The sequence below is a fragment of the Triticum dicoccoides genome, chromosome 7A (assembly GCF_002162155.2).
Source record: "Triticum dicoccoides isolate Atlit2015 ecotype Zavitan chromosome 7A, WEW_v2.0, whole genome shotgun sequence".
Taxonomy (NCBI): domain Eukaryota; kingdom Viridiplantae; phylum Streptophyta; class Magnoliopsida; order Poales; family Poaceae; genus Triticum; species Triticum dicoccoides.
Window position 1 is genome coordinate 110,229,083 of NC_041392.1, and position 70,869 is coordinate 110,299,951.

General features: G+C 42.6%; 5 protein-coding genes and 2 pseudogenes across 8 annotated transcripts; 3 read left to right on the forward strand and 4 right to left on the reverse strand.

Moving 5' to 3' along the window:
* The first annotated feature begins 8,629 nt into the window (after positions 1-8,629).
* LOC119334654 (ABC transporter C family member 13-like) lies at positions 8,630-20,855 on the forward strand. 3 transcript variants are annotated; one of them, XM_037607197.1, is made up of 36 exons: positions 8,630-8,796; positions 8,886-8,926; positions 9,019-9,103; positions 9,872-10,036; positions 10,112-10,240; positions 10,488-10,588; positions 11,049-11,118; positions 11,593-11,847; positions 12,290-12,359; positions 12,737-12,797; positions 13,597-13,684; positions 14,124-14,242; positions 14,343-14,440; positions 14,751-14,817; positions 14,944-15,061; positions 15,149-15,265; positions 15,355-15,435; positions 15,521-15,775; positions 16,161-16,262; positions 16,344-16,411; positions 16,557-16,688; positions 16,767-16,914; positions 17,050-17,333; positions 17,430-17,577; positions 17,730-17,905; positions 17,978-18,089; positions 18,190-18,243; positions 18,448-18,570; positions 18,717-18,815; positions 18,930-19,022; positions 19,235-19,345; positions 19,419-19,580; positions 19,652-19,839; positions 19,967-20,156; positions 20,280-20,447; positions 20,678-20,855. In XM_037607197.1, the coding sequence occupies exons 1-36, from the start codon at positions 8,767-8,769 to the stop codon at positions 20,753-20,755; spliced, it is 4,386 nt and encodes a 1,461-aa protein (XP_037463094.1). In that variant the 5' UTR covers positions 8,630-8,766; the 3' UTR covers positions 20,756-20,855. The 3 variants fall into 3 exon arrangements, with proteins under 3 accessions (XP_037463094.1, XP_037463095.1, XP_037463096.1); XM_037607198.1 differs by lacking the exons at positions 8,630-8,796; positions 8,886-8,926; positions 9,019-9,103 and having other exon boundaries at positions 9,917-10,036; positions 10,116-10,240; XM_037607199.1 differs by lacking the exons at positions 8,630-8,796; positions 8,886-8,926; positions 9,019-9,103; positions 9,872-10,036; positions 10,488-10,588 and having other exon boundaries at positions 10,126-10,240.
* Positions 20,856-20,984: 129 nt separating this feature from the next.
* LOC119334656 (hydrophobic protein OSR8-like) lies at positions 20,985-21,702 on the reverse strand. Its single transcript, XM_037607202.1, has 2 exons — positions 21,464-21,702; positions 20,985-21,354 (listed from the first exon to the last, which is right to left on the reverse strand). The coding sequence occupies exons 1-2, from the start codon at positions 21,557-21,559 to the stop codon at positions 21,220-21,222; spliced, it is 231 nt and encodes a 76-aa protein (XP_037463099.1). The 5' UTR covers positions 21,560-21,702; the 3' UTR covers positions 20,985-21,219.
* Positions 21,703-23,173: 1,471 nt separating this feature from the next.
* Positions 23,174-23,827, reverse strand: LOC119334655. Its single transcript, XM_037607201.1, has 2 exons — positions 23,636-23,827; positions 23,174-23,542 (listed from the first exon to the last, which is right to left on the reverse strand). Exons 1-2 carry the CDS (start codon positions 23,735-23,737, stop codon positions 23,321-23,323), a joined length of 324 nt encoding a protein of 107 aa, XP_037463098.1. The 5' UTR covers positions 23,738-23,827; the 3' UTR covers positions 23,174-23,320.
* A 309-nt stretch (positions 23,828-24,136) lies between these two features.
* On the forward strand, positions 24,137-27,195 carry LOC119333213 (annotated as a pseudogene).
* A 1,072-nt stretch (positions 27,196-28,267) lies between these two features.
* On the reverse strand, positions 28,268-29,969 carry LOC119331970 (annotated as a pseudogene).
* An 8-nt stretch (positions 29,970-29,977) lies between these two features.
* Positions 29,978-30,418, reverse strand: LOC119331971. The gene has a single exon (XM_037605149.1). It carries the CDS (start codon positions 30,343-30,345, stop codon positions 29,998-30,000), a length of 348 nt encoding a protein of 115 aa, XP_037461046.1. The 5' UTR covers positions 30,346-30,418; the 3' UTR covers positions 29,978-29,997.
* A 6,034-nt stretch (positions 30,419-36,452) lies between these two features.
* Positions 36,453-41,453, forward strand: LOC119330906 (serine carboxypeptidase-like 2). 2 transcript variants are annotated; one of them, XM_037604041.1, is made up of 14 exons: positions 36,453-36,650; positions 36,744-36,889; positions 37,320-37,396; positions 37,981-38,103; positions 38,192-38,294; positions 38,694-38,731; positions 38,854-38,958; positions 39,039-39,119; positions 39,238-39,393; positions 39,515-39,586; positions 39,722-39,840; positions 39,974-40,087; positions 40,384-40,429; positions 41,113-41,453. In XM_037604041.1, the coding sequence occupies exons 1-14, from the start codon at positions 36,505-36,507 to the stop codon at positions 41,194-41,196; spliced, it is 1,410 nt and encodes a 469-aa protein (XP_037459938.1). In that variant the 5' UTR covers positions 36,453-36,504; the 3' UTR covers positions 41,197-41,453. The 2 variants fall into 2 exon arrangements, with proteins under 2 accessions (XP_037459938.1, XP_037459939.1); XM_037604042.1 differs by lacking the exon at positions 37,320-37,396 and having other exon boundaries at positions 36,489-36,650.
* Positions 41,454-70,869: the final 29,416 nt, after the last annotated feature.

Sequence of the window (70,869 nt, forward strand, 5' to 3'; positions counted from 1 at the left end):
TCCGCAGGCGGGGGAACCAGGGCCGCCCCGGAAACCAGATTTAGGGTTGGCACCAACTCCGACGCCGTCGGCACGACGGAGACCGCAGGGGAGGCGGAGCAGGCATGAGGACCTGCCGGAGAGCCAGACGCCAAAGGCGGCGAAGCCCCAGCCAACCCAACGGAGCCCAACAGGCCCGCAGCAGGGGACCAACACGACGCACGCCGGCGACCCCGCGAAACGCGACGCCACCCATCCACCTCCAAGGCGGGCCCAACGGGGCGCCCCCGCCCCCCGGGCGCGAACTTGCGCCGGCGACCCGCCGTCGCATCCACAGAAGGACAACACAACGAGACAGGGCGGGGAGGAGAAGAAGGAGCCTCAGAATCCGACCCGGAGCCATCGAGATCCAGCGCCCAAAACTTATTGGCCCGGAGAGGGGAGATGCGGCCACGGCGAGGAGGGGAGGACAGAACGCGGATGGGTGCGGCACGAGACGCCGGAGCGGAGCCCGGGAGGGACAGCGGAGGGGTGGGAGGTGGAGACGCAAGGTGCAGGGACGCCGCCGGGGAAGAGCCCGACGCAGGTGTCGCCACATGGGGGGAGGGGGGAGGGGAGAGGAGGGCCATCCAGGCACCGAGTCTCTTGCACGTGCTTTTATTTTTCAAAAAAAAAACAAAAAAAAACACAAACCACACATCACAGTTATCCGAAGCAAAATACAGAGTTTACATATCACAGTTCAGCCGATGCATAGAGATGTAAACTAAAAGTACGAACAATGCATATAGAGACGGACAATAGTGAGCATATTCACCACTTTCACGCCGGTCCTTTGCCGTTACGGTCACCGGAGTGGTTGTAACCCTCCGTGTACATCGACGGCGGAAGGAGGGCGTCTGAGCCGTCAGAGTCATCAACGAGGAGTCGATGAAGCCAGTCATCCTCCGGACGGTGCGGTTCTGCTACTTCGCCAGCTTCATAGCTTCCGCTGCCGTCGCCGCCTTCTCCGCCACTTCGCGCTCCGATTGCTCGATACTGAGCGGGGGCGCCTTCACATGCTTCCGATGGAGCTGATGGGCGTCCGTCGCCGTCGTTGTCAACGAGCGCCGGAAAATAGCCATGAGGAGCTTCTCCTCCACTTCGAGCTCCGGCAATCCGTGTGGCGGCCGGAGGAAGACACAGCCGCCCCTGCCGCAAGCGCCCTCTCCGTAGCACGCTGCCTCTCGTGTTTGGTGGTTGAGTCAAGAAAAAGTGACCAGTCTGGTCAGTACAGTGAGCCCCGCTCTAGATGCTCTTAGGTACCTACGCTACCAATCTCACGGCGACAAGGATTGGTGCCTGCTGGTAGCCTTGCCTGCCTCCGTCCAGACGAGGCGACCATGCATGCACACACCCACGCACGATCGATGGCGACGCGGCTGTTTTGACACCACCAGCACGCACTGGCGTCTGGCAACGCGCGGTCATATCAGACGGGTGCATAGGGCCTAGCATCGATATCGGGAGAGGCAGCTAGCAGAGACATTCACGCCCGTACGTAGGGGTTGCTTTGGCATGGCTGCGGCACCACCAACGCAACGCATGCATGCTATTGCTGCGTGCTGCGTCCCGCATGCAAAACCCGTATACCGTGCTGAGATTCCCGTGCCCTGTCTCAGTGTGCACGCGACGGCGTACGTACGCGAATCTTGCGCGGGCAGCTGCTGCATGTTTCTATGCCAGCAGTAGAAAGTGAAGGAGGCTTTTGGCTGGCAGTGGCACGTCTACGTACCTCGCTTTTCGTCTTCCTTGGTGCGCTCTCGGAAGGTGGAAAGGCCCAGAGGATGACGCCGATGCATGTAAGCTTTTCTACAATCAAGCACGCTGCTTGTTGCAAAGAAAGCCAGGACAGTCTTATTTATTTTCGAGAAAGATGTATATCGGAGCTGCCTCCTCCTCGGAACCCGCGTGGAACTCTTTGCTCCAAATAGATTTCATAGGATTTTTCTCTACAGAGTTTGTTTGGTTTGTAGGGTTAGAAATTACACGAGTTTTACTGTAATGCGCTTTGCTTGCAACCTTAAAGTTTTCCTTATTTAAGGTAAAGGGATTTTTTACATTGAGTTCAACCTCTTCAGTCTTCAGAACATTCTTCGATTTCTATGACAACCTTGCCTTATAAGAAAGAAACCCCTTATGAAAATCCCTACGTGTTCTCCTGGTCGAGTTAAACTGTTTCTCTTATACGTTGCAGCCATTGTTTCTAATTTCTGTTAGAATCAGGAATGGCATGACATCCTAATCCCATGCTTTTGGTATTTATGTGTTTCTAAAATCTCTCCAACTAAAGTGTAAGCCTCAAGAGAAAATTCAACATATGCACAGTGCATTAGTTCATATGTTTGCTTAGAGCATCTAGAGCCGGGCTCCTCAAACACCCGGACGGATGGCCCGGTCAATGACTGGTCAAAAATTGTCACCCAGTCGAGCGCCTCAAATGGACCTCCAACGCTCGGGCTGACTGACACCCCTCATATCCAACCCAAATTTGAAGGGAATAAGGGAAGGCCCGCACGCAACCGGGTGTGTCCGCCAAGTCGGATTGACGTGTGGCCCCACAGGAAAACACCTGGAAACCCGACGGATCGACGAGCGTCTCCTCCGATGGGGTGTGAACACCGCTTGGCGCCGCTCCGGCTCACCGCCCGAGGGCCAAAGTCCAGCTATTTAAGCAGGACGTCATCCCCCAGCCGGAGCCCGTCCACCTCTCTCCCTCTCCGCCTCACTCTTTCCTCGCCGTCCGGCTTTGACATGGCCCGGCAAAAAAAGGATGACACGTCGGAGCGCCGGTTCCAGATTGAGGAGGAGATCTGGACAAGGCACACCGCCCGCATTGCAGTCGGCCTGCCTCCGGACTCACCGGAGCCGAAGGAGGAGGAGGAGGAGGAAAAGGAGCAGCAACCGATTCCTATGTTTAAGGAGTAAGGTATCCGGATGCAGAGAAGTAAATTTGAAGGTGTGGCATTTGAGGGGCCAAATTTGCTATCCGCGGATGTAGTTGCTCTTATATATCTTGGCACAAAAGTGTGGCTCACAGGATTATTCATTCTCCGTGATGTTTGAAATGAAAACAGGAACGAGAGGTACTACAACGACATCGGTTGTGGTGCATGCGCTACTGCTCGCTGGTGGCACTGGGCCTGCCCCATGTCTCGCCACTCGGGGTGCATACGCGCAGTGCTGCCGCCCTAGCAAGAGACAAAAGCGGCGTTCTACACTACACCACACCGTGGCCTGCACAGCGATAGATGCGAGCAGGCGCCAACTTTTGTCGCTCGACCACGAGAGAAATTCACTCGCTGTTTGCTTTGGCCGTTGGTCAGCTCAGTTCAATTCTGCCAGCTTTTTGGAAAGAAAAGATTGATGTTTTGTCTTCGTGTCTGAGCATGGTTGGCCTTTACACGCCAGCAACATCCACGACGCACCATCGTGGGAAATATGGGTGCTTAAGCGAGGTGATGTAGATTTGGGTCATTGTTTACTACTGTAACTGTAGTAGCTAATTCTTCTTTTGCATACAGAAAGACAACGTGGTTGGTTCGTGTTACGAGAGCAAGTGTGAGTACAGTAGTAGGTGATGATGTTGTGATCAATCCGTTGGAAAAGTAGGTTGTCACTCCATTTTAACGAGAAAATGGGTTTGGTATTTCTGTTGCACGAGTTCTTTTCTTTTTCTGAAACTGTGTTGCACGAGTTCTTCAACTCTCTGAATCATGATGGGTAGTTGAGGAAGCGAAGAAAGACCATCACGTGTGGTACATGATTGCAGGACCAAGACAAATTCTACTGCGAGAAGGGATGATGATGCTGTGGATCCTTGGCGTACTCAAAATTAACTCACTCCATTTTCCGGGACTCGTGGTTGCATGAGTAACAAACGATTGGAGAGCATTATCCTTCTATAACCCTGGAACGAATGAACATTTTGCACTCGATATCCTGGTCATCGATGAGTATTGCTTCAGTACACCACTACAACATACTACCTCTCCCCTGATTTACTAGTTCACTTCATACTTTGGGTACTATCTTAACCTTGATTTTAACTAATAAAATACAGTATAAGTTATACGTACCAAAGGCAATATCATGGGAAACTACAATAAAATATGAATCCAACAATATAATTTTTTATAACATGCATTAACATTTTGCTAGTCACATATATGGTCAAAGTTTGACCCAAACTACGATGGGGACTAATAAATACAGACGAAGATAATATTTAAAAACATAATTCAAAGAAAAGAAAAATCAATGATGATTGCTTATTTTCCTCCTCACATACTGATCCGGTTTTGGGTTAAAAAGACAAACAAAACCAACAGTGACATAACTAACACAGTAATCAACCAAAACAAGTTTTCGGTGATGCAAGATCAGAGCATTTCTCTTGGTGCCGATAGAACACTCTACCGAAAGTAAAAAAATGTTATACTCAATATGACGACCATGACTGATTCAGTTTTAGCATATCCAATGCTGCAATGTTGACTGGGACTCCAACTAAAAACCAAGGCCAGAAAAAGGACATACCCAGTGTTAAAACCTCCCACACTAGGTGGGGTGTCGTGAAGGATTATACGAGGCAAGCCTTACCCTTCCGCGGTGCAATGCATAGAGGCCGCATCGAACTCGGGACCTCTTGGCACAAGTGGCGAGTACTCCACCATTGTGGCATGCCCACCCTTGACTCCAATTAAACAACACAACAAAAGAAGCTACGAATTAGCATATGTACCGATGATCCAATTTTATTGATAAAAGGAGATCAGACGTATTCATCAGTCGGCCAAAAATTAACTACTCCCTCCGTAAACTAATATAAGAGCATTTAGAACACTAAATTAGTAATCTAAACGCTCTTATATTAGTTTATAGAGGGAGTACTAAAGATTAACATATAGTAGACATGCAAGACAATTAATAGACATGTTTCCATTGTTGCATTTATTCCATGATCTCATTGAGAATTGACGAGCAAAGTCGGCCCCAAAGCACCATGTAAGTTTAATCGGAAGGGTTGATCTGGCACTCTTATTAATTGTTTTTTTATCATTACTAGGCGATACACCGCGTATTACCACAAGAATTTATATGAATAATTTTTATCAAGAACAAATTTGAATTATTAATACCCTCTACATTCTCGCCATATATAAACGGAGCAACTTCATGTTATAGTTTCATGTGACTTTCTAGCTTAGGTGAATGATTTGTTGCTAAAACAAATAAAACGATGATATGAAGGGCTTGCATATGCTCGATGATGTGGAAGGTTTGCATGTGTTAAAAAATAGAATGCGAAGGTTTTGTATGTATTTGATGATGTAGAGAGTTATAGCAATGAGTTGATAAACTTATAATATTAATATTCTCCACATTATTGCCATATATAGAGAAGGTGAGTGCATGTTATAGTTGCTTGTGACTTCTGCACTTCCGCTTTTGTGAAGCTAGTAGATACATTTGGCTTTTTTTCTACGTTTTCCGCTTGGGGTTTTCTACCGGCTTTTGTTTTTCTTCTTTCATTTGTTATTTTCATTTTTTTAACATTAATATTTTTTAAACCACAATTTCTTTTCAATTCATGAATAATTTCTGCAAATTTACAAAAAAATTAAACCCATGAATTTTTACAAATTGTTAACATGTTTCCAAACCATGAGCCTTTTTCCAATTTGAAAATGTAAGTAAATGTACAATTTTTTTAACTTATGAACTTTTTTTAGAAAAGTCAACGGTCAACGGACAAATAGACTACTGGCCAACAAAAGGGGAAACCTGAGCGATCAAGGAGGTCGCATTGTTGGGCCGGGCCACGGGAGTGGACATGCGAGCGCAAATTGGGTAGCTAGCGCCTAAGGCGCTGACTAGGAGCTTCAAGATGGTCCCCTAAAGAAAAAAGAGCGTCAGGATAGAGACATCGCCTGCGACGCTCGCTAACTGGGCCAGGTCCAATGTAGTACAACACAAGCTGAGACTCACACTACGCATGTTTTTTTTTTCATTCGTTTTTCCCTTTTTTGTTTTTTTACCTTTTTATATTTGATAATATTCTAAGTATGTATTTCCAAAATCAATTTACGTAAATTTTTAAAAAATTACTGCATATCTAAATATATTAATGCAGTGTAAACAAATTGTTTCTGCAACTTAAAAAATTCGTTCCATTAAACAAAATGCTCGTGTCATTTTAAATAAATCACACGTTTTAAAAAAAATTCAAGAAATTTAAATAAAATGTTCTTGAAAATGTAAAAATTGGTTGTGTGATTTTTAAAATAAATGATCGACCCATTCAAAAAATTATTCATGACATCTAAAAAACTTCACTTTGTAAAAAATATGTTTGATGACATTAAAAAAATCATGAAATGTAAACATTTGTTCATGCATTTTAGAAAAAAAAACATAACATGTAAAAATGCACGTGCCATTTTCAAAATGTTCTAACACCTAAAATATTATTTGCATGTTTTTAAGAAAATGATGAGGATGTTTCTGAAAAAATTTAAACATGTATTTAAAAATACTTACTACTCCCTTTGTCCATAAAATAAGAGTGTTTTTGACACTCAGTAGTGTCGAGAACACTCTTATATTTGGGACGGAGGGAGTATGTTATTAAGAAATGCTCAATGTGCATTTTACAAAAACTAATTGTGCATTAATAAAATGTTTAATAGGTTTAAAAATATATTTAAACCTGTATATAAAAACATGATTCTTGGCGAAAATTCTGTCAAATATTCAAAGTTTTTGAAAAAGGTCAATATTTATTTTCCAATTGAAGAAAAAACAAAAACCAATGGAAAATAAAGAAAAACACTGATAAAACAGGCAAGAAAGAAGCTTTTAAAACGTTTGCCAATTGAAGAAAAAACAAAAACCAATGGAAAATAAAGAAAAACACTGATAAAACAGGCAAGAAAGAAGCTTTTAAAACGTCCATAGAAGCTCTTCAAAACTGCTCCCAGAAAACAACACGAAAGCACGTTGCTAAGCCAGCCCAGACCAAGTCACGACGAAAATCCTCAAGGCGGGATGGTGCTCTATCTTGCAGTTGGCGAGCTATAGCACCGACGCTTGCTAGAAAGTGTGGATCTACTAGTGGGCAGCACATTCTTTTTAGGGGTATTAGTCGACTAATTGAAAAGTACCCATTGTAAAGATCACTCTCATTTTTCCAGGTTACGACAAATGACGCGCTACATGTGCATAACCTGGATTTTTTTTTCCGTAGATCCGTTTATTTCAACGTTTTTATCTTTTAAACCGTGCGTCCAAATCTCGAACCGCTTTCACAGTTTGATTCCTCGCATCTAGATCTTCAAAACTAGATCCCATGTTGATAGATTTTGACGAAATTTTTTCTCATGAAAAAACCAGACAAAAAACCGGACCGAGAGCACGGGTTTTTTCACTTTTTGAAAGAGGGATGCCCATGCCGCTTACGAAATCACAACCGTGCCTCTCACGAAAGCAAAATCATGCCTTTCGCGAAAACAAAAAAAATACGTGTTTTTTTTTCGTTTTCGAGGAGGCACGACCATACTTCTCGCGAAAGGACAACCATGCCTCTCGCGGAAGCAAAACCGTGCCTTTTACAGAAGCAGAAAAAAAAGGAAACACGTGTTTTTTTCGTTTCCGAGAAGGCATGGCCATGCTCTCGCGAAAGCAAAATCATGTCTCTTGTGAAAGAAAGAAAAACAGAAAACACATTTTCCCCCTTTTCCGAGAGGCACGGCCGTGCCTCCCGCGAAAGCACAAATGTACCTCTCGTGGAAGCAAAACTGTGACTCTCGCGAAAGAAAAGAAAACAAAAAACTCGTCTTTTCTTTCCGTTTCCGAGAGGCACGGGCGTGCCTCTCGTGAAAGCACAACCATGCCTCTTGCAAAAGAAAAATAAATAGAAAACATATTTTTTTCGTTTCCAAGAGGCACGGCCGTGACTCGCGAAAGCAAAACCACTACTCTCGTGAAAGGGAAAAACACGTTTTTTCCTGCAATTTTTTTAAATATTTTTTTATCCAAAAGCTAAGGAAGACCGATAGAAAACCAAAACATCAAAATCCAAAAAAAAACGTTTAAAAAAGCCGAAAACGTGTGCGAATTTTTTTCCGAAGAGAGCGCCAAGAGCGCAACACATGACGAACGGCTGAGAGCACGCCAAGTGACGCTGATCGTTATGAGGCTTCCGAAGAAGCGCTCGTCAACTAGTTGCTCTCGGTACTAGTGGGCAGCACATGAGAGAGTAGTTTTTCCTATGAGCGAAATGAGAGAGAGTAGGTATGTAACAGAGGTATGGATCCAAGGCCCAAAAGGCAAAAAGCTGACAAAAAGCCCATCCACTATCGCAGAGCTCCCACCGGCGTCCGCGTGCCCGGTGCGTGCGCGCACGCCATTCGCGTCGCCCTAGTGCGGCCGCGGCTTTCTCTCTTTCAACCTTTTTTTCCCCAGAAAAGCTTAAGCCACTTTTCACCAGCCATGACATGTGGGTCCCGCGCTCGACGTGGCCCGGCCGCTCAGCGATGGAAGACGGCGACGGAAAAGTTGCACCAAAACCCCTCGCTCCACGGCGCACTCACTCATCAGGACGAGAGTGAGGGGAGAAGAGGAATGTGCGCGACGACGACGGCACGCTCGAGGGTCTCTCCCTCCTCCGCTCGCTAGTGTGGCCCCCGTCTCTCCGCTCGCCGCCGGGCCGAATCGCGCGCCCGCGCGCCCACCCCCGACGCCGCCATGGATTTCCTCTGCCCCGGCGATCCGACGGTACGGCTCCTAAACCCCTCGCGCGCGCCGGATTTCCCCCTTTTCGAATGCGCGCTGTGTTGATCAGGACGCGGCGGTGGTTTCTGCAGGTCTGGGACGGGAGGCGTTTCGCCCCGTGCTTCGCGGATTTATATGCTTTTTCCTCCTTCTTCGTTGTGCGGGTGGTGACGATCGGAAATCGTTTTTGGCTTTGCTATTCCTTAATTTTGCTCCGCGTCGCACGGTGCTGGGGCTCGGGGGGAATGTGGTCGCCGCGGTCGCCGTCCTGGCGCTCTTCATCGCCAGGAGGAACGCGTCTAGAGCCGAGGTACTGGTCCGACTGTGTTCAGAACTGATTAACTGCTCTGGTAAATTAGTTCGTATCAAAGTAAATAGGAGTATATCTTAATCGATACTTATAGTGGATACATGGTTGATGGCACCAACTTATTACTTGCTGGTGAGGCATCGCAGCACCGAGCAAAATCGCATACAAGTTCAGCTCAGTTTGCTTGCAATTGGGCCTCTCGAGTTTGAGGATGTCTGAAAGCACGAAGACAGTTAACTAGTGACAGAGACAACATATATGATTATTTGCGGGACCTGTCATTCTCAAGGTGTTATTATTGTCTGTTTACAAATTCTAGGACAGTCGGATGCTGACAGCTATTTCTTACAGGCAGACCATTTATGTACTTATACTAATCTAGAGTGTTGAGTTTACTATCTATTGAACAATAGGTTGAAACAGGGGTTCAGTTAATAATATGCTGAAGGATGAATTGCTATGCAACTTCCATGTATTTCAGAACTCACTGAAGGTCTTTGTTGCCGGTTGGTTTTCTACCAGTTGGAGTACTGAACTCAAAGATTCTAGCTGATGATCTGTTTGATGTTTCTAGTGGAGAACAAATATGTCCTGTTTGAATAAGTGGAGAACTGAGAGTTGCTTAAATGTTGCAGAAGTTTAATCATCAAATATGCCATGTTTGCAACGATAGTTAATTAGACTGCAATTAGCGATTATAATTTTATACACTGTTATTACTTTTTGCCAATGTTCTTTTAACGATTATAATTTCACTCGCTGCTTCAGAACGTCAGGAGACGTTTACCAGAAAAGTTGTTTGTGTTCGGCATACCTAGCTTTGCAGCCTGCCTTTCTTTGCTTGGACTAATTGTGCTCGTAAAGAAGAAAATTGAAGGGATAGATGGCCCAAACCACGAATCATTCTTCAGGTGCTCCCAGTTTCTTGCATGGGTAAGAGGTTCATTACAATAACGATCTGCATGCTCTTCCTTTCCAGCCGGCCATTATAGTCTGTCCTTTGAATAGGTAGCTGTTCTTATCTCTGCCAATGGCCCTTGGTCCGAAATACTATGCAACCCAATCATATGCATCTGCTGGATGTTGAAGATTCTTCTAGAGATACCTCATTTGCAATACAAGCTTACAGAAATGAAGGTATTCCATTTTACACACAATCTGCTGTCTTTTCTTCCCTTTGAGTGATGCTTCTTTGTTATGGATACGAGTTATGACACTCTTCTCTACGATTTTCTGCTGTATTACGATAACCTATAATTTCTCTGTCCATTCAACTGTTTCTTTAGCTGGCATGGTACTGCAAGTTGCATACAAAATTGACATGAAATGGCAGCTACACAAAAAGAAGCATCTAGTTTATGCTCTGTTTTGGTGTTCATTACAGGCAATGGCCTATGTTACAGAGATCGTCTCATTCTCTACATCAATTACATTTGGACTTTTTCTTATTGTCATAACTGCAGTACACAAATTATGCAACAAAAGGTAACTGGTTGTAAATCACCCACAGCACATTATTGTTTTTATTAATGCTTAAATCGGTTTTTATCTTTTAGGAACTAGGAGTTATACTTGGAGCAAGCATGTTGCTTATCATGAAATGCAACCTAAGTCATTGGTATATCATGTATAAATAACTTATGCTTAGTCATTCTAATTAGTACACTCTTGTGCTTTATTTTAATCTTACCATCCTCTATTTTATGTTTGTTGTTGTTAAATGAGGCAAAGTCAAACTACAACTGTAATTTGTTTTGGATCCATGCAGGCTGCATCCTCTATTTAACTTTAACCTAGGCACGCTAGACAATTCTTTTGCCAAGCACAGCAACCTAGCTACTCTGTTGAATAATCAACCCTGTGTTGTTATTCATCGTTATAAATCATACTGAGCTGTGTTCCTCACAATTCATGTAAAGCTGTGTGCTGTGTTGTTCTCTTTCAGAGAAGTTAACTCTATCGAAGCTCCCCTCATTCCGAGCAATGAAAATTCTGAGGCTGAAAATGCAAACTTGGTATGACGTTTTTGTAATCCCTTTTTGAGTTCCTGTTGTACATTCAGGATGTGTGCAATTTCGTATGTTATAAATGCATAATTTTGCCTAAACTCGTCAAGTTAATGTTAACTTTCCTCTCATGAAAATATATGGCATCTTTGTTTCGAGGGCAAGTGATTTGTGTGGTACAAATGGCATCCCTGTATTGGGTGCAGGTGTCAGCCCCAAACAGCTGAAAACTCCAAGTGACAATTGCAAACATGGCAGGAATAGTTGAATCAATATTAAGGTTATGCCAACCTACAATCCACACCTGCAAACATGTTCCTCTAAAACCATGCCAGTATGTTAATGTAAACCTTTGGTGTATGAAAAAAATATGTTCCTGCTACTTGATTATTTGTCATTTGGACACTGGTATTTCGCTTCTATTAACCAAATTACATAGTTCAGCTTCTGAGTTTCTCTATGCTTTATGTCCTGTCCTCTCAGATAAATAAGCAGCACAATGTCTGGGAACTGTTGACTTTTAAGTCTGTTAATCCAATGATGGACATTGGTATCAGAAGACAACTAGACTTCACAGATCTACTTGAATTACCCGCTGAGCTCAAAACTGCTTCCTGTTATGACAAACTTCTGTCTTCCTGGACTGCTGAACATCAAAAATACCATGCTGATTCTTCTCTACTTAGAGCTATGTTTTACGCTTATGGATGGTCCTACTTACGTTTGGGCATACTAAAGGTACCTTTTTAAAATTATTATAGATCAGCTGAGTAAATTTATGTCGTATATATGAGTTAGTTGTTCGGGGTTGAAATTTTATTAAAGAGGGCGTGGGATTTATGACACAGAAGTACATGATCTCTTTCTGCATCCCCCTTCTATAGCCATGTTGCATACATGACCAGATTAACCAAGTTACAAAAAAAAGGATTATCATATTGCTATTGAAAACTCCATGTACTAGATGCTGGGATGGATTTTATTAATTTGATACGGGTCCTGTGACAGACAGCTTTGTGATTAATATATTGCTAGCAGTTCACAAAAAGGAGGTTGATATACTTGGTTAATAATTTCTATCTTGTTCAACGAATGCTGGCAAAATTATTGCTTAGAATGAACCCTACATTCACAGATTGTTTTGTTTTCTAATATATTATTATAATTTCCGTTCGTGCAGGTGATAAATGACAGTATCAGTTTTGTAAGCCCACTGCTACTCAACAAGTTCATAAAGCTTATTCAAGAAGGTGTTGTTTCCTAAAAATCTACAAGGCTTTCCACTAAAAATTTCCAAGGATAATAACTGCCATGTTCCTCTGGCACTAAAACTTGCACTATACAGAGTGTTTCTTTAGTTTGCTTCACATGGATAGCTCAGGAAAACCAAAGACAATCAGCAAATATTCTCACAAGCTTTTTAGAAGTAATTCTTAGGATGCTGCTGCTAGTTCTTGTAGAAGCACTGCATAATATGTTGGGATTCATCAATAAATAAACTACAAGATGTATCTGAATAATGTTCCTTATCAAAGTAGCATCCATTATACTGGTTTGTTTGTGCTTTTTAGCCATGTAAATAAACCAAGCTACATCTTCTGGTATTTATCAACATTTCTTTTGTCAGGTTCCGTTGGCATGGATGGATATATTATTGCCATTTCCCTAGGATTGACTTCGATTATCAAGTAAATCTTCTCACCACAAATTAATTGTGCGTTTTCTTGTGATCTGGAAGTCTAGCTAGACACATTATTCTTAACTCAGTCTTAGATACTGATGAGCTACAAGTGAATTTTGCAGCAAAAATAGTCACAATTTATGAAAATGATTTTTTTTATTTTGGTACTTTTTTTCTTTAAATTTGGAAGTGTAGACATATTGTTTTTAACCGAGTCTTAGACAGTGATGAGTTATAGTTGAAAATTGTGGTAACATAGTCACAGTTTATGAAGATGAAAAATTTATTTTTGATACTTCAACAAGAGTGACGAGTCTTTCTTTTAGCAGAAAGTGATGAGTCCATTTTATGTATTGAATTTATTGAGATCCACAGCATGCCTTCAATTTCATTTTGAACGAAATAAACATTCAGTTTAAAAGTTGCAAACCGCGTAAGCCTCTTTTTTATTCACTGACGGACAGGTTATGTGATAGGCATTGTGGTCTTCTCATGTTATCTTCTGAAGAATGATGCATCATGCCGTACACTTGTACTGGTGTCACATGTTTATTTTACTGCTGCTTTAGCTAGATTGGTTTCGTCCTGAATGGAATAAGTATGATAAAAACAATGACTTCACCAGTTATAATGTCTGACCTCTTGTGGTATTACAAGTGTGGTTTTTTACTTGTCGTAATGACCATACTAAACAATGAAACGACATAAATGCTGAACAATTATTTCCAGATGATTAACCACTTGGGCATCTTTTCAAATCTCATTAGTAATTAACTTTATTCAATTTCTGTTTCACCGTTTGCTAGGTCATTTTTAGATACCCAGTACTCCTTTCGTCTTGCAAAGCTCAAGTTGATGTTGCGATCAAGCATGATGGGAATAGTTTACCAGAAGGTATGCCTATTGTAATTCTGTCAAAAATAAAAAAAATTAAGCAAAGAACATTGCAGTCTGCTTGCATTGTACAATAGTTAATTAAACTGGTCGTGAGGAAATATTACTAAGATGTTTGTATGCATCTTGGCTACTATTCACTTCCCAAGAATGATAGGAATCATCATCTAGGACACTAGGTCACGATTTCCTGACATTCAGTATGGATCCAGTGAGTAGTTTGTATGATAGCTCATGTTTGTTTAGACCAATCTTGTGAGATTGTACAATAGTTGTAGCGCATCTTCTGTTGCTAGCTGCTGCTGTAGAGTGTTTTTTTTTTTGTTCTTACAAATCAACAAGGAATTTTGTAACAACTTCCGATAGACTTGAAGCATCATTCAAACATTACTTGACTTACCTTTGTCCCTTTTCATTTTGTATGCGCCTTAAAAAACAGTGTCTATGCCTCAGTCTATCTGAGCGTTCTAGGTTTTCTGAAGGAGAGATTCAGACCTTCATGTCTGTTGACGTTGACCGCACAGTAAACATATGTAACAATCTTCACGATGCTTGGAGGTATTTCATTCTCTACTGATTCTTGGCTATTACGAACTTAAATTGTATGCTTGTGCCGCCTTAATTAATTGCAGAATTGCACACTTTGGTGTTTGGTTAGCTTCCCATTGCAGATTGGACTTGCTCTTTACCTACTGTATACACAAGTCAATTATGCATTTCTATCTGGACTTGCAATAACAATCATACTGATACCAGGTATTGGTATTTTTTTAATTGTTTAATGTGAACTAGGTTTCCGTATATCGAGAGAGAGTTGCCAGGTCATAAATCCCATTTTTTCATGTTACTTGTAGATCATTCTTCAGCCTCTCACTTCATCAATGTCTCCGTTTATCTGGGGCGTTGACAGATACATCCTCCAATGCTAGCGCTAACACATAAAAATGTGCATCTTAAAGCAACCATGATTCCATAAATATTGCATCACGTCATGCTAGGCCTTTCTTATCATTACTTCAAGATTTATGTTAAAATTGTGTCATCAAAACACTGCCATATTTTACAGTGAACAAATGGATTTCTACAAGGATTGCTACTGCCACACAAAAAATGATGAAGCAAAAAGATGAGAGGTGAGATAAGCAATTCCTCTCTTACTATCGTGGAACAAAGAAACTACTGTCTTAATTGAATAATAGGAATAGAAAAAAAAGTTTGAGTAATTGTGCAAAAATGTCTGTTGCTATTTTTCTGTGCAGGATAAGTTGTGCAGGAGAACTCTTAGCACACATTAGAACAGTGAAGATGTACAGCTGGGACAAACTATTCACTCAACGCTTGAATAAAAGAAGAGAACTAGAAGTGAAGCATCTTGCGGTGTGCAGTTGCTTGTTAGCAATTTTAAAATTTCTATCAAGTTGCATTTTTGGCACTAGAACTCACAGGTGCTTCTTTTCCTGACAGACTCGAAAATATCTGGATGCATGGTGTGTCTATTTCTGGGCAACCACGCCAACATTGTTCTCCCTTTTCACCTTTTCCATATTTGCAATAATGGGCCACTCACTGGATGCCGCCACGGTAAAGCAATATCTTGAATTATATGTTTGAAACATGCCCTCGGGTCACGGGGTGTGACAAAAACTCCATACATGGATTCCTTCTTACAGGTTTTCACCTGTGTCGCACTCTTCAACACATTAATATCTCCCTTAAACTCATTGCCATGGGTTATTAATGGGATGATTGATGTAAGTTAGATGATCTCTATCTGCTATTGTAATGCCAGATGCATCTCTACCACTGTAACCTTACCTGTATTCTCTGGTATTGCAGTCTGTTATCTCTAGCAGAAGATTGCACAACTATTTGTCTACTCCAGAGCATTGCTCTTCCGAGTTGACTATCTCAAGTGACGTTGTAAAGGATGATTCCAACAGACATACTGAAACAATCTATGATCCCACAGCTGTTATAATCAGGAACCTATGTTGTTCTTGGTCTAGTACCTCCACTGTTGAGCCCCAAATAATTCTCAGAGACATATCTCTGCAGCTACAGAAAGGCCTCTTCATTGCAATCGTAGGCGAGGTGATTTTTAAAATTGTATAATTATCCTACTACTTTCTTTGAATATTTCTCTTTTAGTTGGTGAAAGAATACCTTGGGGATACTGTATTACTGGCTGAAAATCATATTTGAATTTGCAATACTATTACCAGTGACACCTTCTTAAATTTTCATTGCCACACTTTTTTTCTTCTTTTCTCCAGCTTCATCGATTCTCTGACACTTCTATAATGCAAATTTGCGTTTGATTTGGATAATGATAGTTGGATAGGAACTTTCACAAGGCTTTCTATTAAGCACCTTAATTTGCCAAGAGGAGTAAAAATAACCACTCTTGTAGAGTGTTGTGGCTATTGCAGTTGTTTTCTGTTAATTGGAAAAATAATAATATTATGTTCATTTTCAGGTTGGTTCAGGCAAGTCATCTTTGCTGAACTCTATTATTGGAGAGATGTCTGTCATCAGTGGTTCTATTAACTCATGCGGTTCAATTGCATATGTACCACAGGTTGTACTTTATGATTTAGAGATGGCTTAAGATTTCGCAGTTGAACTGCATAAAACTTAAATTTTTCATTGGTTTTTGTAGGTACCTTGGATATTATCTGGGTCTTTACGGGATAACATTTTGCTTGGAAAAGGATTTGACACAAGGAGGTAGATTATTAAAATGTTATCTTTACCAATAAGAATCACTTGTTCTGCTAATGGTGGTGCTTTTTTATTTTTCTTAAAAGCTGAAATACCTGGTGTTTATTGTGTATTATTTTAATTATTATTCTGTGTTGGAGCATTTATGTAGATATGAAGAAGTAATACAAGCATGTACCCTTGATGTTGACATCTCAACAATGATTGGGGGAGATATGTCACATATTGGAGAGAAAGGTCTCAACTTATCGGGTGGACAGAGAGCCCGTCTAGCATTGGCAAGGTCATATTAAAAACATTGTGCAGTTGACACTGGAAAGTCCAAAGTTTTTGTACTAACAACGTGATCATATACTTGCAGGGCTTTGTATCATGACTCTGATGTATACTTGTTCGATGATATACTTAGTGCAGTTGACTCACAGGTTGCTTCATGGATCCTCGAAAAAGCCATTATGGGACCACAAATGAAGCGAAAAACACGATTATTAAGCACCCACAATCTCCAGGTAATGATTTTCTGATCTCACCAAAGCAAATTGTAGCATGTTGTTTCTAAATGCATGAAACGAGCATTTAATTTGATAGCAAGAAAATGAAGATAGCTTCCACTAAAACAACAACAACGTTTCCTTTTTCTTCAGGCTATTTATGCTGCAGATATGATTGTGGTCATGGCTAATGGATTTGTCAAATGGTTCGGGACATTGGACAGTTTCTTGGCAACTCCATATTCAAAAATATCTAATCCAGATAGTTCATCTGCTGTCTCAGCAACAAGTTCACAAAAAAATAAAGGACCAAGCACCTTTGAATTCAACACTAAAGATGTGCTTGACAATGGTTCAGTGGTTGATCAGGAGGAACAAAGAGATCAGACTGAAGCAGAGGGCAGGAAAGAAGGCATGGTTGAGATAATTGTGTACAAGTGAGTTGTTTTGCAATATTGTTGATTTACTGCATTGAATAGTGGAAGCTTCTTAAACTTCCTACTACAACTAAACCGAAATGATTATTTCTACAGAAAATATGCAACACTTGCAGGGTGGTCAATGGTATTTCTGATATTTGTGAGTGCATTCTTAATGCAAGCATCTCGTAATGGCAATGATCTTTGGTTGACTTACTGGGTGGATAGCAGTTCAGGCACCAATAACACAAGATTTTATCTGGTAAGAGTGCTCTCTATCTAAGAATACTGAATTTGAACAGTTATTATTATAAATATGTTATCTATATCTGGTCACTCAAAACAGAAGACAACGTGTGAAATAAATAAGATCTGATGTGCATTTTTGCTTATCAAAGATTTTGATCTGTGTAGACTATCCTTGCTGGGTTTGGCATAATCAACTCCTTTTTCACATTGGGAAGGGCATTTTCTTTTGCATATGGCGGTCTGTGTGCAGCAATTCAGATACATGCCGATCTTCTTGGCAGTCTAATTGGTGCCCCAGTTTCTTTTTTCGACCAAAATCCCAGTGGCCGAATACTGAATAGGTTAGTATGTCAGGAATCTTCAGCAAACTCTGCAATACAGAAACATCCTTGATGAACTTTATGAACTTCCAGATTATCGTCAGACCTCTACACTGTTGATGATTCCCTTCCATTTATCCTCAATATATTTGTGGCCAACTTCTTCAGCTTACTTGGCACCCTTGTTGTTTTGTGTTATTCACAGGTAAATATGCAATAGTTTTACTATAATTCTAATGTGGGCCGACATTATATTCAAATAAATTAATTCACTTAGCTTGTAACTCATGAATGTTCCCATGCAGGTTACATTTCTACTCATCTTAGTCCCTCTCTGGCTTATCTACAGCAAAGTGCAGGTACTGTTATCCATTTCCTTAGTTTGTGCTTTTCTTCACTAAGGCTATGGTCCTTCACATTCTTCCAATTTTTTAAAATTCATTATTCGAACATTCTCAATGCATGTTATGTGTTAGCCTAAATACATTTACAGTGTGGAACCTGGTTCTTTTGCACTGTACATATGCTCTACTTTTGGAGAAACAAATTAACATTCTGTGCAGTTCTATTACAGGTCGACATCACGTGAAGTAAGACGGCTTGACAGTGTTGCTCGTTCACCTATCTATTCATCTTTTACAGAGACACTTGATGGTTCATCAACGATAAGAGCATTCCAAAAGGAGGTATGTTAATTACATCAGGACTATTGAAAATTATATGAAGGATACCAGAGCCTTTGCCTTCATTTGAACCTAGCTGTTAGAACTTTAAAGCTCAAGTGACTTGTGTTGATGTGATTTGTTCAAGATACTGACGGTAAAATACACAGGGTTTTTTCTTAGAGAGGTTCATCCAACAACTGACGCTATATCAGAAAACATCCTACTCTGAACTTACTGCTAGTCTGTGGCTCTCATTAAGACTCCAGGTATAACTCTTTGTCAAGGGATAGTAACTTCATCTTCTGTTATGAAACCATGAATCTTTATCTATTAGTTAGGCCTATCGCGCAGTCAATGTATTAACTAGCAGATCACTTTAGTTGTTGGCAGGGTTGGTCATTTTGTTCATCGCCGTGATTTCCGTTGTTGGCTTCCATAGCAACTCTCCTGTTAAGTTTGGTACACCTGGACTGGTAAGTATGACAGGGAAGAAATTACCAACTCCAGGCTCATTTGTTTACATTTCTGTTCCTGTTGAAAATATTGGTATGTTTGAACTATGTAGAATTTAAGATAGAGAAAATAAGAGATTACCAATTCCAGGCTCATTTTTTTACATTTCTGTTCCTGTTGAAAATATTGGTATGTTTGAACTATAGACTTTGATAGAGAAAATACACTGCAGGTTGGCCTGGCGTTATCGTATGCAGCACCTGTTGTATCACTGTTGAATAGCTTCTTAACCACTTTTACAGAGACAGAAAAGGAAATGATCTCTGTTGAGAGGGTTGTTGAGGTAAAAAGCCAAGAAATATTCTGCCTGTTACTGACAAGCATATTTTCCTCTAGTAATTCAATAATGCTTGCAGTATGTCGGTATACCTCAAGAAGAACTCCAGGGATCAGAAGCTCCTGATAGAAGTTGGCCAACAGAAGGGAAGATTGAGTTTGAGCATGTAACTCTAAGGTACAAAGCGGACCTACCACCGGCTTTGAATGAAATCTCATTCCATATTGAATCTGGCATGCAGGTATGGTAACTGTCTGTATATTCTTATTGAGTCATTCAGAAAACTACCATTAAACTTCCCTGGTTTATTAGGTTGGAATAATAGGAAGGACCGGAGCAGGAAAATCCAGTATACTGAATGCACTTTTCCGTTTAACTCCAATATGCAATGGTCGCATCTTAGTAGACGGTTTTGATGTGGCCAAAGTTGCTGTCCAAGATCTTCGTGGACATTTTGCAGTAGTACCCCAGAGTCCGTTTTTGTTTGATGGTTCTTTGAGGTAAACTATTAGTTGCTCTAATTTCTCTCTTTTCTGGCTTCTACAATTTTGTGGGCATTGGTTGGACATTTAGAGAACTAAACAGAGAAACCTATGTCCAGCATTCTAATTTTGAGTTGACAAACAGGGAAAACCTAGACCCTTTCGGTATAACAACAGATATCAGGATATGGGAAGCTCTTGAAAAATGCCATATGAAGGCAGAGATAGAATCAATAGGAGGACTCAATATTCATGTGAAAGAAAGTGGTGGATCCTTTTCAGTAGGCCAGCGACAACTCCTATGTCTCGCCCGTGCTATCCTAAAATCATCAAAGGTATCTATACTATGTTGGTCTTTTCAAACTTTCTGCAAGTTTCATCAGCAGCAAAAGCTTATGACGTTAAGCTGCGTGCCACGTAGTTGCTCAAAGAAGTTAAACTTGCTAATGATTCTACAGGTACTTTGCCTTGATGAGTGCACAGCCAATGTTGACAATCAGACAGCATTCCTGTTACAGAAAACTATTTGTGCTGAATGCAAGGGCATGACGGTCCTCACCATAGCCCACCGCATTTCAACTGTGATGAAGATGGACAATATTCTAGTTCTTGATCAAGGCAAACTGGTAAGCCATGCCTTTATGCTTTTATAACCTCTTAGTGGTGAGATATACCCGAAGAGTCAAAATCTGGATGCAACAAAATGCTTCACAGAAATGAACAAACGGCAACGTTAATCAGATGCCCTTCATTTGACATGTGCAGCAGCGTGGTTATACTATGTTCAAATCATTAGAAATGTGCCCTTCGCTCACCTTGTTAGAATGGTATCTAACTCTATTTCCTCCAAATTTAGGTTGAAGACGGAAACCCGGAGGTTCTTATGAATGATGACAGATCAAGATTCTCACGATTTGCGAAGGCATCTATGTGATCCTAGGAAAATCATGTGCCACTCTGTGTTGTACTACTAGATGAAACACTAGCGCTTAGCTGCATCTCTCACTTTGATCAATGATACCGTCTTCAGCTCGCATGCGCATCTAAGAGCTTATAGGAAGCCTGATCCTCTAGCTTATGAATCGATTTGTCGGAACTCAAGGTTTTCTGAAATGGATCTAGGATATAATTTGTTATATCAAAGTATTGTCATCACAGCAAAGTTGAAATGAACCCAGATGAAATACTCATAAACCAACAATCACAACCGAACCAGGCAAGTAAGCAGTAGTACTGCAGTAATTGCAATCCACGGTACCAGCAAATCTGGATCCAATTTCAGGCACTATGTAACCCGTCCAAAATGTACATATACAGGGGGGCAGGAACAGGGCTGGTTCATTCCACTAACCTAATCCCACAGAAAGACCACACGGCGGGGGAGGAGAGGAGTGCTGCTCAGGCGACGTAGATGTAGTCGTCGTCGTGGCGGCGGACGCGGTCGGGGTCGACGGAGCAGATGACGTAGGCGGCGTAGAGGACGCCGGGGAGGTAGCCGAGGATGGTGAGCAGCACGCTGATCCAGAACTCCATCTGCCGCGGAAACGGGGAGGAGGAGAGAGAGAGAGAGACACGGTGATTAGCCGGCGAAGAAAGGGAGGGGGTTGAGGAGGGGAATGGCGAGGTAAAATTGGTGGCGTACGGAGCAGCAGCCGTGGCGGAGGCAGACGCCGAGGGGCGGGAGGAGGATGGCGCACATGATCTCCAGGCACCGGCAGCAGCACGAGCACAGCCCCATCGCGCTGTCTCCGGCTGGGTTGCTCGCGGTCGCCGGACTCGGAGGCGGAGGCGGAGCTGCGGGAGGGAAGTCGACCAACAACGATGCGTGCGCGGCTCTGTTTTTGTGTGGGGGAGATCGCGACTCGGTTGGATTTCGGGACACGGAGACGCCACTTGTGCACGGCAGCGTCGCGCTTTACAGGTCACGCTGATCCGGAACCCCATCTGCTCCAGCAGCAACACAAAAGAAAACGGCATGCAAAAGAGAGAGAGACGACCAGATGGCCAGGCATCCGGTGAATCAGCTGGTGAAAGAGATGCATGGAGCTGTGTTTTGATTTTCGGTTTGAGCTTTTTTTCGCCCTAGGCCGAGATGGCCGAATTTCGGCCATTTTCAAAAAATTCGGCTGAAATTTGACCAAATTTTGACTACAATTTGACTTAAATTTGACCAATATTTACCAAATTTGAGCAATTTCGGCCTAAATATACTTTTCGCCTCAGGCCGAGATGGCTGAAATTCGGCCGAAATTCACTTTTTGCGGCCGAAAATCAAAACACAGGCATGGAGGAAATGAAACACAGTGAGCTCGCTTGTTGGCCGGTGTGTGTGTGTGCTGCGTACGCACCTTTAGCCCCGGTTCATATCTCAAATCGGGACTAAAGGTCTAATCTTTAGTTCCGGTTTGAGACACGAACCGGGACTAAAGAGTGCGATGCCCTTTTGTTCCGGTTTGTGTCTCAAACCGGGACTAAAAGGCTCATTTGTATTGGGACTAATGCTTTTAGATGCTTGAACCGGGACTAATGCTCACATTAGTCCCGGTTCGTAATGCAACCGGAACTAATGTGTATATTGCGCTGTGACCAAAGCCATGTTTTCTACTAGTGAGGCTTCGCTCGGAAGGCAGAGCCGGCACAACCGGACATGGACGCACAAGCGCTGGCAGCGCAGGGGTGGTCATGGACTCCAACGCTGCCAGCTACACGTCCTACGTGTCGTCATCCAACTTTCGGGGACGCATGTGGCAGATGGACAGTGACATTACATCTACGTCCATCATCGACCTCACGTCCACCGGCGCCGGCGACGGACAGCTCGGGGACTCCTCCGAGGATGAATAGGGCATGTGAGGCGGCAGTGCATTGTGTCCCAAGTCGGCCGGTTTGTCTCCCATGTTCTACTCTTCTTTGCTGGAGATCGCACATTCACTTCACGGGTTTTGAACCCTACCGCCTCGCATGAAGACAACAGATGGAGAACGTGGTCGCCGATACGAAATACAAAGGAAGTGGGCGATGGCCGCCGTTGTAGTATAGGTTTAGGGTCCGACCGCTATTTTGAATGAAAAATGGTTGAATTGTATTGAATGTGCTCCGATTTATATGAAAATCCGCTGTTTTTTTTTTTGCATGGATTTCGTCCAGTTAATTGAAATTGTGTTTGAAATGTATGCGGGCAACATTGGATTGTCAGCTTCTGCGTCCGTGTCCGTAGACGGATGCAAGAGCAAATTTGCGGGTCAACGTTGGGAGATGCCCTAACTATGCAAAGGCGCTCACTTTGACGCTTCATTTTATTAAACTAAAGTTCACCCTTTGTAAAAAAACACACAATGAGGCACATAGGAGGTTGAGATTTAAATGGGTCAATAATAAAGTCAATTTTACCAGCAAAAATAAATAAAAAAGAACTCAATTTGATACAATGGCAAGGCCTCGCCCAAATAATCTCGTTGTGGAACTGACAATCCACACGGCATGGAATCTTCAAACACGGTCAGGCGACCAAGACGTAGGAGGCGGCGGTGGCGGAGTCGTCGTCTTCGTCGGCGTCGTCGTCATCGCCATTACTGGGGCGGTTGAGGAATGCGACGAGGAGCAAGACGCAGAAGAAGGTGAGGCAGTTCCGCACGTAACCCATGACGGGGGCTTGAATAACGAAGAGAAGGCAAAAGTAGTAGCCGATGATGGTGCGCAGCACGCTGATCAAGAACCGCATCTGCTCCGGCACCAAGCGGCAAGAAAGAGTGAGCGACAGCATGCATCGGCTGAATCGCATGCATGGAGGAAACGAAACATGGGGTGTACTTACGGAGCAGAAGCCGTGGCGGAGGTAGACGCGGAGCGGCGGGAGGAGGACGGCGCACAGGATCTCCAGGCACCGGCGGCACCGCGAGCCCGGCGCCGTCTCCATCTCCTCCTCCGGTGGATGCCGCTGTCCCCGGTGCAGGTGCTGCTCGCGGTCGCCGGAAGCGGAGGCGGGGGTGGGGCGAGGAAAGGACTGACAGAGCGCTCCTTGCTTGTGTCCATTCGGTGGAACGAAGGGTATAAACTCCTCGACCAGCGACCGACCGCGCGCGCGCTGACTCGTGTCACAATATTTAGATTAGACTAGACATTTCCGACTGTGCCAGTTGCAACTTGAAATTTTAGACCAGGGTTGCAAAGTTAGACCCGTCCAGTCGAGTTTCGGCAGGAGACCAGCTGGGTCGAGGTTTTGGAGATGATCTTTTTTGTTTTTTGAAACCGGTTTTGTAGATGATCGTAACACAGATTTCGTGTCTGGCTCACTAATCACTACGATCGGCGAAGGATGAAACCATTTGACGTCCTGACGGGGGCCGATGTAGCAGAGGATGGTGAGCAACATGCTTATCCAGAACTTCATCTGCTACGTACGCGGCACACACCGGCAAACCATAGCAACCGGGTGAACCGAGCTGCAAATACAGCCCTGCAACTGGCACATCACGGCGTCACAATCACACCCTGATTTACCTCCGTCCGGAATTACATCCATTTCCACGACAACTAATTTCGGACGGACGTCTATTTGCACGACAACTAATTCCGGACGGACAAAGAGAGTAATTGCTCGACTTACCAGAAAACTGAACCAACACCGAAACCTGATATTACATCCCCTCAAAAAACAAAAACAATAAACAAAAGAGAAAAACAAAAACTGATACCACAAATCAGGATAGCAATATGCAGGATTTCGTGTCTGACTCGCTACGATTGGCAAAGGATCAACTTCATCCATTTGTTACTACTGATACAATCGACTAGTTTTTTTGGTTCCAGTGCTGGACACTGCACAAACACGGATGTTGGTAGAATTCAGAAGAACACCACTTGTATGAAGGGTGTATTGACAGACAAGACTATTTCGGAAGGAAAAAAAAGGCACATGATGCATTATTCTCTCAGATAAATATCTGTCATGAACGAGGTTCTACAGTACAGATTGTGTTATCAACACCAGGAAGAGAAACAAAGAGCAAATTCTCACAGGCATAAAAACTTATTCTACAACTGAGCTTTAAAAGGAATTTAAAAGGTACCACACTAAAGTTTTGTTGTGTAGTTCTTCATATCATACATGATACCTGGAACAGCCTTTTCTGGATGCCATACGTGATTTACTTCGGAAATTGCTATTGTCAAGCAAGTCCAGCGACCGTTGCTGCCAGCAACAAGCAATTTTTTTTTTTCTGATCCCACATTTCCATCAAAGACATTTTGCGTATCTTCTCTACCCTGTGGGTATTGCATCAATCATGACAAAAGCCGTAATTGTGCATAAGTTTGAGTCAACCAGGTCATTGCAGTTCCTCCTTATGCTCTTCAGCATTTCCCCATCAAAACATATTGAATCTATCAAGCAGAAGTACATTCTTTCATGAATTAGAGTTTCTATGACTGATTTTGCCATTGGATAGCACTAAGACATGCCAGGAATAGACCATGACCCATAGACAGTTCGGAGCCTTTGGACCGGAAATTGAGCACACAACATACATCAGTTTTCACAGGGAGTCCTGGTCGCAGCTATACCAGGAACCGACCATGGCCCACATGCTGATGATCATTCAACAAAACAGCCAAAACTACTCCTATTGCGGGCCAACAACTAATTAACAGCATGCCCTTTTGCAAACTCATACAAAACAAGATTTGCTTCAAGTGATCCTCCAAATAGCAGCTACTATAACCGATCAATTTTAACTTCAAGTTTCTGTAGAGGCCCCCACCCCATTCTCCAGTGGGAGATCTCAGTGGCCATCACAACTAGAAGTCTTGCTTCGCTATGCTGCAATTTTTTAGCTCTTGTTTTCTGAAAAATTGCCCAGAAGGATATGTAATGTGATATGCTAAAAATCAGAATAACAGGCTCCGCAAGGAAAACATTCCTAAAGCATGCGGCATAGCGGGCTTTCCACAACGTCCAAATAACCGCTCCTACACCAACACTACTAAGTTCCTCGATTTTGGATCAAAACTATTGCGGCATCCATGTATGATGTATTATCATCAAAACAAATAGGGGCCGGCAGGGATTAAACGCACACCTCACCACATTTCGTACATATATCTTGCCACTGCACATCTGAAAAAAAGTGATCAATACTCTCATTCTCATCACAGAATGGACATTTAAGCGTTCCCCGTCCATCCTCTATGTTACAAAACGTCTCTGGTTAAAATGTTCTCCTAAAAGTTAACCAGAGAAATACGTTTACTTTTTCAATACAACGATTTGATGCGGCAGCAATTATAATGAGAGTATTGATCACCTTATAGGACAACTAGAATAGTATCACTACAAATATCAGTCAACTGGTACCAAATAACAGCAAGGTCACGCTCTACGCACCTTGCACGTCTCAGCGCCGCCGCATCTCAGCGCCTTCCACGCAAAGCTTCTTCTCCCTGCAAAGCTCCGCCGCCAACACATATTTAGGCATATGGTACCACAACATCTCGGAGCGAACATACGTGTGGGTGGCCAACCGCGACAACCCGATCACGAGCAGCTTGCCCGGGAAGCTGGTCGCGAGCAACACCTCTGACCTCGTCTTGTCCGACTCCGACGGCCGTGTCCTCTGGGCGACGAAGACGAACAACGTCACCACCGCGGGATCAGGTGGCAGAGGTGCGGTGGCGGTGCTGCTCGACACCGGAAACTTTGTTCTCCGGTCGCGGAACGGCACGGAGATATGGCAGAGCTACGATCAGCCGACTGACACCTTTCTTCCGGGATTCAAGCTGTGGGTGAACTACAAGACCCACGTAGCAGCGCGCATCGTTGCGTGGAAGGGCCCTGACGACCCGTCCACCGGCGAGTTCGTCTTGAGCGGCGACACCAGCACGGGCCTCCAGATCCTGACCTGGTGAGGGTCGAGTCTCTACTGGCGCGCCGGGGTGTGGAACGGCGCCACGGCCGCCAGCTTCACCAAATCCTTCTTGTCCCAGATGATCGACGACGGGGAGATGGCCTACTTCACTTACAACAGAGCCGACGACTCGGCCCCGGCGAGGTCGCACTGGAAGCTCGACCACACGAGCGAGGTGATGTTCAGGGTGTGGGTGGAGGGGTCGTCGTCGTCGTCATGGGTGCCCCTGTTCGAGCAGCCGGGCAAGGGGTGCCTCGTCTACGGCGCGTGCGGGCCGTTCGGCTACTGCGAGGTCAAAGGGGCCGTCCGGGAGTGCAGGTGCCTCGTCGGGTTCGAGCCGGCCGACGGCGGCGACTCCTCCAAAGCAGGGTGCGTGAGGAAGGAGGCGCTGAGATGTGGTGGCAACAACAGTCAACGGAGGTGGAATGAGCTGATAAGGGAGGAAGATGACTCCACCTTGCACGTCTGCTGACTCCTGTGACCATATATACGTCTGTGCCAGTTGCAGTGACTGGCACTGGCACACCACACCAGGGTTGTAAAGTTAGACCCGTCTAGCTAGTCCAGATTTGACAGGAAGCCAAAATGGACCCGTCTGATGACCCAAACTGGCGTTGAGGCCAAACGGCCCTTGTTGCTGCTTGATCGATGCGGGGAAACAGAAACCGCAAAGGACACATCATGGCATCACAGGGGCATCAGCAGCAAAGGATGCAGAGTTATCTCCAACTCTTTTTGGTAGGATGGAGTGTCACTTCGAGGGTCGATGAATGTTGTAAATTGAGCTTGGATCACTTGGGCCTTTAAAATAAATACTAAGTCAAAAAGCATATTCTAAAGTTTTCTTAAACTTGAAAAAATATGGAATTGCGCCCTCATTTGTATCCATGTTATATCAACAAGAGATGTTATGTGGTATGAGAGGGCTATGTCTGACCATATTATTTTAGAAAAAAAATGGCACATCATACACTATTCTCATAGATAAATAGCTCAAGCGCACCATCATGATCGAGGTTCTACAACACAAATTGATACAGATTGTGCTATCAACACCAAGTAGAGAAAATATAGAGCAATTTCTCACAGGCACAAGCACTAGTTATTCTACAACCTGAAGTTTACAAGCAAAAGGAATTTAAAACGTGTCTGACCAGATCATTTCAGAAAAAAAAAACACTATTCTCACAGATAAACATCTTAACTGCACCACCATGAACGATGTTCTACAATACAATCAATACTGATTGTGCTATCAACACCAAGTAGAGAAAATAGAGAGCAATTTCTCACAGGCGCAAGCACTAGTTATTCTACAAACTGAAGTTTACAAGCAAAAGGAATTTAAAACGTGTCTGACCAGATCATTTCAGAAAAAAAAACACTATTCTCACAGATAAACATCTTAACTGCACAACCATGAACGAGGTTCTACAATACAATCAATACTGGTTGTGCTATCAACACCAAGTAGAGAAAATATAGAGCAATTTCTCACAGGCGCAAGCACTAGTTATTCTATAACTGGACTTTACGAGCAAAAGGAATTTTAATTGTATCAACGTTACTACAGTTTGTTGTGTTCAATACATGATACCTGGAATAACCATTTCTGAATGTGCCACCATGATTGACTTTGGAAATTGCATTTGACAAGAGCACCCCAGCAATCATTGCCGCCAGCAACAAGCAATTTTTCTGATCCCACCACATCTCTTGTCAAGACATATTGTGCATCTTCTCTGCCCTGTGGGCATGTCATCGATCATGCCAGAAGCAGTAGTTGTGCAAAGTTGAGTCAACCAGATAATCCCAGTGAAGGTGGCCCTCCTGCTTAATTCATGAATTTGACTTTCTATGACTGATTTTGCCATTGGATGGCACGAAAACATGCAATTTTCATCCAAGTATTTCAGTCATCAGATCCCCTATCATCAGAGGCAGAGCCCCTGTCACGGCGAGGAAAGCTATTCTGCTGTGGCTGAGAAATCCAGTGCAGCCCATCGAGCAATTCCGAGTACATCCTCTGGTCCAACGCGCCTCGCTTCCTCTCTTTCAGCTCCTCCAGCAACTGGAACGCGTCCTCTGTCCGCGTAGCTCGGCACAGCTCCTCGAGCAGCGTCCTGTAAGTGATCATGTCCGGCTTCCTCTTGCTATCCAGCATATCCAAAAGCACCTCTCTCGATTCCTCGAACCTCCATTCCAGCGCCAGCGCGGCCACCGCGGACATGTACACGCCGCCGCTGGGCACGAACCCCTTGTCCCTCATCGTCTTGAGATACAGCAACCCGTTGTCGGTCCTGCCCTTCTGGAACATGGCCTTGACGATGTAGCCGTAGGTGAACTCGTTGGGGTCGCAGCCGTAGAGGGGCATTTCGCGGAACACCTTGAGGGCGTCGTCCACCTCGAGGCACCGCCCGTACGCCTTGATGATGAGGTTGAGCAGGTAGGTGTCCGGGACGACGCCCGTGGCCTTCATCTGGCGGGAGAGGGACCTGACGGCGTGGAGGTAGACCAGCGACGCCGGCGGGCGGCGGACGCGGCGGACCACGGTGCTGAGGAGCAGCGTGAAGGTCTCGACGTTGGGGCGGCAGCCGGCGTTGGCCGGGAGGGCGCGCATCTTGTTGAACATGTCGAAGGCGACGGGGAAGAGGCTGCGGCGGTCGCAGCAGAAGCGGAGGCAGGCGTTGAAGAGCTGGAGGTCGGGGGGACAGGCCCCCGCGAGCACGTCGTGGATGAGGTTCTCCGCAGCGACGGGGCGCTTGCCGGAGGAGGCGGCGTTGAGGGCGGCGATGTAGGAGGCCGGCGCGTGGCGGAAGCCCGGGCGGAGCCCCGCCCAGCGGAAGAGCGAGCGCGAGGTCCGGGTCCTGCTCGGAGTTGATGGCGTCGGCCAGGTCGCACGCGGTGAAGCCCGGGCGGAGCCGCGTGACCCACGCCGCGAACTGGTCGTCCGGCGGGGAGCGGACGGGGGACCGCGGCTCCCAGGCGGGCGCGGAGCCCTCGGAGTCGCCGAAGAAGGCGGAGGAAGAGGTGGTGCGGAGGTGGTGAGGCTTTAGGAGCCGGAGGGCCCGAGGAAGGCGGCGGACGGCGGCGAGGAGCGCCATGGCGGGTGGTCGGCGGCGCGGCGGCGTCTCCCTAAAGCGCAGGAGGAGGAGAGATCGGAGCGACGGTGGAAAGGTCACGCGCGCGAGAAAGGCCTCGCCACGCGGGCCGGTGAAAACGGGCCGGCAAAAGAATTAGGCCCAGTGACCCATTTGACAGTACTCAGACTTACTCAGACCATGGAGATGCTGCCGTCCGTATCGTCGGCCTTCTCCCGGCGCCGTTGACGGCGGAGGCGGCGGGCGAGGGAGAAGAGGCCCGCGGCGAGGGCGACGCCGAGGAGGTCGGCCGCGGCGTCCCTGAGCGAGGCGCCGGAGGACCCGAAGAGGCGGGTCTCGTCGGCGGCCTCCTTGGCGGCGCCGACGGCGAGCGAGGCGGCGCAGCCGAGGGCCAGCGCGCGGCGGCGGAGGAAGGGGCGGGAGCTCCGTCCGGCGAGCGCGGCGGCGGCGAGGGCGATGAGGAGGCAGGCGAGGACGTGCTGCAGCTTGTCCGGCGCGAGCCACTCGTCGCCCCACTCCATCAGGGACCAGCCGCCGCTGCCTCTGTCGATGCAGTGGAATGTCTTCTCTCTCCGCCTTTGTTAGTGCTTATACTCTCTCCCGTCCTTTTTACTCTGCACATTGGTTTTGCCGAAAGTCAAACTTTGTTAAGTTTGACCAAATTTTTATTAAAAATTATTAGCATCTATAATATTTAATAAATATAATATGAAAATATATTCCAAGATGAATCTAATGATATTGGTGTTGTTATGTGAATGTCTATAATTTTTTATATAAACTTGGTCAAAGTTGGACGAGATTGACTTCAGACAAACCTAATATGCAGAGTAAAAAGGACCGGAGGGAGTACAAAGCAGAACTCCGGTGGAGTGCATTACACATAACCATACGTTTTACTACAAATAGTACTAGTAAACTCGTGGTGATGCTTTCTAGCTTGCAATCGGATTAGGCAAATCCGACCCCTAAACGTGTGTGGGATGCGTCCGCAGACGATGCCGGTTTGTCCGTCATTTGTTTGTTATTTTAATCACAATCCGTATTTGTGAACGCTTAAATTCATACTGGCAACGCAACGATCATTTCACCATACGTACTACTGTACATGTTACATGAACAAACAAGCTAAAAACAAGCAAACTATCCTAATCTATTCGTCGTCATCGGAGGTGTAGATGACCCTCCAGGACGGACGGACTGGCCTCGTGGTCATTGGCGGGGCGAAACTCCAACTCCTCTTCCTCGTCGTCGAGGTTCGTGAAGAGCCACTCCCGCCTCATGTCGGCGAGGTGGATACGGCGACGGTTCGCAACCACCTCTAATGGATTGGATCTAGTCAAGGATGGCCGCTCGCTTCGCCTCAAACTGCGTTGCCGCCTCGGTGGCTTGGGCGTGTTGGAACTTCATCTCCGCCTCCTCCATGTCCTCTGGGGCCTCCTCCGGTACCTCCTCTTGCTCCGCCACAATTTGAGCAGCGCGGTGTGCCTCCTCTGCAACACGCATCTCTGTGATGATTTTCGCCCGGAGCTTGGACATGAGCATCTTGTAGTAGGTTATTTTCTGCAATACAATGTCATAATCAAGGAATGATGACAACATTCCAAAAAGTTGGGAGGGGTAAAAATTCCTCTCCGGAGATGGACGATGGTGATGGAGAGGAAAGAGAAACGTGTCTATAAGTCTCACTCTGACGTCTAGCACGGGTCAACCCAGTGGGAGGAATAGAGGAAAGGAGAAACTCAAGGGAGAAGGAGAGATATAGGCGATGAAACAATATCAATGAGTTGATGATGACAAGAAACGAGTACACCGAGAAGAGAAAGCAAGAAAAGTTAGAGATGAAGGAGAACTAAGAAAAGAGAGTGAGATAGGATGATATGCTAGAGAGTAGACAATGTCAGAAAGAGATAGAGGCATGTATGCTTGAAATTCAGGAGCGTCGAATGACAACTAAACAAATAGTAGACGAGAATTGGTTTATCATGTTGGATCAGAACATGAACAAAATGTGATTTGTAAATGTCGCCGGTTAAATGCTTCTGTTCACATGGCTTGTTATAAACTACATGCATACTTGCTTGATATGCTAGACATTTAAATTTGAAGAGAATCAAAAGTGTTTAAATGAGAAATAAAAATAGAGCACATCTAGATCTGTCCTAGTTATTGCACATCCATCTAAGTGACTCAATCAAGCATTTATATCAACAATAATGATGTCTCAACATAACAATTGTCACCGCAGTAATTTTATTATAGTCGACAGAAAATATCAAGTCTCATATAACAACGGTTCGTAGCCAATAATCTTGATTTCACACATATAAAATACTCAACACAAATATAAATTTAACAAATGTCTTTCATATAAATGGAAGAGGTAAAACATTTCCATCGTCTTCACTTGAGTCTTCAAGCCCAGTTGCTGCATAGAATAAATTAAAAATTGCGAGAATCAATGTACGGTAAATGAATAAACGAAACTAACATAAACAAAGCAAAAAGATGTACAGTTACATATAAATAGATGAAGTAAAACAGATGCACCGTGCTCACTTCTGTCTTCAAGCCCAGTTGCTGCATAGAATAAATTACAAAATATGAGAATCAATGTATAGTAAATGAAACAACAAAACTAACATAAACAAACAATAGACATACTCTTCATTTTTACTGCATGTGCTCTTGTTATGACCTGGGAGGCTGCATAAGCTACATTTCCGTCCAGATTTCTCGTCAAATGCTTTAGGTCTCTCATTTTTTGTCACATCTGGGCCACCCTTACCGCGACCTCTACTGTTCTGCTTAGGTGCGCCCTTGGTGGAAACCTTTACTGGATCACGAACCAGAATATGATCTCGGTTAGGCTCAAATGGATTATCGTTCATGAAGCTTCGCTGACTATCATCTTCATTCCCCTAAACGTCCTTATTCGCTATAATATCATCCAGAGCTGCCATCAACTTGTCGAATAAGAATGGATTACTGCATGCGAGATGAGATGCTTCTGCAGATTTGATAGTCAACTCACTATATCTAGCTCTGTCCTCAGTACTCGACCAACCCCACACAAACAGATCGCTAGTGCGCTTCACGGGCAGTCCAGCTCTTGCTTTTTTTGAGAACCTTCGCAGGACACAACACCTGGGTATCACAGGTAAGTTCAGTGCATTCAAAACATGAAGAATATGCTTGCAAGAAAGCCCTTTGCGAGCCGTACTTCGGCAACTGCACTTTATAGTTTCTGCCGAGTTACCTGGCGTATAATCCACATTAAATCTGTGATCCCTGTTATTCTTCCACGCAACCACAAATCTCTGACTATCGGTCCCTGTCAGTCTATCAATTACCTCAAGCTCATGTACCTTCTTCATATCTTGTTGCAACATATAAAAGTTTGCCTGCGTGAATGCTTTGGCAGCATACGACTCAATGGTCTCACACTCAGTCATTGTTACTGGGACAGTCTGTGAGGCCGTGTAGTCATCATAAGCTTCATTCTCACGGAGGCGAACGATACAATTCTCATAGTGTACAATCATGTTAACGATCGTCATACCATAGTCAAGATGGAGGTGCAGGCTAGAGTTCAAACTCTCACTCCTCTGATTACTACGCATACCAAGAAAAAACCCACCAGATAAATATGATGCAGCCCAAAGCGTCCTCTTCCTATACATCCTATGGAGCCATGTTTTCGTTCTCTCCGTCTGCCATTTGCGCACATACAAGGTCCATCTCTCCTTAAAAACTTTATGTGTAGTGGCATAGTACAATAATGCCCTGAACTCCTTCAATGACTTGTGGTTGAGGTGTTTCTGCATATTCTTTTCAATATGCCATGAACATAGACGATGCCACACGTCAGAAAGCAGCTTCCTGATAGCCCTTATCATCGCCGCATCTCCATCTGTAATTACATATTTGGGCCTCTTCTGACATTGAGCTTTCAAGAACGTGTTAAGCAACCAAACATATGTAGCATCGGTCTCGTCTGAAACAATGGCGCATGCGAATACCATAGTGCAACGATGGTTGTTCAAACCCACAAAAGGGATGAACGGCATTCCATACATGTGTTGTCGAAGACGACATCATCACCGTAGTCAAGATAATCCCGGCGTGACTGCGAATCACACCAGAACAGGTTTTGGAGCCTGCCTTCAGCGTCAACTGTGTGCTTAAAGAAGAAATCTGGATCTCTATCCTTTCTGGTCAACATGATTCCTCTGGCAATATCAGCATCACCCTGTGCAAGCAATTTCATCTTCTCCCAGTAGCACATGTCGTACAGCTTTGTCCTCTGAAACGGTGACTTTGCATACGAGCCATACCAGCTAACGATGTTGTCAAAAATAAGATGTTTTCTTATCCCAACTCCTGCATAGCTAAGATCTCTGCTCTCTCAAATGCTTTGATCTGATTATGATTCGGAGGAAAGGGACTTCGTCCGGTCGTGCAAGAATGTGGCTGTGATCATCGAAGAAACCTCTGACATACCAAAGATTAAGCTTTTTATCAAGCTTAATTGTCAAATGGGCTTCGCAGAAGAATCGACTCTCCGGTCTAAGCCTGCGGGTCCGGCCTTCCATGGTACAGAACTTGGCCTGTCGTTTTCCTGTGGCGGAACAGGATACCTCCTCAAGCGCACAGTCCTTGCGCGATCCTTTGAATGGTTTATCGAGTCCTTCCTGATGCTGAACCCACGTTCTCTCGCGTGCTTGTTGTAGAACGTGCACACCTCATCTAATGACCTAAATGTTTTGCCATCACTTCCCAATGCCTATCAAGTGACTCTTGCTGATATTCATCATAGCCCATGTCAAGGTCAAACTGACCATCATCACTGTGCTCATCGTTTCCACTAGGACCACCAACACCTCCCTGCAAAATATGACATATAACCTTGCATGTCAATCTGTTCTTGTATTGTTACTTACCATAAATAATGTAAAAACTTACTTGGCTAGCACTCCTACTACGAGATGCATGGACCTCGCTCTTGGCATTGTCATCATCTATATTATTACGCTTATTGTCACCATTAGCATTTATCTGTGCACATTTAAAATAAAATAAGTGGTAATACGTTTTTAATGTCAATCATTGCCCTACAATTTTTTCAACGTACCTGGCTGCACTATCTGCATAAAATTGTTCATCTATATCATATTCCTCATCGTCATCATTGCCATGTAGCTGTACAAATTTAGAAGACATGTAATGTCAAAGAACTAGTTTGTATTCAATATGTTTTGGTCAACATTCAAGGCACTTACATTACCACTGTACGATTCATCCTGACTCATATAGTTGTCACCGGGAGGTTGGTTCGCATTCAATGACGAGGATCCATTATCGCTACCGAAATCATCACTGGCGTATCCGGTTTCTTGCTCCATCTATACACATACAAATAAGGTGTGAGATCAATGCCAACATTCCATAACATCATCGCGAATACAGTAAATTCATCAACAATGAAATGACTATGTGTCATGCATACAAATTTGAATGTATAAAATCATTAAGAGGTCACTACTCTCTTATTTAGCCAAGTAGGGAATCATTTTGCATAAAAAATGCAATGGACAAATCAAAAAGAAAAAAAGAGCCAGAGAACCTACTCTCCGCCGTTGAGGGGTCCTCGCCTGGGGTCGACGCCGATGCGCTGCTGCCACCCACGTCCTGGAGGGCGCGTACCAGGACAGAACGTTGACGTGGGAGCGCTGGGCGTTTCACCGGCGACACGGCGCGTGGGTGACTACGGACGCCGCCCGTGCTCGCGACTAGACGGGCACATCGGGGTCGACGTCGTGACGGCGGTGGACCACGGCGGCGTTGATGCCGCTAGGGTTTCCTAGGTGGGGATGGGGTGTCGGTTTCATGCAACACCGGCGACATGGCACGTGGGTGACTACGGACGCCGCCCGACGTCGTGACGGCGGTGGACCACGGCGGCGTTGATGCCGCTAGGGTTTCGTAGGCGGGGATAGGGTGTTTTTTTTTCTTTTCCTGATCGAACTACCGAATGCCACGGTATGCGTACGACGCGGGTGTACGGGGCGGGACGTACACGGGCGGCCGGCCCTACGACGGACGGCGGGTACACAAATATGAAATTTAGTATGGACAATACTACCCCTTCTACGTTTATTTTTCGAGGGGGGGAGGGGGGGAGGAGGGTTGTACCGAATTACTTCTCAAAAAGGAAAAGAAAAAAAAATATCCACACGAATCTTCACATATGACATAAGATTTAGATGTGCAATACTTACGGCACATTTAGATATGTTTTAACAAAACTTGAAATAATAATATGAAAACTCTGTTTTTGGACGTCGCCTGACTAAAGCTCTGCTGGAGGCCAGGAGCAGGAGCGATCCAACAGCGTGCCGGGCAACCGACGCGCCGACGAAAACCAGCCGGCCGATTCCAATGCTCCTCCAAATCCAAAGAAGAGAAACACGCGAACGAGAAGTCTGGTGACCGGTGAGGCTGAGCCATCTTGGACCCTGTACGTGCACAAGGCTGCGGTACGGCGGGCCTGCCGAAACGGTCGGGCTTTGATGGCCTGATGCATGTAACCGGATCCTGTCCCGCGAGCAGCAGAGTTTGCAAAGAGCAGAGTAGAATGCAGACTGTAGAGGCAGACGGAGAAGTAGAGGGAAAGTAGAATGCAGCTGGAGCTTCTCATGGTGCCGCATCTCCTTCTCGGCCTGCTCCTTCTGCCGCTCTCGCCCTCGGCGTCGGCGTCGGCGTCGGCGGCGGTCACCCACCTGCCAGGATTCCATGGCCCTCTGCCCTTCTACCTCGAGACCGGGTAAGAGCCTCACAGCCAAAGCTTCGTTGCCGCCTGGTACTGTTGGGACTAATGGGGGATCCGCCATGCATGTACGCGCGCACTGCGTTGCAGGTACGTGGACGTGGAGGAGAAGACCGGGACGAAGCTCTTCTACTACTTCGTGGAGTCAGAGAGGAGCCCCGGCACGGTCCCCGTGCTGCTGTGGCTCACCGGCGGGCCCCGCTGCTCGGGCTTCAGCGGCTTCGCCTTCGAAGTTGGTTAGTCGCTCGAAGTCAATCCTGGCCGGTCGATGGCATTTTAATTCAAAGTCGGGCTTTTCTTGAGCCTTTGTTCTAAAAAAAAGGTCTTGAAAGTTTGCAGCGACATTCTTTACAAGTTTCGCCATGGCCGGTGCTCGCAGTTGGCCGTCATTTTGAGATGAAGCTGGTGATCCAATTCTCCTAGACTAGATGCTAACTTTGCAGTTACCGTGATTTCATCAAGAAAACGCTACTATTCCCTCCGTTTCGAATTACTTGTCACAAGTTTGGATATATCTAGATGTATTTTAGTTCTAGATACATCCATTTCTACGACGAGTAATTTGGAACAGAGGGAGTAGATGCCTACTCTGATACACCAGTAGATCGATGTCAAGTGATTTAGATGAGATGTTATTTTTTTACCATCCGCCATGTTTTTTTACAGGCCCTATAAATTTTGTGCTGGCACCTTATGATGGTCATTTGCCGCAGTTGGTCTATAATCCGCATTCATGGTCGAAGGTGAGATTTTCAGTGACAAGTCATAGCACCAGAGATGTACTATGTTCCTAGACCGTCCTTCCGATGGTCTGATCCTTTTGACCTCTCTTGAATAGATGTACATGTAGGGGAAAATATCCGGTGCTACCAAGCTTTAGGTGCTACCATGATACAAGCTTCTCGGCCGTCGGATTCTCGGATTTGGTGGCTCTCAATAACTCTACAATATTTGCAAAAAAAAACCACAAGGAGTCCAAAATTCGCGCATAGGTCTAGCAGATCCAACAACTCACGGATGTCGTTAAATATAAGAATCCAACGGCCCAGATACCCATATCATGGTAGCATTTAAGCCTTCGTAGCACCAGAAACTCTTACTTCTCCTGCATGTTCTCCATAAAAAAAGTAACACTGGAGATGTCTCTTTTCTCCTAGTATTTTCATTACAGAAATTGGCAAAACACACCAATGTTTACGAGAGCGGGCTTAACTTGAACCTGCAAAAGCCAAAACAAATCTCTTATAAACCACATGGGAACTACTTATCGCTATTGATTGCAACGAACACAAAAGTTTAATTATTCCGTCTTTGTTAACAATGTCAGATGGCAAGTATCATCTTCTTGGATTCTCCTGTCGGTTCTGGTTTCTCATATGCTCGTGATCCAAAAGGCTATGATGTTGGGGACATGTCATCTTCCTTGCAAGTTGTGACATTTCTGAACAAGGTGAAAAGAGGCACAACTTATCTCCTAGTTAAGTTTGAATTGGCAGAATTTCATGTAGTTTCTGACCATCTTGTGCATACTAACCTAGTGGTTCGACGAGCACCCACGCTATCGTTCAAATGCATTTTACATTGGAGGAAGTTCATATGCTGGGAAGATCATTCCGCTTATCGCGCAATATATCTCAGAAGGTAACTAGCATTACCTCTGTCCCAAATTAATGTATCCCTATCTAGAAAAATCTAAGACAAGTAATTCAGGATGGAGGGAGTATATAATACCTGCACATCCTAGAAATAAATAAGGATAGGAGAAGCAATCTGTGATAACCTCTTCGATATTTATTTTGGACCTTTGCAAAAATAAACCAAAGGTGTATAAAGCCATCCTTGCAGGTTGTTAAGAGGAATCAAAAGTTAAATGTTGCAGTTTTCCTATTTTCTCTACTCAGTCACATAGATCACTATGGTCTTCGCATTTTAGCCTGGTCACATGCCAGTTCATGTTTCAAGTTGCTTATGACTGAAATAACCACATATCTTACTAACCAACTCATAATGATATCTTCATTTTGTTTCACTTTACTGCAGGAATTGAGCAAAGGAAGCAACCTGTGATTAATCTCAAGGCAAGTAATTTCCTAGCCTTCAAACTAAAGTTTTTTTAATAAATTAATGGGGACGAGAGAAGGTGCGCAAGCAACATGAAAAAATCATAACGGTTCCCTATTTTTCATTCAATTGTTTATAGGGCTATTTAGTTGGCAACCCTATTACAGGCTCCAGGTATACTGATTCCAATTCCAGAATACCATATGCTCATGGCTTTGGAATCATACCGGGACAACTATATGAGGTATCAAATTCCGCGTTCGTACCCTTTTGCAAAGTGCAGTTCTACAATCATTGATCATGTATCGGTTTTGTTTTTAAAAGGCTGCAATTGAGAACTGTAAAGGAGACTATATAAACCCGCTGAATAACATATGTGCTGGGATTCTAAATACTATTGAAAAGGTATGATTCACATACTGACATATTGCTTTTTTTCTCTGAAATAACTAATACTTGCTGCCATACATTAGATATTTATCTATATTTAATTATTCAAGCACACTGGTCCCTTGTGTTGCAGCTCCTTTCGGAAGTCGACCACGATCATATCTTGGATGACAAATGTGTACGCACTGCACCAAACCCTGTGAATGCTGCTGCTGAAAGAAATAGGTTTCTGTCAGAAGAACACATTCAACAAAATGTTCCATCTCCTCATCCTACTATTAATTGTTTTGTAAGTTATTACTAATACTTATACATGAAGTGTAAATTCCTATAGAAGATTTTACTGAATATGATACTGTAGTACTTCATCTCTCTGTTTCCATAATCTGACATCTCTTTCCAACATGCAGTCGTACCGTTACTACCTAGCTAACATTTGGGCGAATGAAAACGTGACTAGAGATGCTCTTCGGATAAAGCAGGTAACCAGATGAATCCTTTTACAATCATACTCTTATACCAACCTCTTCCGCAAAATATACACTCTGAAATTAAAATTGTACCATGGATTGGTCTGAACGAGGTTCTGAATTTAATGGCACAAGTATGGCATATAGGGAACAATTGGCGAGTGGGTAAGATGCATCACAGGATTGCCCTATACGGGAGACCTCCCAAGCAGCATACCGTACCACCTTAATCTCAGCACCAGGGGTTACCGTGTGCTTGTGTTCAGGTGAAAATATCAAAGGACAAATTCTGATTTGCAGATACAAGTGGCCCTTTCTATTTTGCTAGAAGATTTTTTTAATATACATACTGGTTGAATCTTCTTCCACGTCTTAAAATGGTGACCTCTATGGGTGCAGCGGAGACCATGACCCTGGGGTACCATTTTTGGGAACATATGAGTGGATCAGATCCTTGAACTTCTCCATTGTTGATGACTGGAGAGCATGGCATGTGGATGGTCAGAGTGGAGGGTTAAGTCATCATATTCTTATCCTTCAAACTTAGTCATCTACTCTCTTTTCTTATTTTCTAAGACCAAGTATAAACTTTTTATTATGTCTCACAATGAGATGTACAGGGTTTTAGAATGACTTTTGTGCCCATAGGACTTCACAAAAATAGTAGTTATGTTGCATATAAATTTAGTCAAAGAAATTGTGACATGAGCTCCGTGAAAAAAGTTTTCAAATGTATATCATGGTTCCAAAATTCAATCTTATATATGTAGTGTTATCTAATCAAGAGAACCTGTTATTTTCCTATGCAGATTCACGGTTGCATATGCCAACAATATTACATTCGCCACGGTAAAGGTATATTATCTTCTTTGCTGTACATTCTTCTTTCTGTCCATAATACAAACCTTAGCCTACATGGAGGACGGAGGGGGGGGACGAAAATATTACTTTGAGACCTAAAAAATGTCTAAATAATTTTGTGCATCTACATATGGGTGTATAGAATGTGCGTACATTTTTGGTGTGGTGCACAAAAAAATGCACAAATATGTGGATCGGAAAGGGTTTTCTCTTTAGGGCTTATGCGGTTAGGCAGGGTTTGAAGAGGTTTGAAAGGGACTGAAGGGATTAAATCCCTTGCAAGTCAAAATCCCCCTCAAATCTCCCCAATCCCCTTCAATCCCTGTGGCAAGGGGATTAACCGAACATGGCTTTACCTATTTTGAGCCACCTTTTTTATGTAGCTTAAAATTCTTTTTTTTTGCGGGATTATGTAGCTTAAAATTCAACGTATTATCTAATAAAAAGTTGTAGTCACATAGAAAATATGAATATATACACATGTAACAAATACTCCATCCGTCTCAAAAGTGTCGCTGATTTAGTATAAATTTGTGGGATGAAGGGAGTAGTTTTTGAAAAACTTTCAAATGTGTTTTTTGAATTTTGACATACCAAGCTCTCAAACTGTGGCGCTCTCTCACTTTACATGTATACTGGGATTGTATAGTGATTTCTTTATTATGGTGCGGTCGCAGGGTGGTGGCCATACAGCAATACGACACCAGCCTAAACAATGTTTTGCCATGGCTCAGCGTTGGCTGGACAACGAGCCTCTCTGATTACAGTATTTGTGTTGGCTCCTCCAACGTTTCCTGCGTACGTGTTTCACGTCATACAGCTACAGCCAGCCGGATCATTCCGTGGCCTCCTGCTTGCGCCCACAAAGCTTGGCTGCCTTTACGATGCAGCTATGTTAGAAGCATAATAATAAAAATGATTCATGCATGCTCTATAATCGATTGATGGGTGCCTTTCGCATCCTTGAGTGTTGAGTTGGCGATATAAATTAAAATTATTTCAATTGTTCTTCTCCCTATACCTGTGATGTGATTTGCCAAGAACAAGAGTGGATGGCAGTATGCGGCCTGCCTAGAGCCGACGCAGCTGCATACGACTTCTGGGTGCCCTGCTCCTTTTTCTGCATAGTAATACGTGTCTCAGTATATCATAAGGATCATAACCCTACTCGGTCGTCTGCAACATACGCCACGTGAGATCTTTATCTAGGTGGAAGAAAGAGACTAATTAGAATTAGGCAGTCTGTCTGTAAAATTAAAAACCACCAGATCCCTTAAAAATTGGCACTTAACGACGGCCTCTTCTCCCGTTGTACGGGGGATAATCCATTTTTTGTTTTGTTTTAAACCCCCCTTCGTCTGGGTCGGCCCATATTGTTCTTTTTTGTACATCAATAAGACTTTATTTCTCAAATGATAGACATGTCATTTACAAAAAGTTGAGAAATAAAATCAGGGATAAAACTTACCCAAAAATCAGAAGATCCAATACTATAGGAGAGGCTAACTGAGCGATCAGCTACCAAGTTTGTTTCACGAAAGCAATGAGAGAACAAGACCTTTGCAATATCACAAACCAACTGATTGCATTATGCGATCGTTGCAACCTCCTCGCCGTAATAATCTTCTTGTTTTTGCATAGTCTCCACCACAAAACTAAGAGTTGGATGGTGCCCATTCCTTGCAATAATCTTGACTTGGATCATATCACTCAAATTCTGCCGGCAACTAGGGCTTCTTTCCCCTTGATGTACTTGGGGCTCCCTCTCTCTGTTTGGAAACTAAGGTTGGTGGATTTTCAATTTCTCGTGGACAAGGTTGCATCCAAGTTGACAACGTATGAGGGCCAAAACATCATCACCATTGGACGCACGGCCCTTGTCAAGTCTGTTCTCACTTCCCAAGTGATCTATTTCATCACACCGTTGATCATCCCACCAAGTATCCTCTTCAAAGTCAACCAGCTCGAGAGAGCTTTCCTATGGCCCGGCTCGGACAAGACGACGGGGGCGAAATGCAAGGTGAATTGGGAAACTGTCTGTAGGCCACTTGAGTATGGGGGGCTTGGGGTACTCAACATGGAAAAGTTCGCGCGTGCTCTGCGGCTGCGGTGGTCTTGGTATGGATGGAAGGAGCCCACCAAGTTGTGGGTGGGGATGGGCAACCCGTGCAATGAGGAGGACCTCAACTTTTTCTATGCTTCTACCACTATCACCGTGGGCAATGGTGCGAAGACACCTTTTTGGGAATCACCTTGGCTTCTTAGGCGCAAGCCAAAAAACATTGCGCCACTAATATTCGAAGTCTCCTCGCTAAAGAAGTGGAAAGTGCGCGAGGCCATCAAGCACAACACGTGGATGCTCAAGATTAAGCCTCCAACCGTTATTTCCGTTGAGTTCATCACACAATTTTTCACCCTTTGGATGCTCTTGGATGAGGTGCATATTGATGCGCTCGCCGAGGACGACATTTTGTGGAAACACACGACTAGTGGGCACTACTCGGCGGCCTCGGCGTATAAGGCGCAATTCATAGGGATGGTGTTCTCACCCATGGACCAAATGGTTTGGAAGGTTTGGGGTCCCCCCAAAGTCAAGTTTTTTGCTTGGTTGGCACTTCAAGATAGAATTTGGACCGCAGACAGATTAGCCAAGAGAGGGTGGCCAAATTGTGGTTTGTGTCCACTTTGCAAGAGGGTGCAAGAAAGCGGGTCACACCTATTCTTCAAGTGCCGCTACACTCTAAGGCTGTGGGCCTTGGTCACTGAAAAATTTCACATCTTCGAGTTGGACACCTCTTCGTGGCGCTTGTTGGACTCCGTCGACGCTTGGTGGACAAGCACTTGTGACGCCGGCACGCCAAACCGCCAAGCCAAAGCCTCCCTCACCATGCTTGTGACGTGGATAATTTGGAATGAGCGAAATGCAAGAGTGTTTAGGTTTAAAAGTGCTCCACCGACTATCTTGCTTAACACCATCTCGACCGAAGCCAACCTTTGGGTCACCGCCGGTGCAAAAAATTTTTAGGGTCTTTCATATTGCGAGAGTAATAATTCATGTGGTGTCGTGGGTGAATTGTAACAAACTCTATTCTCTCTTATTTAATGGCAAATCTTTTGTCTCCATTTAAAAAAAATCGGACTCAATATGAGTAACATTGCATCCGATCCTTGCTGCCCAATAAAGACCATGCTTGATGGCCAAGATCTCCGCTGAATCAACACTACTCATGTATGGTAATACCCATTTTGCAGCTGCAATAAAATGACTATGATCATCACGTGCAACAATCCCCTATTAATTTGTAGCTCCCCTACTAGGCCTTCTTTTTTTCCAGATCTGATTATTTCACGTTCAGATACTTTAGGAGATGCAGCTCTAACATAGTTTGTAGCTAACACCCTAATAGCAAGAGTTGTTCTACCCGGGGTTTGTATCAATTCTTCGTTTACAATTTTGCGTCGTTGCCATCACACATACCATGATGTAACAATTACCAACTCCAGTATAGGAACTTCACCCGTTCCTGGTGGTAACTTTGACAAAATTTCCAAGGTGATAGAGCCCGATCTATCTTGGGCAACGGCTTGTCTAATAGTATCTGATGTCCTATTAAGGTCCTGCAAGTGCACATGATTTAGTTGTAGCCTTTTCAAAGTAAAAGTATCGATCCCATATGAATCACAAGAATCAATCTTTTGGCTCTTAAATGGTTTAAATATTGTGCATGTAAGTTGGAGTGATCCAAAGTAGTAGTAATGTGATGGAAATGGTGTAGTGAGCATGAAAGTAAATTGCTGAAATTAAATTGAGTGACAAGGATTGTGAACAAGAGTTTCGAAACCAATAGGATTAAAGTGTTGCCAGGGAGTATCGATTCCCCACTAGCGTGCATCTATAGCGGTGCATAAACACAATGCTACGTTGGATTCCTAGGCCACTTTGCATATTTTTATTTGTGGGCAGAGCCAGTACAGATACATGCATACACACTACAGTCCTGTATCACATACGCCACCATCGTTCTTCCCCACTCAGGTTACCAAACAGTGATTAAGGGGAAAAAGGTCCCCGTGGATACAACCTATAATTGGTCTCTGTTTTACCCCCTGCTGCAACTGTCTAGGACGAAAGGAGATAGGGCATGTCACACACCTACTTCCGCAACCAACCAGTCGACTTCATCCAACATCAAGAAGATTATTACATAAACATGCAAAGAGGATATTAAATCCTGATAGTATCAAATGATCTATTACACACTAGGGTTCAACTATATCCCCGAGAACTGAGGGAACTACTCACACATGGAGATAACAAACATCATAAGGCCCATGATGGTAAACATGAACGGATTAAACACGTAACACACAAGTTGATTCACTAGGGTTCCCGAGGTTACAATGAGATGGGTGTGGATGATGATGATGATGACAATGGGGATGATGATGATGATGAGGGTGAAGATGACATTGTAGCCCCCCTTGTGCTTGGTGGTGAAGACGATAATCTCCTCCTTGCCAATTCCCCCTCCGGATCGCTCCAGAGGCTAGGGTTCCTTCTTCTGGACGAATTTATGTGTCTTTGCCCGTCTGATCTCCGATCCGATTTCATGGGGTGGAAATAGTCGATGAGGCGGTTCCCCAGGCGCCTCATACGATCGCCCATACGAGCGGGCACACTCGTATTGTTGGTCGTCTTTTGCTTTGGAGACGCCGCCGGCGCCTGTCCTCTGGTACCCTTGCTTTATTCTGTTATGGTAGATGATTATCGCATTAAATAACATGATTTTGCCATAATTTCTTGGGATTCCTTTCATATGCATTTATTTGCTTCAAAAGCGTTTCCTGAGGAATAACGACAGAAAGAGGTGCGCGAGTGCCATAAAATTTCACAAAGCCTGATACGTAGGCACTAAAAAACCACCAAATTTATCACGTAATTTGGACTCATCAACTCCTCCCCAAGCTTAAAGGTTGCTCGTCCGTGAGCAAATACCACAGCTTGTAAGAAGGAGATCATCTTTATTATGAGATGCGAATAATAGAAATGAATGAGTCCATCACGGAATTTCGGAATCTGCATCGTATGATTACTCCCACTTAGCACTACCATATCTTCACGTTAGTTAGACCAGCATGAAGACTTCTACACCTTACTATCTATCGTTTAAAAGATGTGAACTCTAAGCGATAATTCACCCATCTTTCAGGAGAATAAGTCACCCCTAGTTATTGTTTATGAAGATAATTTTCTCTCTCCCCCTTCTTTTTTTAAGAGCCAAGCCTATCCCATGTCACTGTAAATTTCCCCTTTTTCGGGTGTGACATGCAAAGATATGCTTGATTCTTTACATCAATGACGGGGGTTTTCATAGGTAATTCAAATTTGTTCCAACTATTCTTTTTACCATAAAAGCAACTTGTTATTTTATCATATACCTGTATCATTAGTTTTATAGCTTCACCAAGTAGTTATTTTAGAAAAACTGAACCAAGGGTGGTCCATCTCATCAAGTTGCCAACCTCTCCTTCCTGATAGATACTAAAAGATGTGGAAGACTTATAATCATCTTTATTTAGTGGAAATATTTAGCATACAGTAGAATTTGACATTCAAAGTAATTTCAAGAAATACACAACAATAGGACATTCGTCTAAACATCCATGATTCATCGGATATAAGATTCTTCCCTCTATCGACGGAAGAATGAACTGGCAAGGTCGTGCACGTGGTCAGCGGCGGTTGCAGGAAGAAGAAGCTGACTGGTGGGCCGGCGCGTCAGTGAGAGAGAGGGAGGGAGAGGGCGCACGACCATGCTAGGTTGCGGCTGGCTAGTTGGGTCATGGCCTGGCTCGCCTGGGCCTTTCTTTTTCTTTTTTTCCTATCATCTCTGTAAATTTTAAACTATTTAGAATTTGAATTTTATTCCAAAACTAAACTAGCTCTAAATTTTGAATGAAATATTCCTAATCTGGTGAACATTTCCTTTGCCCCTTTCCAACAAAAACATTCTTCCACCTTATATTTTTTTTCTTCTGTTTTCAGTTCACTTTTGAATTTTAGTTTGGTTTTAAAGCCAAATATGCTCTGAATCCATTTTGAAAGATTGACAAAAGATCAGACATTTTAGGACTTATGGTGACATATATTCCTGCTGAAATAAATGCAAAGCCTCTTTACATAATTTCCCTTTTGATTTTTGATTTGATTCCAACATCAATACATTTCATCCATTTTAGGGATTTATCCAAGGCTTAATTATTATCTGGGACTTATTAAGAATACTGTCACACCCAAATAAATAATTTAATTTGTCACCCTATTTTGGGATTCAAAATTATTCCCTAAATTCTTTAGGGTTCATTTTTTTCTCCAAACATCAAATTAGGGTTTCAAATGTTGGCTTAGGGCTTTTGACCCTTTGGTTGATCAAACAAAGCAAATAGTCAATCATCAACCAAATCTTAGGCAATGTTAGCTAACAAGAGATCAATCAAGGGTTTTGTTGGAAAAAAATAGTTCACTGTGAAATTTTAGACATATCGGATTTGAAAAAAAAATCCAGGGTGTGACACCTCCCCTAGGTTTAATTTGTAGTTTGTTCTATGTTTAGCTATGTATGAACTTGGGTTGTGTTGATGAACTTTGAAGCACAGACTGTTTTTTAGGGAATGACATCTTGGCTTACTTTATTAATCAAATAAGCACACTTACATCGTTCATGAGATATTCAGTCAGAAAAGAAGGGTGGTCATCTACCCAATTACAAGATAAATGATTTTCATAACTATGTTTTGATATCTCATGTGTGACACCATTGGCCTCCCGGAGACAGTGCGAGTACTGAACTATTCCTATTTCCGTCACCAGATTAATACAGTTCACATAAACTACAACTTCTTCATTCCACCATGTTTGTCCTCCTTTGCAAGCTTCAACCACCTCTAAACTGCAGCAACAACTTGGTGATAGCCCAAAGATGCCGCCAGTTCAAGGCCTTTTTTCATTGACACTGCTTCCATCATCGTGGCCGATGACAAGTGTGGAACATAAAAACATGCACATGCAAGGAAATTGCCTATCTTGTCATGGATAATCGTGCCCGTCGCCCCTTCTCCCTCTTCAAAATGAAACAAGGCATCTACATTTAATTTAACTTGACATGAATTTGGTTTTATCCATTTAACTACTTCTCTTGTGTTATTAGTCTGAGTTGTTTTGGTGAAGTTTGTGCATAGGGACAGAATAGATAACTTACAATTCGTTGTTGGGCGTGTCCTCTCCTTGTGTGTGACTTTTCGTCTGATCCACCAGATGTATCATGTTGTGATCGCCACAACCTCCGCAGTCCCTACATGAGGTAGATTGATAACCCACAAGTATAGGGGATCGCAACAGTTTTCGAGGGTAGAGTATTCAACCCAAATTTATTGATTCGACACAAGGGGAGCCAAAGAATATTCTCAAGTATTAGCAGCTGAGTTGTCAATTCAACCGCACCTGGAAACTTAATATCTACAGCAAAGTATTTAGTAGCAAAGTAATATGATAGTAGTGGTAACGATGGTAAAAGTAACGGTAGCAGTTTTAGTTTTATAGTGATTGTAACAGTAGCAACAGAAAAGTAAATAAGCGAAGAACAATATATGAAAAGCTCGTAGACATTGGATCGATGATGGAGAATTATGTCAGATGCGATTATTCATGCAACAGTTATAACATAGGGTCACATAGAACTAGCTCCAATTCATCAATGTAATGTAGGCATGTATTCCAAATATAGTCATACATTCTTATGGAAAAGAACTTGCATGACATCTTTTGTCCCACCCTCCCGTGGTAGCGGGGTCCTATTGGAAACTAAGGGATATTAAGGCCTCCTTTTAATAGAGTACCGGACCAAAGCATTAACACATGGTGAATATATGAACTCCTCAAACTACGGTCATCACCGGGAGTGGTCCCGATTATTGTCACTTCGGGGTTGCCGGATCATAACACATAGCAGGTGACTATAGACTTGCAAGATAGGATCAAGAACTCACATATATTCATGAAAACATAATAGGTTCAGATCTGAAATCATGGCACTCGGGCCCTAGTGACAAGCATTAAGCATAGCAAACAACATCAATCTTAGAACATAGTGGATACTAGGGATCAAACCCTAACAAAACTAACTCGATTACATGAGAAATCTCATCCAACCCATCACCGTCTAGCAAGCCTACGATGGAATTACTCACGCACGGCGGTGAGCATCATGGAATTGGTGACGGAGGAAGGTTGATGACGACGATGGCGACAGATTCCCCTCTCCAGAGCCCCGAACGGACTCCAGATCAGCCCTCTCGAGAGAGTTTAGGGCTTGGCGGCGGCTCCGTATCGTAAAACGCGATGAATCCTTCTCTCTGATTTTTTCTCTCCCCGAATATGAATATATGGAGTTGGAGTTGAGGTTGGTGGAGCGTCAGGAGGCCCACGAGGCAGCGGGGCGCGCCCAGGGGGGTAGGGGCACCCCCACCCTCGTGGACAGGGTGTGGGCCCCCTGACGTGGATTCTTCTTCCAATATTTTTTTATATATTCCAAAAATAATCTCCGTTGATTTTCAGGTCATTCCGATAACTTTTATTTCTGCACAAAAATAACACCATGGCAATTCTACTGAAACAACATCAGTCCGTGTTAGTTCCATTCAAATCATGCAAGTTAGAGTCCAAAACAAGGGAAAAAGTGTTTGGAAAAGTAGAACGACGAAGACGTATCAACTCCCCCAAGTTTAAACCTTTGCTTGTCCTCAAGCAATTCAGTTGATAAACTGAAAGTGATAAATAAAAACTTTTACAAACTCTGTTTGCTCTTGTTGTTGTAAATATGTAAAGCCAGCATTCAAGTTTCAGCAAAGATTATGAACTAACCACATTCGCAATAACATTTAGGTCTCATGTTTACTCATATCAATGTCATAATCAACTAGCGAGCAATAATAATAAATCTCGGATGACAACACTTTCTCAAAACAATCATAATATGATATAACAAGATGGTATCTCGCTAGCCCTTTCTGAGACCGCAAAACATAAATGCAGAGCACCTTTAAAGATCAAGGACTGATTAGACATTGTAATTCATGGTAAAAGAAATCCAATCAAGTCATACTCAATGTAAACTAACAGTAATGGATGCAAATGACAGCGGTGCTCTCCAACTGGTGCTTTTTAATAAGAGGATGATGACTCAACATAAAAGTAAATAGATAGGCCCTTCGCAGAGGGAAGCAAAGATTTGTAGAGGTGCCAGGGCTCGGTTTTGAAATAGATATGAATACTATTATGAGCGGTATACTTTCATTGTCAACATAACAACAGAGAGATCTCGATATCTTCCATGCTACACACATTATAGGCGGCTCCCAAACAGAATGGTAAAGTTTATACTCCCCCTCCACCAACAAGCATCAATCCATGGCTTGCTCGAAACAACGAGTGCCTCCAACTAACAAGAGTCCCTGGGGAGTTTTGTTTGCAGTTATTTTGATTTGATTTGCATAAAGCATGGGACTGGGCATCCCGGTGACCAGCCATTTTCTCGTGAGTGAAGAGTGGAGTCCACTCCTCTTGAGAATAACCCGCTTAGCATGGAAGATATAGACAACCCTAGTTGATACATGAGCTATTCGAGCATACAAAACAAAATGTTTATTTGAAGGTTTAGAGTTTTGCACATATAAATTTACTTGGAACGGCAGGTAGGTACCGTGTATAGGTAGGTATGGTGGACTCATATGGAATAACTTTGGGGTTTATGGAATTGGATGCACAAGCAGTATTCCCGCTTAGTACAAGTGAAGGCTAGAAAAAGACTGGGAAGCGACCAGCTAGAGAGCGACAACAGTCATGAACATGCATTAAAATTAATCAACACCGAATGCAAGCATGAGTAGGATATAATGCACCATGAACATAAATATCGTAGAGGCTATGTTGATTTTGTTTCAACTACATGCGTGAACATGTGCCAAGTCAAGCCACTCGAATCATTCAAAAAAGGATACCACCCTATGATACCACATCACAACCATTTTAATAGCATGTTGGCACGCAAGGTAAACCATTATAAACTCCTAGCTAATTAAGCATGGCATAAGCAACTACAATCTCTAGTTGTAATTGAAAATATGTTTCTTTCATAATAGGCTGAATCAGGAACGATGAACTAATCATATTTACAAAAACAAGAGAGGTCGAGTTCATACCAGTTTTCCTCATCTCAATAAGTTCATCATATAATCATCATTATCGCCTTTCACTTGCACGACCGAATAGTGTGGATAATAATAATAGTGCACGTGCATTGGACTAAGATGGAATCTGCAAGCATCTATTATCTAATTAAAACAAGAGACAAACGAGCCATTACGTTTGTCCACACAGATTAAATTATCCGAGTCGCTAATTATAAATATAAACGGCCAAGATTAAAGCGATATACGTTGCATACAAATATTATGTACATGTACTATTATGCACACAATGAACCTGTCACATACAAGTACCTATGGTTGGAAAAGTTCAAATAAGAAAATCACGTGAAGGAGATTGACAGCTTGAAGTTTTTTTTTACAAAGTCTTCCTCACGTGTTTTACGTGCGGAGACAGGACTCTATAGAAAAAGTGCTGTGTAGACATGTAATCAATTCCAGTACGACTTCTATTCGGAGAAAATACTTCCAATGCTAACCACGCTACGCACAGGACCTGCCACATATATATTGGCCCATTTTCACGCTGCATTAATCTAATGTCAAAAGCCTATGGCCGAATAGTATCAAAGTGGAAAAAAAATAAGTGAGCAAGGAAATAGCCTGAAACACACACGTCCGTCCAACCAATAAATGGCCCTTACTAGATGAGTAACTAATAGTAAAATGTTTTGTATCATTTAAAATTTTAAAAGTAGTATTTTTACTTTATAAAAATAATATTAGATATATATATAAAATACTCTCTCTCTCGGTCTAGAAATAAGTATCTCAAATTTACTACAAAGTTGAGACACTTATTTTGGGACGGAGGGAGTATTATATTAGATTAGTGTAATTTTATATACTTAATATATTCAAATTCAGTTGTAATATTAAAAATACTTATTAGATCGATAAATAATACAACCACATTATGCGACATCAAAATTGATATAGTAAAAGGACATGTAGTGATTTGGCTCCCGTAGAAACTAATAAATACTAAAAATATTTTTTAATGAAGGTAAAATATACAACTATATGTTTACTAAATGAACTAAAATAAACATAAAAAAGAGAAATAGCAAATTAGCTTCCGTTCAAACTGAAAGTGTCCTTAATACGTAAACTAAAAATAAATGTGTATATAAAGAATTCTGATTAGGTGCACAGTGATTACACATCTATCGGTTGAATTTTAGAATAAAAAAATTATAAAAATAATTTTCATATGAAATCCATACATGGTGGAAAGTACATAGTAAACTTTATGTGTATTAAAATTTGGATTGATCGTTTCATTGCTATTTTTGTAATACTGCCATTTGTGAATTTATACAACAATAGGCATGTGACAAACACTGCTTAGTGCCGCCATTTATGAATATTTATACACCAAAAATACCGGTCAATGTTTAGTGGTAAATACAAACTATCAATGTAAGCAGCATGGCGCAGTCTGTGTTCATACAATGGTACAACAGATTCATGACATCGTAATCAGAAATAATAATAATAAAATGGTATATTAGTGTAGATGATGTGGGCGACCGTGTTCCTAAATGTGCCAATCTATATCTCTATTTCGATCTCATTAACAAGCCAATGTGAGGTTTGATCCAAAGTTATGTTTTTCTTGCAAGGAATGGATTAACAAGAGAACATGACTTGGAATATCAATTGGTAGCAATCTAGCGATTAGTTATAGTGACTCCTAATTATTACTACTGTTGTGAGAATTAGAAATCAAAATACTAGACTTATCATCGAAGAATGTGTATATATGTATGCATAGCAGGAATGTATAATGTCCTTCAAAATTGAATAGAGCATACATGAGACCAGACAAACGTATGCAACTCTACACTGACCTTTATACCATTCAAGGGGACAGGAGATTCATGCCTATCACAGCCCCAATTATGTCTTCTCATTAGTTATTTATTTTCATCGGTTATTTCCACCATGAATGAGACATAAATGCTGACCATTGAATGTTAATACAAATGCTAAGAAATGAGGTTATGGTCCAAGAAAATCACTAACAATCTAGAAAATCACTAACAATCTAGAATATCACTAAGAATGATGACCATCTAATGCTGATCAAAATGCTCAGAAATGGGGTTGACATTCAAGGAATTATCCAACAACACATAAAAAAAAATTAATTTTGTAGTTCCACTAAGTCAAAAGAAATAATCATATGTACAAGTATTTTAGAAAAATCTAAAATAATATCACAGAAAATTTAAATCTAGCCGCGCAATTGCGCAGGTCACTCTGCTAGATATATAAGCATCAATATAGCTACAAGCATCGTGGTTTTTTTTCTAAGGAGTTCTATTTAACACATAATTTATTATTGCTTTGATGGATTAGAAACATGTAGTAGAACGTCAACCGAGAAAAATATGGCTGAAAAATTGGAGATACCTAAAATATATAACAGTGTGAAAAACATAGGGTATACATGGTGTTCAATACACATAAAATATGTACCATGAAATATAAATAAACAAATGCAAGACCTGATTCATAAATTCAAATATCAAAAGACAGATAACTCATAAGATGAAAGTATAACCAAAACTGATCTGTTTACCATGAAATGTAAATAAACAAATGCAAGAGCTGATTCATAAATTCAAATATCAAAAGACAGATAACTCATCAGATGAATGTATAACCAAAAGTGATCTGTTGATTCTAACTATAATGGTTCCGAATAAAAGATAAAAAGTTACACATAACATGACACGTAACTATAATTGTAGACAAATCTTTTGTGCGTCGATAAAGAACATGGCACACTTTTATATGTAAGGTTCCAATATATTGAATAATTATTTTCTTCCATAAATTATGATATTTGATTGCTACTTTGATAGAAAAAATAATTCGGATAACATTTGGATTCCAGGGAATATACTGGTAAAGAAAGAAATATTGTGGGCACAATAATAAAGTAGCAAGTTATGATGCGCATAGAACAAAAGATTTTATCAGTTTTGATACCATTTACCAATAGTTATGTATACTGGATTGGAAACAATAGAGGATTAGAGTAAGTTGGGAAGACATCAAAACATGTGGATACTGTACGATATAGTATTAATCGACAATAAGGTTCAGTTATAGGCCGTGAATATTACATGTTTTCTAAATACAATAAAAGAAATTGTGACAAAATATCAGGGGGCTAGAATAAGAGGAACACAGATGTATGAAAATTTAATACCAATAAAATGAAATAAAATAGGTAAAGCAAAGAACATGACATAGCAATATACAGAAAATCTAGCCGCGCAAATGCGCGGGTAACCCTGCTAGTTTTATTTGAATTTGTGATAATGTGTGACGTTTGCAGCTTACAACTAAATATCGAACAATCTAAACAATACTATATATCGAACATTCTCACATTTTATTTGAATTTGTGGTAATGTGTGGTGTTTGCAACTCACATCTAAATACTTGTAGGCGTAGGGGGCGGGGCACCATACATAATGTGATAAACACATTATACATATGAGACATGGTTTAGATTATGAAGATCTAGCTAGAGCCAGAAATGTAATTTGATTTGAAATCAAAATAAAGTGGATTCAAAAAATCTAGTTCGAGTTCATATAGTACACATAGTTCATATGTAACTCGAGACTAATCATGTGGTGTGATGTGAAGATAATACACAAACGATGGTTTAACTTGACAATAATGATGATTGTAGATCTTATTAAAACAAAGAAACGAATTCAAATGCTTTGACTTCACAACAATCATTACTATAGATCTTATTCAAATAGAGAAACGAATTCAAATTTAGTTCATATTGAAGCGGTAGTATATACGTTTGGAATGCACTAAAATGTTCATTTGAGTGGTAGGTTGCATGCATTATACACGTAGCGAAATATTTTAATTGAACATAACATGAATTCAAAGTTTTGAATGACATTTGTAGGGCGCATTGATTTGGTACAATACACGTTAGGCTTGTCCGGAAATTTCAACCCGCGCCTTGTTCAATTCAAGAGAGAAGACAAGGTAATATGGGCTCTTTATTAGATCAACAATAATGCATATGAGAGCCACTCAACATTTTCATTATGGTCTTCTCCTCTCGACCCCCAAAGAAAAGAAAAGAAATAAAAATATTTACACGAGAAAGCCCCCAACAAGCAAAAGAAAAACGATAAATCTTTTTGGGTTTTCTTTTTAGTTACTACTACTACAGGCATGGAAAGTAAACTAACTAAAAGCTACAACTAATTTTTTATTTTTTTCTTAAGGTTTATCAAAGACACAAGAAGAAAGCATAAAAAGGGAAATAAACTAGCATGGATATTACAATGAAAAAGTATGAGCAACGACAACTAGCATGAGTGTGTGAATAGGAATGTAATATCGGTGAGAAATACGTACTCCCCAAGCTTAGGCTTTTGGCCTAAGTTGGTCTACTGCCACGGCTGGCATGGCGGATATCCAAAGTTGTAGTTGGGGTCGTACTGAGAAGGAACCTTGGGTTGCCACTGGTTGGCAATGTCCTCCGGATCCCACTGGTAAACAGGCTATCGTGAAGGAACAAATTGTGGTCCCAGATCTGGCTCTGTAGCTGGTGTGGGGTTTCGGTAGGCGTGAATGGCCTCCGGGGGAACAAGGTACTTGCCTGCAGATAAGTCAAATAAGGAAGGAGCAGGCAAAGTGATAGTCTCAGGGTGATTTTTATCAAAAATCAGCTTGTACTTAAGCATCTTTTCCTTATTCTTAACGATACAATCATGTGCTACCATACTCTTATAGTCTAGAAAAATAGGAGGCAACAACTTTTCTTCTTTCTCATAATGTCTAATAGGTATGTTAAAATGTGCAGCGAGGCGCAAGGCGAAGATACCTCCCAAGATGGGGCCCTTAGTACATTTAAGATTTAACTGCTTCGCAACAATAGCGCCCATACTAAATGTGTCATCACGGAACAAGGCATGGCACAAAATAACAATATCAGGGGCACTAAGGTTGCCACAGTTTCCATGACCAATCAAGCATCTACTAGCAAATATTGCAAAGTAACGTAGAACAGGAAAATGTATGCTAGTAATTCTTGCATCGTAAACCTTCCTAGTTTCTGCTACAGCAATTGTATCAATAAACCCCTCCACATCGTTACGATGTGGTTCCTCTACACTGCCCGAAAAGGGCGACTTGCTGACCTCACAAAATTCATAGAGGGACATCTCCTTATACTCATCATATAAATAGAAATCCACCGAAGGTGGTGACCTCCTAGCATGGAAATGAAAATTTTGCACAAAAATATTAGTGAGTAAGAGATACTATTCACGTTGGTCGCGAAGGAAGTCGGTGAGACCTGCATTCTCAGACAAAGCATAAAAATCATCATAAATCCTGGCTGCTCTCAAGAAATCATCACAAGGCCATTCACATGGCTGAACTTCCGCGGTGCGAGGGAGATTATATTTGGGCCTCTTATCCTCCTCACTTTGCTTGTCCTTCGAGCTTCGGCTCGACGAGTCCCTCAAAAATCTCTTCATCATTTTATGAAAATTTCTGAAATTTTTAGTAACTTCAAAATAAAAGTGAACCAAACTCAACAAAATTGATAGCAACTACTCCCACAAGTGCCTAGATACTATATCATGCATTAGAACTACTTGGGACCATATAAATTTGACACGCAAGCTCAAGAACAAGGTCACCTAGGCAGCAAAATTCGCAATGAATAAAGCACTAGAACAAAAACTAATTGGACCATTGGAGGAGTCACATACCAAAGAACAATCCCCCAAAGCAGTTTTGTGAGTGGAGCTTTGAGCAAGGAGATCGAAAATGGCAGCAAGATGAGCTAGAACTCGTGCTTGAGCGGGTTGGTGATTTTTTGGGAGGAAGAAGGAGTGTGGTGGCTGGAATAAGTGGAGGGGATCCACCATGGGCCCATGAGGCAGGGGGCACGCCCAGGGGGGTGGGCGCACCCTGGACCCTCGTGGCCAGGTGCTTGCTCCCCTGGTGTGTTCTCAGTGCCAGATATTCTCAAATATTCTATAAAAAACCATATTTAATTTTCAGGGCATTTGGAGAAATTTTATTTTCGGGGTATTTTTATTGCACGGATAATTAAGAAAACAGACAGAAATTACTATTTTTGCTTTATTTAATATAAATAACAGAAAGTAAAAAGAGGGTAGAGAGAGTTGTATTTTCTAAATTCATCCATCTCATGCTCATCAAAAGGAATCCACTAACAAGGTTGATCAAGTCTTGTTAACAAACTCATTCCGAATTGCATGAAACCGGAGAATTTTTGAATAACACTAGGTTACCTCAACGGGGATATGCACATCCCCAACAATAAGAATATCATATTTCTTCTTGACAGTAGGAAGAGGAAATTCAAAACCTCCAAAAATAATCAATGAAATTCTTCAAATAGAATTGATACTGTGGACTTAAGGTTGTTTCCTCGGAAAGTGTACCGTATGCTCATTACCATTAACATGAAAAGTGACATTGCCTTTGGTGCAATCAATAACAGCCCCTGCAGTATTCAAGAAGGGTCTTCCAAGAATAATGGACATACTATCGTCCTCGGGAATATCAAGAATAATAAAATCCGTTAGAATAGTAACGTTTGCAACCACAATAGGCACATCCTCACAAATACCGACAGGTATAGCAGTTGATTTGTCGGCCATTTGCAAAAATATTTCAGTAGGTGTCAACTTATTCAAATCAAGTCTACGATATAAAGATAGAGGCATAACACTAACACCGGCTCCAAGATCACATAAAGCAGTTTTAACATAGTTTCTTTTAATAGAGCATGGTATAGTTGGTACTCCTGGATCTCCAAGTTTCTTTGGTATTCCACCCTTAAAAGTATAATTAGCAAGCATGGTGGAAATTTCAGCTTCTGGTATCTTTCTCTTATTAGTAAAAATATCTTTCATATATTTAGCATACGAATTCATTTTAAGCATATCAGTCAAACGCATATGCAGAAAGATAGGTCTAATCATTTCAGCAAAGCGCTCAAAATCCTCATCATCCTTTTCTTGGATGGTTTAGGAGGAAAAGGCATGGTTTTCTGAACCCATGGTTCTCTTTCTTTACCGTGCTTCCTAGCAACAAAGTCTCTCTTATCATAACGTTGATTCTTTGATTGTGGGCTATCAAGATCAACAGCAGGTTCAATTTCTACATCATTATTATTGCTAGGTTGAGCATCAGCATGAACATCATCATTAACATTATCACTAGGTTCATGTTCATTACCAGATTATGTTTCAGCATCAGAAATAGAAATATCATTGGGATTCTCAGGTGTGTCAACAACTGGTTCACTAGAAGCATGCAAAGTCCTATCATTTTTCTTTTTCTTCTTCTTTTTAGAAGGACTAGGTGCATCTAAAGTAGTTCTCTGAGAATCTTGTTCAATTCTCTTAGGGTGGCCCTTAGGATACAAAGGTTCCTGAGTCACTTTACCTCCTCTAGTTGCAACTCTAACAACAAAGTCATTATTCTTACTATTCAATTCATTGAGCAAATCATTCTGAGCTTTAAGTACTTGTTCTACTTGAGTGGTAACCATAGAAGCATGTTTACTGATAAGTTTAAGTTCACCTTTAACATTAGCCATATAATCACCCAAGTGTTCAATCATATAAGCATTATGTTTCAATTGTCTACCAACATAAGCATTGAATTTTTCTTGTTTAACAATAAAATCATCAAACTCATCTAAGCATTGGCTAGCAAACTTAACAGGAGGGATTTCAGCTTTATCATATCTATAGAGAGAGTTTACCTTTACTACCTGTGTCGGGTTATCGAGACCGTGTGTTTCTTCAATAGGTCATGAATTAAGACCATGTATTTCTTCAATAGGAGGTAAATTCTTAACATCTTCAGCTTTTATACCTTTTTCTTTCATAGATTTCTTTGCCTCTTGCATATCTTCAGGACTGAGAAATAAAATACCCCTTTTCTTCGGAGTTGGCTTAGGAGTTGGTTCAGGAAGTGTCCAATTATTTTCATTAGTCAACATATTTTTCAATAGCAATTCAGCTTGATCAACTGTTCTTTCCCTGAAAACACAACCAGCACAACTATCCAGGTGGTCTCTGGAAGCATCGGTTAGTCCAATATTAAATATATCACGTATTTCATTTTTCTTGAGAGGATGATTAGGCAAAGCATTAAGTAATTGGAGAAGCCTCCCCCAAGCTTGTGGGAGACTCTCTTCTTCAATTTGCACAAAATTATATATTTCCCTTAAAGCAGCTTGTTTCTTATGAGCGGGGAAATATTTAGCAGAGAAGTAGTAAATCATATCCTGGGGACTACGCACACAACCAGGATCAAGAGAATTAAACCATATCTTAGCATCACCCTTTAATGAGAACGGAAATAATTTAAGGATATAATAGTAGCGAGTTTTCTCATCATTAGTAAACAGGGTAGCTATATCATTTAATTTAGCAAGATGTGCCACAACAATTTCAGATTCATAGCCATAAAAAGGACCAGGTTCAACCAAAGTAATTATCTCGGGATCGATAGAGAAATCATAATCCTTAGCAGTAATAAAGATAGGTGAAGTAGCATAAGCAGGATCATATTTCATTCTAGCATTCAGAGATTTTCCTTTCAGCTTAGCTAATAGTTTCTTAAGATCACTTCTATCATTGCAGGCAAGAAAGTCTCTAGCAGTTTCTTCATCCATAACATAACCCTCAGGAACAATAGGCAATTCATATCTAGGGGGAGAATCTTCATCATCACTTTCATCAATATTATCAGTTTCAATAATTTCATTCTCTCTAGCCCTAGCAAGTTGTTCATCAAGAAATTCACCAAGTGGCACAGTAGTATCAAGCATAGAAGTAGTTTCATCATAAGTATCATGCATAGCAGAAGTGGCATCATCAATAACATGCAACCTATCGGAATCAATAGCATGTGTAGGTGTCGCAAGTTTACTCAAAACAGAAGGTGAATCAAGTGCAGAGCTAGATGACAGTTCCTTACCTCCCCTCGTAGTTGAGGGAAAAATCTTGGTTCTTTGATCTTTCAAGTTCTTCATAATGATAAGCAGATATAAATCCCAAGTGACTGAAAGAATAGAGCTATGCTCCCCGACAACGGTGCCAAAAAATGGTCTTGATAACCCATAAGTATAGGGGATCGCAACAGTTTTCGAGGGTAGAGTATTCAACCCAAATTTATTGATTCGACACAAGGGGAGCCAAAGATTATTCTCAAGTATTAGCAGCTAAGTTGTCAATTCAACTGCACTTGGAAACTTAATATCTGCAGCAAAGTATTTAGTAGCAAAGTAATATGATAGTAGTGGTAACGGTGGTAAAAGTAACGGTAGCAGTTTTGGTTTTATAGTGATTGTAACAGTAGCAACGGAAAAGTAAATAAGCGAAAACCAATATATGAAAAGCTCGTAGGAATTGGATCGGTGATGGAGAATTATGTCGGATGCGATTATTCATGCAACAGTTATGACATAGGGTGACACAGAACTAGCTCCAATTCATCAATGTAATGTAAGCATGTATTCCGAATATAGTCATACGTGCTTATGGAAAAGAACTTGCATGACATCTTTTGTCCTACCCTCCCGTGGCAGCGGGGTCCTATTGGAAAATAATGGATATTAAGGCCTCCTTTTAATAGAGTACCGGACCAAAGCATTAACACATGGTGAATACATGAACTCCTCAAACTACGGTCAATTTCCGGGAGTGGTCCCGATTATTGTCACTTCGGGGTTGCCGGATCATAACACATAGTAGGTGACTATAGACTTGCAAGATAGGATCAAGAACTCACATATATTCATGAAAACATAATAGGTACATATCTGAAATCATGGCACTCGGGCCCTAGTGACAAGCATTAAGCATATCAAAGTCATAGGAACATCAATCTCAGAACACAGTGGATACTAGGGATCAAACCCTAACAAAACTAACTCGATTACATGATAAATCTCATCCAACCCATCACCGTCCAGCAAGCCTACGATGGAATTACTCACGCACGGCGGTGAGCATCATGGAATTGGTGATGAAGGAAGGTTGATGATGAGGATGGCGATGGATACCCCTCTCCGGAGCCCCGAACGGACTCCAGATCATCCCTCCCGAGAGAGTATAGGGCTTGGCGGTGGTTCCATATCGTAAAAGCGATGAATCCTTCTCCTTGATTTTTTTCTCCCTGAACACGAATATATGGAGTTGGAGTTGAGGTCGGTGGAGCGTCAGGGGGCCCACGAGGCAGGGGGTGATACGTCTCCAACGTATCTATAAATTTTGATTGTTCCATGCTATTATATATATTCTGTTTTGGATGTTTAATGGGCTTACTTATACACTTTTATATTATTTTTGGGACTAACCTATTAACCAGAGGCCCAACCCAAATTGCTATTTTTTGCCTATTTCAGTGTTTCACAGAAAAAGAATATCAAACGGAGTCCAAATGGAATGAAACCTTCGGGAGCGTGATTTTTGGAACAAACTTGATCCAGAGGACTTGGAGTGGACGTCAAGCAATCAACAAGGAGGCCATGAGGCAGGGGGGCGTGCCTACCCCCCTGGGCGCACCCTCCACCCTCGTGGGCCCCTCGTGGCCCCACCGACCTACTTCTTCCTCCTATATATACCTACATATATACCCTGAAAACATCAGAGGGCACCACAAAAACCTAATTCCACGGCCGCAACCTTCTGTATCCGTGAGATCCCATCTTGGGGCCTTTTCCAGTGCTACGCTGGAGGGGGTATTGATCATGGAGGGTTTCTAGATCAACACCATAGCCCCTCCCATGATGTGTGAGTAGTTTACCTCAGACCTTCGGGTCCATAGTTATTAGCTAGATGGCTTCTTCTCTCTCTTTGGATCTCAATACAAAGTTCTCCTTGATTCTCTTGGAGATCTATTCAATGTAATCTTCTTTTGCGGTGTGTTTGTCGAGATCCGATGAATTGTGGGTTTATGATCAAGATTATCTATGAACAATATTGAATGTTCTCTGAATTCTTTTGTGTATGATTGGTTATCTTTGCAAGTCTCTTCGAATTTTCAGTTTGGTTTGGCCTACTAGATTGATCTTTCTTGCAATGGGAGAAGTGCTTAGCTTTGGGTTCAATCTTGCGGTGCTCGATCCCGGTGACAGTAGGGGAAATGACACATATTGTATTGTTGCCTTCGAGGATAAAAAGATGGGGTTTATATCATATTGCATGAGTTTATCCCTCTACATCATGTCATCTTGCTTAAAGCGTTACTCCGTTCTTATGAACTTAATACTCTAGATGCATGTTGGATAGCGGTCGATGTGTGGAGTAATAGTAGTAGATGCAGGCAGGAGTCGGTCTACTTGTCATGGACGTGATGCCCATATACATGATCATACCTAGATATTCTCATAACTATGCTCAATTCTATCAATTGCTCGACAGTAATTTGTTCACCCACCGTAATACTTATGCTATCTTGAGAGAAGCCACTAGTGAAACCTATGCCCCCGGGTCTATCTTCCATCATATTAATCTTCTGTCAACTAGCTATTTCTGGCACCGTTTATTTTGCAATCTTTACTTTCAAATCTATATCATTAAGAATACCAAAAATATTTATCTTATTATTATTATCTCTATCAGATCTCACTCTTGCAAGTGACCGTGAAGGGATTGACAACCCCTTTTATCGCGTTGGTTGCGAGGTTCTTATTTGTTTGTGTAGGTACGAGGTGACTTGCGCGTGGTCTCCTACTGGATTGATACCTTGGTTCTCAAAAACTAAGGGAAATACTTACGCTTCTTTGCTGCATCACCCTTTCCTCTTCAAGGGAAACCAACGCATGCTCAAGAGGTAGCAAGAAGGATTTCTGGCACCGTTGCCGGGGAGATCTACGCCAAGTCAAGACATACCAAGTACCCATCATGACTCTTATCCTTCGCATTACGTTATTTGCCATTTGCCTCTCATTTTCCTCTCCCCCACTTCACCCTTGCCGTTTTATTCGCCCTTTTTCTCCCTTTTCTCCTCTCTTGCCTCCTGCGTGCTCGTTCTTTGTGCAATTTGTTTCCATCATGTTTGAAACTGGGGAGGTTATCGCTGACAAAGATAATAATATGGAAAACTTTGATGCTATTGATGATCCTCTTGAAAATCCTACTATTCTTCACACTAAAAAGTTTCGGATTGGTAGTGGTAATATTACTGGAAAAGGAGTTATTCAAGATTTCTTTACTTGTGCCGGTGCTTTGCCGACCATGAGCGGGTCTATTCTTCATTAAACTAGTAGCCCCGCGGATGCTATATCTTTGCTCATAGTTGAACTTGAAAGACAATTTTTACATATGCATCCTTCCATACAAAGGATTTTCCTAGAATTTTCTAATATTGAGCATTCTTCTGTTAAGTGAGCAGCTACTATATTTTTAGCTCATGAATTCAGATTTATAATAAAAGAGGCCAATGAAATTTTTGCGCATTATAGGGTGGATGCCGGCCGTCCTCCCATAGAAGCAGTCCTTTTTTTATCAAGAAGACATTATGCGTTTATGATCCTTAGATCATGTTGCCTTTAATGAAAACCTTAGAAAAAAGGTTCCTACGATGTTCTTGTTGATAGGATCTCTGAATTTAATGATAATTTTGCTATCCAGAATAATGGGTTGGGTTTTTCCCTTGAACAAAGACTCATGACTTTTTGCCAAAAGAATGCTTATAATGATGAATTGGTTGTGCAATATGAGGGGCCAAAGGAGGAACCAATACCTCCCGAGCTTGATCTTGGGGACTTTTGTCCCATTAAATTTAGCCCTTTTGATTACTTTTGCTTGCCACAAAAAAAACTTGCTGCTTAACGTAGGGAGTATGAGATGAGTTTTCGCGATTTACCTTATCATTATCATGGCAATACCTAGATCTATCTTCGCTTTTATGCCTAGCTAGGGGCGTTAAACGATAGCGCTTGTTGGGAGGCAACCCAATTTTATTTTTTCCTTGCTTTTTGTTCCTGTTTAGTAATAAATAATTTATCTAGCCTCTGTTTTGGTTGTGTTTTTTGTGTTTAATTAGTGTTTGTGCCAAGTAGAACCGTTGGGAAGACTTGGGGAAAGTCTTTTTGATCTTGCTGTAAAAAAACAGAAACTTTAGCGCTCACGAGAATTGCTGCCATTTTTTATTGGAGAGTGCTATTTAGTTAATTCTTTTTGAAGATGAGTAATAGATAATTTCCTCACGTCCAGAAATTTATTTTAGAATTTTTGGGGTTCCATAAGTTTGCGTTAGTGGCAGATTACTACAGACTGTTCTGTTTTTGACAGATTCTGTTTTTCGTGTGTTGTTTGCTTATTTTGATGAATCTATGGCTAGTAATGGAGTTTATAAACCATAGAGAAGTTGGAATACAGTAGGTTTAACACAAAAATAAATAAAGAATAAGTTCATTATAGTACCTTGAAGTGGTGTTTTGTTTTCTTTCGCTAACGGAGCTCACGAGATTTTATGTTAAGTTTTGTGTTGTGAAGTTTTCAAGTTTTAGGTAAAGATTTGATGGATTATGGAACAAGGAGTGGTAAGAGCCTAAGCTTAAGGATGCCCAAGGCACCCCAAGGTAAAATCCAAGGACACCAAAAAGCCTAAGCTTGGGGATGCCCCGGAAGGCATCCCCTCTTTTGTCTTCGTCTATCGGTAACTTTACTTGGAGCTATATTTTTATTCACCACATGATATGTGTTTTGCTTGGAGCGTCTTGTATGATTTGTGTATTTTATTTTAGTTTACCACAATCATCCTTCTGTACACACCTTTTGAGAGAGACACACATGAATCGGAATTTATTAGAATACTTTATGTGCTTCACTTATATCTTTTGAGCTATATAGTTTTTGCTCTAGTGCTTCACTTATATATCTTTTAGAGCACGGTGGTGGTTTCATTTTATAGAAATTGATCTCTCATTATTCACTTATATTATTTTGAGAGTCCTTTAGAACATCATGGTAATTTTCCTTTAGGAATAATAAAAATCTTTCATATAAGTGCATTGAATACTAAGAGAAGTTTGATACTTGATGATTGTTTTGAGATATGGAGATAGTGATATTAAGGTTATGCTAGTTGAGTAGTTGTGAATTTGAGAAATACTTGTGTTGAAGTTTGCAAGTCCCGTAGCATGCATGTATGGTAAACGTTGTGTAACAAATTTGAAACATGAGGTGTTATTTGATTGTCTTCCTTATGAGTGGCGGTCGAGGATGAGCGATGGTCTTTTCCTACCAATCTATTCCCCTAGGAGCATGCGCGTAATACTTGGTTTTTGATGATTTGTAGATTTTTGCAATAAGTATGTGAGTTCTTGATGACTAATGTTGAGTCCATGGATTATACGCACTCTCACCCTTCCATCATTGCTAGCCTCTTCGGTACCGTGCATTGCCCTTTCTCACCTTGAGAGTTGGTGCAAACTTCGCCGGTGCATCCAAATCCCGTGATACGATACGCTCTATCACACATAAACCTCCTTATGTCTTCCTCAAAACAGCCACCATACCTACCTATTATGGCATTTCCATAGCCATTCCGAGATATATTGCCATGCAACTTTCCACTGTTCCGTTTATTATGACACACATCATCATTGCAATATTGCCTTGCATGATCATGTAGTTGACATCGTATTTGTGGCAAAGCCACCATTCATAATTCTTTCATACATGTCACTCATGAGTCATTGCACATCCCGGTACACCGCCGGAGGCATTCATATAGAGTCATATCTTGTTCTAGTATCGAGTTGTAATCATTTAATTGTAAATAAATTGAAGCCTGATGATCATCATTAATAGAGCATTGTCCCAACAAAAAAAGAAAGGCCAAATAAAAAAGGGAAGTCCCAAAAAATAAAAATAAAAATAAAAGGGGCAATGCTACTATCCTTTTCCACACTTGTGCTTCAAAGTAGCACCATCATCTTTATGATAGAGAGTCTCTTGTTTTGTCATTTTCATATACTAGTGGGAATTTTTCATTATAGAACTTGGCTTGTATATTCCAACAATGAGCCTCCTCAAGTTCCCTAGGTCTTCGTGAGCAAGCAAGTTGGATGCACACCCACTTAGTTTCTTTTGTTGAGATTTCATACATTTATAGCTCTAGTGCATCTGTTGCATGGCAATCCCTACTCCTTGCATTGACATCAATTGGTGGGCATCTCCCTAGCCCATTGATTAGCCGCGTCAGTGTGAGACTTTCTCCTTTTTTGTCTTCTCCACATAACCTCCTTCATTATATTCTATTCCACCCATAGTGCTATATCCATGGCTCACGCTCATGTATTGCGTGAAAGTTGAAAAAAGTTTGAGATTACTAAAGTATGATATAATTGCTTGGCTTGTCATCGGGGTTGTGCATGATGAGAGCATTCTTGTGTGACAAAAATGGAGCATGACCAAACTATATGATTTTGTAGGGATGAACTTTCTTTGGCCATGTTATTTTAAGAAGACATGATTGCTTAGTTAGTATGCTTGAAGTATTATTACTTTTATGTCAATATTAAACTTTTATCTTGAATCTTTCAGATCTGAACATTCATGCCACAATAAAGAAAATTACATTGAGAAATATGTTAGGAAGCATTCCACATCAAAAATTCTATTTTTATCATTTACCTACTTGAGGACGAGCAGGAATTAAGCTTGGGGATGCTTGATACGTCTCCAACATATCTATAATTTTTTATTGTTCCATGCTATTATATATTCTGTTTTGGATGTTTAATGGGCTTATTTATACACTTTTATATTATTTTTGGGACTAACCTATTAACCGGAGGCCCAGCCCAAATTGCTGTTTATTTGCCTATTTCAGTGTTTCGCAGAAAAATAATATCAAACGGAGTCCAAACGGAATGAAACCTTCGGGAGCGTGATTGTTGGAACAAACGTGATCCAGAGGACTTGGAGTGGACGTCAAGCAATCAACGAGAAGATCACGAGGCAGGGTGGCACGCCTACCCTCTGGGTGCACACTCCACCCTCGTGGGCCCCTCGTGGCTCCACCGACCTACTTCTTCCTCCTATATATACCTATGTACCCTGAAAACATCAGACACTACTAGGAAAAGGCCTACTAATGGCGCACCTAATTTGGCCATTAATGGCGCATTAGTGGTGCGCCATTAGTAGCACGCCATTAGTATATTTTACTAATGGCGCACCACGGGTGCGCCATTAGTATCTGGTATACTAATGGCGCACCTCAAAAGCGCCATTAGTATATACAACAGTGCGCCATTAGTATGCCTCCCAGGGGGCCACGTATACCCAGGTGCTTTGGCATACTAATGGCGCACGACAACGAGATGCGCCATTAGTAAGTTCGGCATACTAATGGCGCACTATCTAATGATGCGCCATTAGTATCCTTTGGCATACTAATGGCGCACTATGGTGTGATGCGCCATTAGTATGAATATTAGGTTTTTTTATTTTTTAATTTTCTGTTTTTTGCACAGGTTACAAAATGTATAATTGGACAAAATATAAACAACACACATCAACAACAGATTCATCGAATACAATAGAAGATTAGTCTCTGAATACAATTCATCATTTTAGTCTCCGAATACAATTCATCATATTAGTCTCCGAATTGAAAAGACCGAACAAAGATAGAACATTATATTACAAGTCTCGAGACCGCGAGTTTGTCTTCACATTACAAGTCGATATCGATCATCTAAACTACCATCACATAGAAGAGAGCTGCGGTCATCACGATGAGCATCATCACGATGAAACTCGTCTTCATCCGGTTCCTCCAACGCTCCCTCCCCTCTCCCGCTAGATAGCGGGTGTATCTAGATTCGGCCTCGGCCCTAGTGGCGTACCCTTTGTAACTGTTACCGCTGAATCGGTGAACCTGTCTCCGACACTCCTCCCAGTCGTCGTAGACTCCGGGAACCTTACCCTTGTACACGACATACCACGGCATCGCTATGCAGTAGCCAAACGAAACGTTAGTACCAATTCACAGACAATACATAAGCAATATATAAGTACGCAACAGAACGATCGGAAGAGAAAAGCAAGACATTAATAGCATCAATTACATCTTAAGTTGAACGACTCCCGAAACCAAAGAGACATACTACAAGTTCATTAAAGTTTAATTACAACATGAGACTCAAGGGACCGGAGCGTGGATGAAGCCGCCGTCTATCGTGGGAGTCATGAAAGAACGGGCGTTGTCAGCCTGCATTTGTAGGATTGTATCGATGTCACTGTTGGACGGTTGATTTCTAAGGTAGAACTGCCCTGCGGTATGAAGGACATCTTGATGGATGATTTCCGCAAACTCCGACTAGGTGCGAAAGAATTCTTGTCTGATGTCCGCGTCCTGGATTGCCGACACGCTCGCGGCCCAATCTTTGAGTCTACTCGGTAGCAGAAGTTGATGATGGTCCCGTACGATCGCCCGCATGTGATGGATGGCGTAGTAGGCACCCTTCTGACCGCCAGGCGGCTGCTTGACGCAGCAGAACATCGTATTGTGGGAGAACACGTGCTTGCCATACTTACAAATAGGCCTGGTGAAGGTGCCTCCAGATTTGACGTAGCCGGGGAGAACATCATCAAGAACCTTCTTGACATTTGTGTAGTCTATGTTCGACTGACGGTCTGGGTCGAAATACGTGGCCATGGAATATTTGGGGCTTAGGAGGATGAGCGTGCAACGTGTGTCACTGTAGAAAACACGGAATGTTAAAAGAAAAACGATCGAAATCTAAGAATTCATATGTTACGGGGCGGTTGAGGGGAGGACTTACTCGGGAAAGTAAGGCACGAGGAAGTTATCCTTATCTTGGTTTGCCAGAATGACGCCTTCGAGGTAAGAACTCGCGACTTGCCGGTCCCCAGCGCTGCCCAAGATCTTGGCACACATGTAGAAGGGGTCGACTATCACAATGTCCGGGGTCTTGTCGCGAATGATCCGCATCTCCATACTCAGCGAAAATAGCCGAACGAAGGTGTAGTGCAGCGGATGAAGGTTCAACATAGCGTGGATGTCATCAAACCGCAGGACGATCGTACCCCCGATGGAGTTATCCACAAAGCCCTTGCCCTCTAGCACCTTGGCCGCGAAAACCGGGTATGCCACATCCTTCTCTCCGAGACGCCGCTTCTCCAAAGAAAGAACACTGTCATGCAGACTCCCCATAGCACCGGTTGCAGCATTGAGCATATTTCTCGGTAGCATCGGCCTACCCGCCACATGCACCCTCCTCGAGATATCCTCAGGTGAAGGTGGCCCGTCCTGAGCATGGATCATACTCGATGCCGGCTGGCCCGCACCCTTGTTAGTCTTTCTTTTGCGTGCCTTCTTCTTCTCCTGTAATGGGACCGAGTTCTGCTCACAGACCGCCTTCTTGAGTGTGTTGGGGCTGATCATATTTCACACCTCACCTATCTGAGGCTCGGTGAAGTCGGCAGCTGGAGGCGTCTCCTGAGAGCTGAACTGCAGACAACGCCTGTTGCAACTTGGCTTCTCCGCGGTACCAGCTAGATCGCGCACGTCTTTTGTTGGGTTGGGTTCTTGAGAAGGAGGCCCCATGAAGTTGCCACCGTACCCATGATCGGCAAAGTACTGATCGACGTTGGCAAATGTATCATCGTCATCGTCGTTCTGATCCTGTGCCATATGCATGTTTGGATCCACTGGCATAGGGATGTCCGGCACCGTTGCGGCGGTCTTGCCATGGGGCCGACTTGGCACCGACACGACTGGCGGTGTTGTCTTTGGGGTGGTGTCCCCCGCCCCCAAACGAATCTGGCTCTTCGGCCAAAGCAGGGGCCAGCTCAGGCAGGCGCTGAGGGTCATCACGTCATCATCGTCGGCCCCGACGGGTCGAATCGGAGGTAACAACTCGTCGCAGCCTGGCAGCACCCGAACCAGTTGAACCCTAAACAAGTTGGGTGGCATCTGGGTACCGTGGAACAAGGGGTTGCCTGGTTGAACGATTTTTCCCTTGGCGACATCGACCAACTCGTTGTTCATGAAGTGCAGGAGAGTGCACGGAACATCGGCGGCGCCCTGCGAAAACATGTAGGGCGTCAGGGATGCCCAGTCAAAGGCAAGAAGATGAAGTCCTCGGCCGAGAGAGGCTTAATTAGTTACTGTGATGATGGCGTCGAGCTTGGCTAATGTCGAGGCACCGCCAATGGCGGGCGTGCAGTTGACGGAGGGGCCGCTTGCTGCAGGGGTGCCGGCCGACGTACACCCGGGTGCATTAAGCTCCCGTGCCGGCGTCGGAGACACCAATGCCGCCTCCGCCGGAGACACCAATGGCCCCGCCATCGCGTTCTGCGAGTTGCTGGCCGTGAAGCTAGGAATCGGGGGCGGCCCCTGTTGGCCGCCCGCAATCCACGCACTAATCCCCTGGATCAAGGTAGGCACAATGGCGGTGATCGTCGCTCCGAGTTGTTGTTGCACTTGCTCTTGGACAATCTCTGGAATCCGCGCCACCTATGCCCTGAGTTCTTGAACCTCGCGCGCCTGGCTTTCCGAGCTGGTCTTTTTCTCCTTTCACCCACCAGTGTTATAGTATGACGACCATTTTGTCGACAAGCCTTTGCCGGCCACACGACCAGCTGACGTCGGCTTACTGAGCTTATCCTTGTTCTTCATTACATTCAACGCCCTATTTAGAGTGGTGTCCCAAGGGTTGCTCTTAGTCGACCCCGCGCTACTGCTTTCAGTCGCCTGCGGAAGGAATGTGAACCATTTAGAAATTTGGCTTCATTAATTAGAATGCAACCATATGGAGCTAATTACGCGGGGGTGTATTCCTTACCAGAACAAGCTCAAGCGCCCTGGTCTTCGGATCTGTGGTAAGCTCCTTTGTTTTCGGGTCCTTCTTGTACCGGGCCCTGACAAAGTTCCTGGTCTGCTTGTCACCGTATTTATCGAAGAGGGGCGGTAGGCCTTGCTCGGCACGGTCCGCCTCCTCCTTGTCCCATATAGGCTCCGCCACTCTGTAACCGCCGGGACCGACTGTGTGTTCCCCTAAGTTCAGCTCCCGCATTTCTTTCCCCCACCTACTTGATTCGGAGCTTGCGGTGCTCGAGCAATTGATCTTG

What these genes read in the sequence shown, in the direction of transcription:
- LOC119334654 (XM_037607197.1), top strand. Translation starts at nt 8,767, where the DNA reads ATGGATTTCCTCTGCCCCGGCGATCCGACG. An exon ending in AGGCTGAAAATGCAAACTTG is followed by an intron (nt 11,119 to 11,592) that starts GTATGACGTTTT and finishes CTGTCCTCTCAG; the next exon opens with ATAAATAAGCAGCACAATGT. An exon ending in TAAGCACCCACAATCTCCAG is followed by an intron (nt 16,915 to 17,049) that starts GTAATGATTTTC and finishes CTTTTTCTTCAG; the next exon opens with GCTATTTATGCTGCAGATAT.
- LOC119334656 (XM_037607202.1), bottom strand. Translation starts at nt 21,559, where the DNA reads ATGGGGCTGTGCTCGTGCTGCTGCCGGTGCCTGGAGATCATGTGCGCC. An exon ending in TCCGCCACGGCTGCTGCTCC is followed by an intron (nt 21,355 to 21,463) that starts GTACGCCACCAA and finishes TTTCCGCGGCAG; the next exon opens with ATGGAGTTCTGGATCAGCGT.
- LOC119334655 (XM_037607201.1), bottom strand. Translation starts at nt 23,737, where the DNA reads ATGGAGACGGCGCCGGGCTCGCGGTGCCGCCGGTGCCTGGAGATCCTG. An exon ending in TCCGCCACGGCTTCTGCTCC is followed by an intron (nt 23,543 to 23,635) that starts GTAAGTACACCC and finishes GTGCCGGAGCAG; the next exon opens with ATGCGGTTCTTGATCAGCGT.
- LOC119331971 (XM_037605149.1), bottom strand. Translation starts at nt 30,345, where the DNA reads ATGGAGTGGGGCGACGAGTGGCTCGCGCCGGACAAGCTGCAGCACGTC.
- LOC119330906 (XM_037604041.1), top strand. Translation starts at nt 36,505, where the DNA reads ATGCAGCTGGAGCTTCTCATGGTGCCGCATCTCCTTCTCGGCCTGCTC. An exon ending in CGCGCAATATATCTCAGAAG is followed by an intron (nt 38,295 to 38,693) that starts GTAACTAGCATT and finishes ACTTTACTGCAG; the next exon opens with GAATTGAGCAAAGGAAGCAA. An exon ending in TACCGTGTGCTTGTGTTCAG is followed by an intron (nt 39,841 to 39,973) that starts GTGAAAATATCA and finishes CTATGGGTGCAG; the next exon opens with CGGAGACCATGACCCTGGGG.